The sequence below is a fragment of the Cupressus sempervirens genome, chromosome 4, assembly GCF_028749045.1.
Source record: "Cupressus sempervirens isolate cs-2001-9-10 chromosome 4, ASM2874904v1, whole genome shotgun sequence".
In the NCBI taxonomy this organism is placed as follows: Eukaryota; Viridiplantae; Streptophyta; class Pinopsida; order Cupressales; family Cupressaceae; genus Cupressus; species Cupressus sempervirens.
The window spans coordinates 146,358,295-146,430,383 of record NC_143121.1 but is presented as its reverse complement, the minus strand read 5'-3'; the positions used below and the strand labels follow the sequence as shown (position 1 = coordinate 146,430,383).

The following is a 72,089-nucleotide window of genomic DNA, read 5'->3' as shown; positions in this document are numbered from 1 at the left end:
TCACCAAATATTGTGTTCAAAGTATTTTGTGCTTTCAGTTTCTCATGCATGTAGTAGATTAGATCTATTGATGATATTTGGATTATGTTATTAAGTGCTAAATCTGTTCAAAAGTTTTGAGGTTACTAATTCACCCATCCCCTCTCAATAACCTAGCTAGTCTTGATTATTTTCAACAATTGGTATCAGAGCTTTGTGGTTCTCAGAATAAAGTTTGACAACTTGAGCAAAGATTAAGGATAATGGAGATATTCAAACTTGACAAAGCTATTGAAAATGAAAATTTAGATTTGGAGATGGCCATAGCTCAACTCAAGGAAGCAAAAGAGCATCTTTCCCAATCTCTAAAAAGAAGGGAGGAACTTGCAAAATAGATGAATGACTACCAGTATGTTGAAGAGAAGATTGAAGACTTTTTCCCTTCAAGTAGTTCAATGAAGCAAATGATGCAATCAAAGAACTTCTAGAAAAGAATGGTTTCCTTCAAGAAGAGGTAAGAAAATTGAAAAGAGAACAAGAAATACAGACAATAAGATTATGTGAAATTCTATAACAGAGAAATAAGGCAAAAGAAGAGTTGGACACAAGGAACAATGAAACTCAAAATCAATCCCTTCAACAAGAAAGTCTTATCAATCAGCTCTCCAATGCAAATGAAGAAATTATGAGTCTGAGATCTGAAAATGAAAGGTTAAATAATGATTTAAACACTGAAAGGAAAATCAAAAGGTTGAAAGTTGATCTAAATTCTAAGAAGCAACTCAATGAAAGAATAATGAAATCCCAAGCAGACATGGATCAATTGAATCAGCAAAATGAGTAGAATCTTTATAGGAAAAAGGGGAAAGAAGGACTTGGATACAAAGAAGAAGGTGAATCCTCCAAACAAGGTGCTCAAAGGAATCAAAGACATACTTGCAATTACTGTGGTAAGATAGGTCATACATCAAAAAAATTTTGGAGTAATGGAAAGGAAAAATTCAATGGAAAATGCTACAATTGCAGCCAGCATGGTCATAAAGCTAATGAATGCAAGGAGAAACCAAAGTTTGAAAGAAAATGTCACAAATGCAAGAAACAAGGTCACAAGGCATCTGAATGCAGATCTAAACCATTCAATCTAGCTGAATAATTTGTAAAGGCAATATTTGGTTGGGACTACAATACTTGATGTAGATGTCATTATTGTGGAGAATATGGACACATTGGCATAAACTGTGCAAGGCATCACTTGAGAAGAAAGGATACTACAATAAGATGTTACACATGTGCTGAACTTGGTCGTATAGCCAAGAATTGCATGAATATAAGTAGAGTTGAAGATGAAAAGAAAGAAAAAGAAGGAAGTAGATGAGACAGCAATGGATTCCCATATCTACCGAACAAGGCAATTCAAGTGATGATAATCATGCCATTCATGAAGTGGGTGACTCCACCATTTCCAATTAAGTTTTTAAGAAAGAACTAGAACTATATTCTCAAAGTCACATCTTAAACAATTCCAATTGAAAGGAAGAAAAAGATCCAAATTACTATTCCATATACAGAGGGATCACAAAAGTTTAGCATCAGTATTCACTGAGCAAGGTTGAGTCATACCGAGTGAGGTCGAGAGTAATAAAGTTTTGTTTGGTCGCTGAGTTACAAGCTTCTACTAAGAAATATATGCAGATAGTGGATGACAACTTGTCATGCACTATGCCATTATGGCTCTCATCGTACCAAGAATTAATGGGAAACTTTCATCAAAAAGGTAGGAATTTGAATTCATTTCCATCGTGATTTGAGCATATTCAAAGCAGAGTGATGCATAGAGCATTCTAGCAATCTTAAGCATAATTTGTTGTGAAGTTTTTTGAAGAATTCTTAGTTTATTGACTGATCATGGAATCCAGTGGTAGTAGTAGTAGCAAGGCAAAGAAAGGATCAGAGATGTTGGTGCAAGGTGTAGAGGGTAAGGCTTTGAATTTCAAATTGGTGCCAGCAATTGCAGAATCCCTCAACCCGAATGAAGCTTAGTTGCATATTCCACCAAAGGTACTCCTTATCAATGATGTTAGTCCTCATTTCAAATGTGTTGTACAAGAGATAGGAACCCTAGAAATGGATAGTGCCCTGGTGAACTTTGTGTGGATGGAACTCTTAAGCTCGAGCATAAACACCTAGAGGAGAAAGGCTTAACGCATATTCGGCACCTGCCACGAAACTTTCAAATTAAATGGATTAGGTATATCTTGAGCCAAGTCCATAATGGTCAATTGTGGTTAGAGCAGCTAGTTCTAATTATGAAGAAGATGATTCATCGTATTACTGAACTCCCCATGCTTAACAAGGTTAAAGTCATGAAAACCCTAGGTCAGGATGAGGTTCAAAAGAAAACCCTAGCTGAGTGGGATGGTAGAGGATTGAAAATTAACAATGTATCTGATTTGGAACTCAGATTTGGCATTCATATTATTGGTCATAAGATATATAGCTCTAGTCGACTGAATAGTGTGTTGTGCGAAGCTATTGACGTAGCATATAAGGTTGTTAAGAAGAATTTGGAATATGACTTAGCAGATTTAATGTTGAAACAGTTGAATAAGAACATGGAAAGCATTAGAACCTTGAAGAATAACCCATGTAAATTCAGTTCTCTATTGATATGTTTGTTCTTTTATGGTTCAAAAGTGTTTCCCTACAAAAGGCATAGTGGTATGGAAAAAGGACACATCAGTTTTGAGCTAGATTAATGAGTTTATTGCAGAAATGGGTAAGAATTTTGATAGTAGAATGGATAATTATTTGGAATCTTTTAAGGAAAAGGTGAATAACAGGTTCTGGATTCCACAAAAATTGAAGACTACAAGGATGATGTATGTTTTATGGTTGATTGTGACAGAGTATACATCCAGGCAGTAAGGCCTAGAATAGTATGGGTGAATCCTCTTCCTTATGAGGTTAATATTGATGAAACAAAGGAGATAATTGAAGCCCTAGTAAATGAGCCTATAGATCCAAAGACACCTATCTTTGGAACTTATGATAAAGAAAAAGCTAGAATAGAACTTGAAATTAAGCTTCCAGAGGTTGTGAATAAATGTAAGAGGAGGATATCCAAACTAAAAACAAAAAATGCCCCTCTTATGATTACCAAGGGCAAAGGTGAAGATGAAGAATCTGAGAATGAAGAAGAGGAATTAGAAAAAGAACAAGAGCCTACAAAGAAGAAAGGAAACATGATTATCACCAAGCCACCCAAGCCCTCTACAGCTATGTTCACAAGGAGATCCAAAAAGAAAGGTGGCAGTGAAGTTGTGTTTATTAAGCCTCCTCCCACATTCTAGGAAATATTGAAACAATTGAGAGAAGGTGATGGAATAAATAACTTCAAGGCACTCAAATATGAAACTGTGACTCTAGCTAACATAAAGAGGTTGAAGATCTGATCATGGATAAGTTAGGCAGATGGAAATTCTCTCCTAATCAGTTTGCTTCACAAGTCCCTATAGTTTTGTTAGATAAGGTCAATGTTAGATGGGATAACACCATTCAGACTGTCAAGGATATTTTTTCTCAAACTCTAAAGAAGTTGGTGCCCAACTTGATAGATGCACAGGAGAAGAAAGCATTAAAAGAAAATGAAAGCAAAATGACTCTAAAATTCAATACTTTTCTTGTTCTAATGAAAGATGTTGAGTATGTTGTGAAGAATGCAACAAACTTATGGAAGAATGTGTTCCATCTTCACAAGCCAATGAGGATCTAGTTGAGATCGATGATGATGATGATGATAGTGACAAGGATGAAGATAATGAAGAAGACAATACTCCTTGTGTCACCATTGATGCTGAAGAATATCAAGATTTGATGAAGGATGGTGAAGAAGAGAAAGAGGATGAAGCTGAGGAAGAAACTAGGCAAGAAGAAGAAGAAGAAGAAAGTGATCCAATTAGGATAGAAGTGGTTGTCATAGCCTCCTTCCTTACTCTCCAATAATAACAACAACATCATCAGGCATGGAGACAGTTTCAAGAAGTGTGATTGTGACCTCAACATATACATCATCTGCCCAATCACTCTTTGCTCCATCTCAGCTCTAGGTATCACTGATGGAAGTGTCTACCACTTCATCTTCTGAGCTATAGCCCTAGTCTTCTTCAGTGCTTGAGTTAGGACCATCGGCAGTAAGTGCAGCTTCTAGTTCTATAGTTTTGTCTACTTTAGTTTTTCTTTCTCCACTAAGTGCTCCTATTGTAAATACTTCTATCAGCATACCACCTATAAATACCTCAATTTTGGGTAGTACATCAGTTTTGGATTCTTTTAGTAATATAGTAAGAATTCCATTAGTAGGCACTATACAAGTTTTTATGCAAGCCCTAGTGTTTCTACAATTGTTTCTGTTCCAAAGCCCAAGGCATTAATGTTAAAAGTTGAACCAAAAACACAACTTAAACTTCTGATTAGTGGAAAAGAAATTGAGGAAGATATTGATTTGGACAAGGAGATTGAAATTCCCAAGTTAGATTTTGATAATGCTACTGTAGAGAAAATGAGATTAGTCAATCAACTTCTTGAGAACAAGGCTAAGTAGAAGCAGCTTAGAGAAGAAAGAGATATAGAATTCAAAATCATAGAGAGTGCCAAGAATATCTTGACAAAGGCTATAGGTGTGGATGTTGATTCTTCTCAACATATTTTGTTACAATTAGAAGAGGTAGTAAATAAATTCAACAAAGACTCCAGTGGCCAGGATAAGCTTATAGAAAAGCTAGAGAAGAAGTTTGACAATAAAGTACTTGAGTACATTGCTCAGCGAACTGCCATCCGTCAGGTAGAACTCTCCTCAATTTTGGCAAATCTTGAATATTCTTTCACAAATGTAACATCTCTTTTTGCTAAGCTATGTGATGTTACTGAATATACAAAAGAAATAAAGGGAAAATTGAGCAAGGTTGATGAGGATTTGAAGGCTAGTGCTCAAAAGTTGCAGCTTGACCCAGTTCAAGCTCTACACATCACATGAGTATCAAATTCCTATCAGATATGCAAACAGAGTTATTGAGAGAGGAAGCAAGGATCTAGTCTACACTTATAGGCATCCAGAACATGATCCTTCCTATCATAGATACAATGTAGAAGCATATTGCTTATTCAAAAACATTGATCCACGATAATAATTTTTCAATTGCAGATCATATCATTGAACTCTCAGTAGAAGTCCAAGTTGCACTTCAAACCTACAAAATTTTGCAAGAAAACTGGGACAAGACCTTAACTCTCATTCTTAAGGTACATTCTGAGTTTCTCATTTTGGTGTCTCTATATATGTAGTTTGTATAAATCGTTGGCATTATTGTCAAAAAGGGGGAGAAAGAGATATTTGTGGAGAGAGTCATGTTTATAAAGAGGAGAAACATTATTGATATTATGCCATGATATGTACATTTTATGGGGGAGATATGTACAAATGTATATACAATAGAATTACAAAGACAAATTTTGAAAAATCAAAAATTAAAATCAGCATGACATTGTACATAAGTTTTGGCTAATAAGTGTTTTTGTCACTAATGCCAAAGGGGGAGATTGTTGACATTACGTCATGTTTGTTATTAGTGGCAACACTTATTCAGATTTTGTATGGTTACCAAGCTCTTCATTTAGTCTCTAGTGTTTATTGAGCATCTCAGTGGTTACCAAGTTTCACAATTCACACTGTGCATTCCAGTGGTTACTAAGTGAATCCAGGCAGTGCAAGGTCTAGTAGTTCAAACCGAGCAATTCAATTCTTACCGAGTAGTTAGTGGTTACTGAGCTTCACAGTGTCTATCAAGTCATCGGTTCTTGTGATGTGAAGAAAGTGTTAATTGAGTGATGGGATGAGTAGTGTTTACCAAGTGCAAGCATGGTAAACATGGAATTTAGTTTCTACCAAGTGACACACTATCTACCGAGTCTCTAGTGTACACCGAGGTTGAAGCTACATTGAGTGATTAGTATGGATCGAGCCTCTACTTCTACTAAATGCATGATGATGCCAAGTAATGTAGTAGATGTCCAGTATCAGAAATTCACCAAGTCAACTTTCAAAACCTAAGTTTCTACATTTGGGCCCACTCAATAATATTGGTGTTATCTTGTGTTTTGGCTGATCTTGTAATTATGAGAATTGGATTGGTATATATGTAATGTATTGTATCATACCCAAGCAAGAAGAAGTTGTAATGTTTTTGATGCATGAGAATGTGAATGTGAATTAGTAGCAGAGAAAAGAGTACAACAAGGTCAAATCAAGAGCAATCAAGTTTTATCTATCACAAAGAGGTGATCAACATTTCAAAGATCTTAATCAGCAACTCAGTTGTAAGTCAAATCTGTTGTTTCATCCTAACAAGTGAATCAGCTTCAAATCCTTTAATAGGGTAGACTTAATAGTCTTTTCTTAAATCTCTTTACCAAGTGCATACTTCATTGTATGTTTGTAAAACCTCTAACAAGGTGGACCTAGCAGTCCTAATTGCTCTTAACAAGGCAGATCATCAGAAGTGGTCATTGTAAGCCTTAACGGGCCAACTTTATACTACAGTATTGAAGTTTTGTGGGTATCATCCCCACCCCACTTTTACTTTCTATTTGGAAGGTTTCCAGGTCACCAAATATTGTGTTCAAAGTGTTTTGTGCTTTTAGTTTCTCATGCATGCAATAGATTAGATCTATTGATGATATTTGGATTACATTATTAAATGCTAAATCTGTTCAAAAGTTTTGAGGTTACTGATTCACCCCTCCCCTATTAGTAACCTAGCTAGTCTTGATTATTGCCAACAAATGATCCTAAGTATTTGTCTATAATCTCATATGGTCATTTGTAGTTGACTTTATGCATCGCCTAAAATTGGTCTTTCTTACATTGAACTAATTGATATTTTGTATTTTGTAATATTTTACCATTACCAAATGAAGAGGGCATCTTGTGCATCCCTTCACTGTGTTCCATGTGAAAATCAAACTTTTGATCTTGAAGAGTTTTAGGACTATTTTGACACTTTTTTCTCTAGGAAAAGGGGAGAGAGAGAGTTGTATGTTCAGTGAGATAACAAAAGATTGATAAAAGGAATACTAGTGGATCTTCTTTCTATACAAATGTCATTATATATATATATATATATATATATATATATATATATATATATATATATATATATATATATATATTTGCTAGTTAATATATTTAGTGTTTGGGTAATAGTTTATCACTGATAAGTCTCAAGTATAGTATATGTATAGATAACTATTAAATAATAAAATAAAATAAACTTTATTTATATTTAGTTTCAATATATTATTAATATTCAAAATATATAATTATAATATTTTTAATTATACTTATTTGTTTTATTAAAAATATATAATATATAAATCTTAGTGTACAATATTATTATTTATGTATAAAACTAATTTTGTTAAGATATATTTTTTGTTAGCTTGTATTATCTATGATTATGTGGCTTGACATTTCAAATTATTCTTTATTGTCAATTATGAGAAAGAGAAAATTTGTACAAAAAAATTCTAATGATAATATAAAGTCAATAATTTTTTAAAAGATTAGAGAAAAAGTGTAGGAAAAATGACCGCCTAATTTATTAATGTTGGTAGCCATTGTAATTGTAAGTGTGTTAATGTCAACAATCACCTCTTTACCTTAAATTTGACAACCATCTGCATGTCAAGATATAAATGATCTTTTTTTTACAAATAACAATAAAAAAACTTTAAGACACTCTTAAAAGATACAAATATTTCTCGATGTAAAAATTAAATTTTCTTTACATAGATTTATTTAAGATATCTCTAGTACTTTTTTATAAACAATTCCAGTAGACATTAAATATAATTATTAATTTCTAAGATTATCATTTTTATTATTATTAATATATATTTTATCAAACTTAAAAGGAAAAAATATTTTCCATTAATGCCAAAATTAAAGTAGGTTTTAGATCCACCAAATTAATTTGTAATATATGTTTCACAATAAAATATAAAATAGTTGGTAGAAAACAATGCAAGAGGCAAGAATCACATATACTAAAAACAAGAAGCAATGAATGAGCAAAAGACGCTAAATGAGGGTTTCTTGCTTCATGCGATCTTTTAGTTTTTTGTGTACAACTTTTCGTCTGAAATTTCCCTCTGTTAGCTCCACTTGTCACACTGCATTTACTACGGGAGTTTTTTAGGCTAGGATATAATGGCTTTGGCTAGTGGTGAACTAATCGTTTCTAGTGTTCACATTGTTGCTTTAGTCTGCCATGACACCTCCACAGAACAAATGGCTGCGCAATTTTGTCCTGAAGGTTTTTCATGAGGTAATCCTGACATTATCCTTCCTTTGCGAGAATTTGATGCTACATGTGATTGGTTCGAAAAACACACCTTGAAAGGTTATTTTGTGGATAGGACTCCTCCTAAAGCTATGCTCCAAGAATGGGTTAACAAGAGCTAGACTCCTCATGGAGTCCCCCTTAATGCTGTGCAAAACCTTACCAAAGGTTTTTTTTTATTTCGCTTCGCTAACCCCTCACAGGAAGATGCAGTCTTTAACAACGGACCATGGTCTATGCATTCTTCTTTGCTTGTTTTTCAAAAATGGTCACGAGATTTCACAGTCTCGGATGATAAAAAGCTTAGGGTTCCTTTGTGGGTCAAGTTCCCAAGTTTACCCTTGCCTTGCTGGCCTTTCATTGAGTCAATTGCCAAAGCCCTTGGTAAAGTTGTCACCAAGGAGCCTGAGAAATTTTTCAATGCAAGCCCGCAATGACACATTTGCGTAGAGGTGGATCTTTCCAAGGATCTCAAGGATTCTATGGAAATTCAGATTGGGACTAAAACCTTCTCTCAGAAGGTGCTTTACTTGAACCTCCCCAACACCTATTATAGGTGCTAGTTTGTGGAACACAAGATCAAGGACTACCCTCTGGCTATGCCTAGGGTCAAGCCTGTGCCTAAAGAGGCGCCTGTCAAACAGGCCAAAGAAAAAAAAGAAGAATGGGTTTTTGTTGGGCGTAAGGGCAAGGCTCCCTCAAATCTCTTGCCCTCCAAGCAATCCTATGTTGCAATCATTGCAGTTCCTCCTATCCGTGCAGGAGCATCGATTCCGGCCAACATAGGGATGCAAGTGGTAGACAAAGGAACTGCTTCAGGAGTTTCATAGGTTTCAAACCTTGCTGGCTCGCATTAGATTAAGGTAGCCACTAGGGCATCTGCCATGGCTGGGGTGTGAAATCCTCTTGCTACTTCTTCCATAGCACCACCAGTGACGTGGCATTCTCCTAGTCCTCCTAGATGTGCAAAGATACTAGAGGTGAAATGTCAAGTTGTAAGTCCAAAGGGTTTTCTATCTAACTTCAACCATTTTTCTACCTTCTTGTAGAATAGCTACTCCTCTCTTGAGGACAAAGATGATATGGAAGAGTTCTTATGAACTTCCTATCATGGAATGTTCAAGGTCTCACAAACCTCCCCAGAAAGTACTATGTTCAGGATATCCGTCATAGACTTGGTAATTTAGATTTTCTCTGTCTGCAAGAAGCTAAAATTTTTAGTTTCATGCTTTCTTTAGCATGCCGCATAATTTGGCAGGATAGCGTGATGTTTTCTTCCTAGCACAAAGCTGGCTGAGGTGGTGTAGTTACTCTTCTATCACCTCGCCTTCATTCTGCTATTATTTTGCATAGTTCTGACCCCATGCATAGAATTATTTGGCTTTTTCTTTCCATTACCAATCATTCTTTTGGAGTCATTAATGTTTATGCTTCCAATGATGTTGTGGAAAGATCTCAGATGTGGGGCAGGCTAGCTAACAACTTGCCTCCAGCTACTTGGATTATGTGTGGGGACTTTAATGTAGTTGAAGTGGCCTCTGACAAAGATGACATTCTACCCTTTCGCTGGTCAATTGGGGAAAGACAAGCCTAGTATTACATGTGCAATAAATTGGGCCTTTTTGACCCTAATACCAGCTGCTGCCAGGATAGTGGGGTTTGGCGCACTTGGTCCAACTTTTGAGCCGGCTCTGATGGCATATTAAAATGTCTTGATCGTGCTATGATCACTGTGCAATCTTTTTTCTCTTTTTCTGAGGATCGAGAATTGTTTGTCATTCCGCTGCCAGATGTGACGTTATCTGACCAGTACCCCATTTATTTTGTCATTTCTTGGAAAATAGCTATCCCAAAGGTGGCCAAGTCTTAGTTCTTCCTCAACACGTCTATGTTGATGTATGCTTCCACCATTTCGCACATCCTACATTTTTGGAACTTGCAACCATGTCAGCATTCTCAAAGGGGATGGATTCAATGGTGGAATGATGCCACTACCAGAATTGTTCGATTTCTGCGCATTTATAGGCAAAAATTGGCTATGTTCCATAAATGGTCATATAAAGCCAGCACACTTGCCCTCAAAAAAGCCTCTGAGGCCGTCACCCTCAATCCCATTGATGTGGACTTACAAATTGAGCTTGCCAAGCTTCACCACGATAAACAAATTTCTAATAATTATGTTGCACAAGGATCCCAAATCAAAGTCCGTCTCCACTGGTTAGAGGTTGGCAACAAAGCCTTGAAGGAGTTTTTTCAGGCTCTTCATGCCCGTCATACCAATGTAAGGATTAAAAAAATCAAACAAGGAAATGCTATTCTATCTAGTCTCTCTGCCATCCTGCAAGCATTTGTTCATCACTATGAGAATGTGTTTGCTTCACACGAAAATTCAGTTGCTCAAGAGGAAGCTCTTAGAAAGTGTATTTCTATTACTCCAAACCATCTAGCTTCTGAGCAATGCACTTTCTGTGAGCAACTTCTTTCACTCTGAGACCTTAAAGAGGTGGTATGCTCCATGGCAGATGACAAGTCCCCTGGGTGTGATGGGTTTCCTTATGAATTCTACAAACACCTCTAGGAGCATATAGGTCTTGATCTGCACAAAGTTTATCTTGAAGCCTATCACTCTAAAAGCTTAGGAGCCATTATAAACAAAGGAAATATCAAATTCATACCTGAAGCTGGTGATCCAGAGGACATATGTAATTGGAGACCCATTTCCCTTTTGAATGTGTCATATAAGATCATTGCTAAGGCACTCTCTCTCAAAATCAGGCACATGTTGCCCTTAATTGTGTGACCAAAGCAAACTGGATTCATCAAGTCTAGATATATTTTTGACAACATCATTTTTTTCTGGGAGGGAATGGAATGGGCTTGCAAGTCCAATCAGAAGGCCATCTTTTTAAAGATAGATTTTGCTAAAGCCTATGAATGCATTGAATGGCCCTTCATCTTGGCTATGCTCTAGGCTCTGGGTTTTAGCCTCATCTTCCTCTAGTATGTGGAGATGCTCTTTGGGGATGCTAATGCTTGCATTACCATCAACAATTCACAATTTAAGGCTTCTGAAATTTGTTGTTCCATCAGACAAGGTTGTACGCTAGCTCTTGTGCTTTATGTCCTTGCTATGGAAGGTTTTGGATATTTACTTGTGCATTCTATATCCTCAGGATTGGTTTGTGGCATTTCCTTGCCTGAATCATCCTCCCAATTAGTCAATGGACACTTTATTGATGATTCTTTTCTCACTCTTTTAGAGGATGAAGAAAACATCAATAATGCTTTAAGTTGCCTGGACACCTTTTGTCAAGCATTTGGTTCTGCCATTCAATGGAATAAAATTTTCTGCTTTCGCTAGTCATTTTTGTTAGCTCCACCTTGGCTCAGCCAGTTTGAGTGGAAATGGGTTGCTCACAGAGAAATCTTTATCTTTCTTGGCATACCTTTTGTGTTCGAGGCGTCGCTTATGGAACTTTGGAATGTTGTGCTAGCTAAGATTAGCAAAAAGCTCGACTACTGGATCATAAAGCCGCTCTCCCTCACAGGAAAATTCTCGATTTGCTCTAAGATTCTTGCGGCCACTCGTGTATTACTCCTCCTACTGGGCTCCATCCAAAGCTTCTTATATGAAGCTAGAAAGATTGCTCAGGGATTTTCTTTAGGCCTCTGGTTCTAATCACCATGGCTTTCATAGAGTGGCCTGGGATTTCTATTGTCTCCCAAAAGAGTCTAGTGGTCTTGGCTTGCTTTCCACTCAAAGACAAGACCTTTCTCTATGTGCAAAATGGATTATTAGGGCTATCTTAGGAGATGAACCTTGGAAGATTTTGGTTCGACACTGCATTTCTTCTGGCTTCCCTATCAACATGCTTGCTTGGAAGGGGATTGGTTTCCAAGCCCTTCTCATTATGCGTGACCATGTGGTCATTCAGGGCTTCTTCATCATCAAGAGCATCTGGAAAGCCTAGGAGGCTGTTAAGCCCTGGCTTTGATGGGTTGGAGATGAATTCCGCAATGGCCTCTCCTTGAATCAGCATAACATTTGGTGGTCTCCCCTATTTTCCATTCAGGGTACTCCCCTCACCAAGACTCAAGGGGCCAATGCTCATTTTTTCAAACATGGCATCAAAACTCCTAAGGACCTCTTTTTACGGGTCACCATGAGTTTCAAGACCTGGAAAGATATGCAAGTATAGTATCGCCTTGTCCATTCAGACAAGTAGACTTTTGACCTTCTACTTTCTTCCATCCTTGTTCACTTAGTTCATAAAGTGGGGATTTAGTCTGTTCACCCTTGGTGGCTTGATTGGAGGTGGTATTCTGCCACTCCTTTTTCTAATTACAAGCCAAGTTTGGGTTACATATGGCTTTTGCTTCATCTTTCCATGTTGGATATGCTAAACCACAGATGGCATTTGCAATCTTCTCTTTCTTAATGGAGAAAATGCTTTGACACCATATGGAATGCTATAATTGAACCCAAGATTGCACATTTTGCTTGGTGTCTAGCCTTCCAAGGTCTTCCCCTGGGGCCTCGGCTCAAACACATTGGGGTTCCTAATCCTAGATGCCCCTTTTGTGGACAACCAGAGTCTTTCTTGCATTTTTTTTTGTTTTGCAAGTGTGCTCAGAATTATTGGCACTGGATTCATGATTTTTTCAAGCCATTCAGACCTGAGTCTTTCTCTTGGCATATGATTTTACTGGGTGACTCTCCTAGATTTCCTCGAAAGTTCACCCAGATTTGGCATATCTTCAGGCTGGAGATCCTATTTTCTCTATGGAAAGATAGGAATGTTGTTCTTTTCACACACAGTTTTTTGGGTTTGAACATTGCTATGTATACTAAGGCATACATTTGTAATAATGTAATTATGCAGATTCATGAGCAAACTAATAAAGTTGCACTCGAAGTTGCTCACCTATAGGAGCTGCTCAATCACTAGGGCAATGCTCCTTGTACTGTCGCCAAAGTTCGTCCTAATGCCTCAGCGGAGACCTTGACGCCTTGCGGCCACCATCCTCGGCACTACTCCTCTGGCTGCCACTCGCACACCCCATGCTCCTAGGTTTCCTATCGCCGCTCTCCCAGCGGTGGTGATGGCAGATGGAGGCACCGCTCAGCTTCCCCACCCCGTGGTGGTATTGGTTGGTCTCCGGCTCCTCCCCCTGGTTCTCATTGTGCACACTCTAGGAAGTGGCCTTGCCTGGACCTGGCGATTTCTCCTCTACAGCCAGAGGTTAAAAATGTGGAGGCTGCCACTATTGCTATTGCTGTTGATGATGACTGGACTATTCCCAACTTGCCCCTCCATCCTAAAGATGATTGGGGTTTTCAAGACAAAGATGATCCACCACCCTCGGTCGGCACTGCTTTGGCAACCTGAGGTTGCCTTATATGTTTTTTTTATAAATAGTTTCTGCTTCTGACTACAACCATGTTTTTAGTCTGGCTTCAACCGTGTAAACTCTTTTACAGGGTTATCTTGTATCCCCTGACCTTTTTTTTGTGAATTGTAAACTGAGTATATTTTATTAATAGAAAAGGTCACTATTCATCAAAAGACACTTCTCCATCAATACTCACCACTCATTTCACAAGGCCGGTTGTACATTTTATATAAGTAACGCTTGACATAATTAAAACCACACCTTATCCTTGACTTTCTCTCTACGAAATGAGAAACAGTGCATTTAGTTAACATGCATCTTAGACAATGACCGGAGCAGAGATTATAGAAGGAAAGAAAAACAACAATATATTGAACATATGATATTCATATCTATAAATTGCGAAAATTCAAAAAAGTAATTAGCTAGAAAATATCAACCATGCAAAACACAGTAGTGATTTGAAAGAAGCCGGTACATGTTTTTTTCGTTGAAAGCCTTAGAAGGAAATCAAAAGCTGGTTGGCTTGGTGCAAATTACTGTTTGTCTATTTAAGGTTGAAATTTTTTCGATAATGGACACTTTTTAGTAAATTTGTTTTCTTCCTACAATTAGTTGATTTTAGTATCACTTGTTGGAGATACGTTTTATTTTCTTTCCATATGAAGTATGCTCAAGTATCTGTTTATCTCATACGTTCATTTGTAATTGATTAAGAAAGAGGCACCACGTGGAATTGGTCTTTTTTACATAGAATGCGGAAAAGTATTCAACAAGTGAGAAAGCGAATCAAATCAATAATGAAAGATGGAGAGCAGCTGAAGCTTTTCCGTGACTTAGTGCGGCCTAACTCTGAACAGCCATTAAGCAGTGCAGCGTGCAAGAGAAATAAACATTGAGCCCAAGCTTCAACACCTCATCTCTTTATTCGATAAAATCCACTGTTCCAGTCATTGTCGTGGCATGGGTGGTGCAGGGAAGACATTTCTCCTCCAAAACGTTTTTGAGAGGATCAAAGAAAGGTATGGACTTTCAATCTGGTTCCCCATTTCACAGTGGTATTCTCTTCGTAAATCACAGTGTGATTTAGCCTCACATATGGAAGATTTAGAGGGTAGAGTGAAGGATGTAAGTGAGGAGCGAGTGGGAGAGCTAATTCATGTCGTTCTACAAGGAAAAGAATATCTCATCATTCTTGACGATTTGTGGAGAGCAACCAGAGAAGAAACCATCATTACGAACCTTGGTCTACCGATTGCCAGTAATACCCAATGTAAAATCTTGGTTACAACAAGAAGCATGGAAGTTTGTAAGAAGCTCGGTGCTTTACCTAACCACATAGAGCTTTTATCAGAGCAAGAGTGTTGGCAATTGTTCTGTGTTTATGCCTTTTTACGCTGTGTCCAAAATCTCCCACCAGATTATCTTCCACAATGTTCATTATGTTCTCCTCCTCCCATGGCTTCCGCTCCTGCATTTCACTTTAAAAGTTAGTTTAAAAAATTCAGCATCAAGAAACAAATTAAACTTAGAAAATGTACTTCTGCTCTATGAATCAAGCCTAAAATTTCCGATCAAGGAATCGCATTAGAGCAACAAACAATGTTCACAAGCTACATAAATTCCTTTCCAGAACTCACCCGCAAATATTTGCTTATACTTTTGAGCTTTAAATCTATTTCATTTGCCTCTGGGCGATTTTTTTCATATGAATCTGCAAAGTATACTCTATCTACATGCTGAAATTTAGTGTCCCATGTTTCCCCAACAAGAAGTAGCTCAGCAAGTTGAAAAAGAATACGGAAGATTACCACTTTGCTCTGAAGACATTGGAATCTTCTCTCGGACTGCACCGATATAAAAAAGTGGAGGACTAAATTGCACGAACTCGGAGAGTCTGAATCATAGTAATGTGAATCGGAATCGTATCGGAATTGGCACGGCTGAATCGAATCGTGAATCGGGGGTGAATCGCCGGTGAATCAGCGATGAATCGGCGAATTTGAAAAAACCCTTTAAATGTAAAGATTTTAACAATTTAAGACTTATTTCATGCACTCTTTATTGAATATAACTTAAAAACACTATAACATCATCAAATAGAATCTAACATACATAAACATGAAACATAAAATCCATCACATACATAACTATGTTATCATTATGTACTAAAATGTAAATTGTATGCTAGCTGAAGTAAATAAAAATCAAATGATCATAATGATTCAAATCATAGAATCAGTAAGATGAAATCATGAAGATCTATAAGACATCAAATCATAAATGTATGTATAAATCTAAGATGAAGATCCATGAAAGTTTGAAACATATGTCTATCAGTGATTCAGTATCACTATCAATATCTGTACAATGTAAACAAAATATAAAAACAAAGCTCCAGCTCAAGCCTCATCATCCTCATCATCATCCTCTAGCTCTGCTGCAGCCTCAACCTCAGCCTCTGAGTATCCAGTTTGCCTATGAGAAAGGCGTGTAAGGTAGGTCCTAGAGGACCGTCGAGCCATGTCCTTTGCATGGGCAATGGGCTCACGAATAATGTCGCTAGGGCCTACGTCTGTGTGTGTGCGTGTGCGTCTACCAATGCTTGAACGTGCTCTAGCTGCCTCCTCTGCCCTGGCCATAGCCTTAGCCTCTACATCCACCTGGTCAACTCACGTGCGGTCTTCCTCAGTGAAGACTGGGTCCACGGTCTCTGTGATCCACTCTGATTCTGGATCAATCTCCTCCAGAATGATCAGAGAGGAGTCAGCGCCCAAAATCTATGTGATCCTAAGACGAAGGTTGTAATGAACAAAGACAAGATCATTCAACCTCTACACTGTCAACCTGTTTCTCCTCTTCGAGTGGATGTGCTCGAATATGGACCAACTGCGCTCACATCCAGAAGCGCTGCTCAACTGACTTAGAATGCGGATGGCAATTTTTTGAAGGTTTGGGGTTGTGGCCCAAAACATTTGCCACCATCTATCTGAAATAAGGAAAAAACAAAAACAATTAGTCTCATTTACAAATTACAACTCTAAAATTAATGCATTATATAATCAACTTTAAGTTTAGAATCTAAATTCATGAACATTGAATATATTATTTAATTTTTACCTGGCTGTAGTGTTGTCTGAGCATTTATGGCCATCCTACCAGAGAAAAGTGGCCCCTCCTTATTGTTGAACTGGTCTAGCTCAACAATTGCAGCAGCGCTATTTTCATCGCTACTCAATCTCTGAATCACTGTGTATAAGCCAGTGAGAGCCTTCGCATCTGCCTTCAACTCAGGATGGAAATGAAATGCCGGATTCAGATAGTAAGCTGCTGTGTGCATGGGTCGATGGAGCTGATTCTGCCATCCCCTATCGATGATGTCCCAAATAGGGCCATACCTCTCCTACACTCCTGCATATTAGGCTCTGATGGCCTCCTTGGCCCTATCCATGCCCTCCTTGGCCTACTAGTGCTAGTGCTAGTGCTAGTGCTAGTCGGTCACATACTGAGACAGAGTCCCACACCAACCTATTGCAGCCTAGAGTGCAGAAAAATAGAATGGATAGTTACTTTGTGCCCCGCACTACTCTTGGTTCCCAACCCACACTTGAGGGCATGGGTTTGAACAAGGAGATTCACGATGCTGCCAGAAAGGAGATATGCAAATTTTGGTACTTTTGCAACATTCCATTTATTACAGCCAGGTAATTGATTCTTTTTTCTTTGTTTTCTTTAAGGTTAAAATTAAAAGTAAAAGTAAAACTTTAATTATATCTTACTTGTTTTATAATTTGAGTCTTTGACATTTAAACTTTTATTTGTGACAGGGCTCCTTATTCGCAGAATATGATAGATGCGGTTGCTATTTGTGGTCCGGGGTTTAAAGCCCCAACTGAGGCTGAGTTGAGCAGATACCTCCTGGATGAGATGGTAGAGGACATGAGGGTTGACCTCAAGGAGAACTAAAAGGAATGGATTGCAAAGGGTTGCACCATCATGACTGATGGTTCGACCGATAGGAGGAATAGAACACTCCTCAATTTTCTTGTATCCTGTGGAGGTGATTGATCATTCTTCTTTCCTACATACATAATTGTAAATTTTGATTTGTTGAATGCTAATTCGTTAATGATCCATTTAATATTATAATTCATTGCTTTGTTACTTGTAGGATATACCATGTTCATAAAATCCATTGATGCTTCTGCACATGTGAAAAATGCCACATATTTATGTGAGGCTATTGAGGAAGTTATAGCAGAGGTGGGGGAACAAAATGTGATCCAAATGGTGACGGATAATGTAGCAAATTATGTTGCAGCAGGAAAACTTTCAACTTTTCAAGTTTTGAAAATAAATTTATTTGAATTTTGAAATTTGAGTTTCTAGTTGACTTAAAATTGTTGTAGGTAAACTTTTGATGGAGAGGCACCCCACCATATTTTGGTCCCCTTGTGTGGCACATTGCATTGACCTCATATTGAAGGAAATTGACAAACTTGAGTTTTTCAAGTCGTGTGGAAAAGGCAAAAAACATATGCAAATTCATTTATAATCATGCATTTGTCCTTAGCACAATGAGGAAGTACATAGAAGGCAAGGAGTTAGCTTGCCCAGGTATCACGAGGTTTGCCTCGAATTTCATCACCTTGCAGTCCTTGTTGACATCAAGGGATGGATTGAGGAGCATGTTTGTTGGGCAGGAGTGAATTTGCTCTTCCTATGCTACAACCACTGTAGGGTTAGATGTGGCGTATTGCATATTTGATGAGGATGGTTTTTGGAAACCTGCTAGAGAAATCCTTAAAGTAAATTTATTGCAATTTAACATTTAGTATTTTTCTTTTACTTAAAGTAATATTATTTTATATTTAAGTTTTGACTCAAATTTTTCGTTTTACTTTATATGTAGGTCACTGAGCCCCTTGTAGCTTTGCTACGAACTGCTGATGGGGAGAAACCCTCTATGGGCTACATTTATGAGGGCATGGATAGGGCCAAGGAGGCCATTAGAGCCCAATATGCAAGAGTGCAGGAGAGGTATGGCCCTATTTGGGACATCATCAATAGGAGATGGCAGAATCAGCTCCATCGACCCATCCACGCAGCAGCTTACTATCTAAATCCGGCATTTAGTTTCCGTCCTGAGTTCAAGGCAGATGCGGAGGTTCTCACTGGCTTATACACAGTGATTCAGAGATTGAGTAGCGATGAGAATAGTGTTGCTGCGATTGTTGAGCTAGACCAGTTCAACAATAAGGAGGGGCCACTTTTCTCTAGAAGGATGGTCATAAATGCTCAGACAACACTACAACCAGGTAAAAATTAAATAATATATTCAATGTTCATGAATCTAGATTCTAAACTTAAAGTTGATTATATAATGCATTAATTTTAGAGTTGTAATTTGTAAATGAGACTAATTGTTTTTTTTTTTTCCTTATTTCAGATAGATGGTGGAAAATGTTTGGGGCCACAACCCTAAACCTTCAAAAAATTGTCATCCGCATTCTGAGTCAATCGAGCAGTGCTTCTAAATGTGAGCGCAGTTGGTCCATGTTCGAGTACATCCACTCGAAGAAGAGAAACAGGTTGACAGTGTAGAGGTTGAATGATCTTGTCTTTGTTCATTACAACCTTCATCTTAGGATCAGACAAATTTTGGGCACTGACTCCTCTCCGATCATTTTGGAGGAGATTGATCCAGAATCAAAGTGGATCATAGAGATCATGGACCCAGTCTTCACTGAGGAAGACCACGCATGGGTTGACTAAGTGGATGTAGAGGCTGAGGCTGTGGCCAGGGCAGAGGAGGCAACTAGAGCACGTTCAAGCATTGGTAGACGCACATGCACAGATGCAGGCCCTAGCGACATTATTCGTGAGCCCATTGCCCATGCAGGGGACATGGCTCGGCGGTCCTCTAGGACCTACCTTACACGGCTTTCTCATAGGCAAACTGGATACTCAGAGGCTGAAGTTGAGGCTGCAGCAGAGCTAGAGGATGATGATGAAGATGATGAGGCTTGAGCTGGAGCCTTGTTTTTATATTTTGTTTACACTGTATAGATATTGATAGTGATACTGAATCACTGATAGACATATGTTTCAAACTTTCATGGATCTTCATCTTAGATTTATACATACATTTATGGTTTGATGTCTTATAGATCTTCATGATTTCATCTTACTGATTCTATGATTTGAATCATCATGATCATTTGATTTTTATTTACTTCAGCTAGCATACAATTTGCATTTTAGTACATAATGATAACATAGTTACGTATGTGATGGATTTTATGTTTCATGTTTATGTATGTTAGATTCTATTTGATGATGTTATAGTGTTTTTAAGTTATATTCAATAAAGGGTGCATGAAATAAGTCTTAAATTGTTAAAATCTTTACATTTAAAGGGTTTTTTCAAATTTGTTGATTCGTCGCCGATTCACCGATGATTCACCCCTGATTCACGATTCGATTCGGCTGTGCCGATTCCGATTCACGTTACTATGATATAAACAATAGGTTCAAATTATTTTGTAAGAATCATGGGATCAAAAGAGAGATGACTATTAGATATACTCCTCAAAAAAATGGCATCTCTGAAATAAAGAATAGGACTTTAGTGGAAACATTGTATGCTACAATCTAGGAATCTTCCTTTGTTTCTATGGGCTAAAGCTATTAATACCACACCTCATATTTTGAATATGGCTTATAGGCAAGAAGACTAATGCAGTAACCAACATAGATACACAAAGCCCATCACCAATCTTAAAATATAATGCATGATCCTTGATTTCAGTCGGGAGTCTTTTGACTTTTTTAATGAATCCATATATTTGATTGCATACTGACACCATGATTCAGTTTTTGAAGTATTTGAAACCCATGGGTTTCAAAGGCTTTGTAATTCCACATGCACTATTCCATCATTGACACTCGTCGCCATATGTCTTCATCATCATGTTGTCTTTAGTCTTGAAATTTGTTGATGCACTAGAATCAACATCATCAATGCTTTCCTCTGCCATATGAAGTCATCCTCGGCCCTAATGGCACTTCAATCTAGTTCTACATCTTAACTCGGGCCTCTATACTACATTGACCACTAATCAAAAAATTTGTTGAACCTACCAAATTTGTATCGCTTCTCCAACTTTTATGTCCTCAAGTATAATGTGGACTTTACAAGATATCCAACTACCTCTCAATCGAAAGAATAAAGCATACAACCCAATCCCTCCTGGCGATGGGAAATTTTTATCCCCATCAGTATTCATATGTGAGCACCCAATTCACAACTTGTGTGAATTTACAGGCAAGAAGACTAATGCAGTAACCAACGTAGATATGCAAAGCCCATCGCCAATCTTGACATATAATGCACGATCCTATATGTCTATAGTATGAATATGGCTTACAAGCAAGAAGACTAATGCAGTAACCAACACAGATACGAAAAGCCCGTCGCCAATCTTGACATATAATTCACGATCCTATATCTGTCTATAGTATGAATATGGCTTATAGGCAAGAAGACTAATGCAGTAACCAACATAGATATGCATATTTTTATCCCCATTAGTATTCAAATGTGAGCACCCATTTCACAACTTGTGTGAATTTACAGGCAAGAAGACTAATGCAGTAACCAATGTAGATATGCAAAGCCCATTGCCAATCTTGACATATAATGCACGGTCCTATATCTGTTTATAGTATGAATATGGCTTATAGGCAAGAAGACTAATGCAGTAACCAATGTAGATACACAAAGCCCATCGCCAATCTTGACATAAAATGCACAATCCTATATCTATCTATAGTATGAATATGGCTTACAGGCAAGAAGACTAATGTAGTAACCAACGTAGATACGCAAAGCCCATCACCAATCTTGAAATATAATGCACGATCCTATATCTATCTATAGTATGAATATGGATTACAGGCAAGAAGACTAATGCAGTAACCAATGTAGATACACAGAGCCCATCGCCAATCCTGACATATAATGCACGATCCTATATCTGTCTATAGTATGGATATGGCTTACAAGCAAGAAGATTAATGTAGTAACCAATGTAGATACGCAAAGCCCATTGCCAATCTTGACATATAATGCAGAATCCTTGATTTTAGTCGGGAGTCTTTTGACTTTTTTTATGAATCCATATATTCGATTGCATGCCAACACCATGATTCAGTTTTTGAAGTATTTGAAACCCATTGGCTTCAAAGGCTTTGTAATTCCTCTTGCACTATTCCATCATTGACACTCGTTAATAGATTCTATCAGATTCTTCAAGCATCACTTCTGTATTGCACTACAGCAGAAGCCTGGGGCACCCCACACCCCCAATTCAATTCATAAACAATTATAGTTTCATTTTGTGTGTTTTTAGGCTTTTTCCTGATTGTCAATGTATTTTCTGCCTGATGGTTGCTTATTATTGCTTAAATTTGCAGGATATGACTAAGGCCTTGGAGTTTCCTCTCATCATCTTCATAACTATGCTAGGATTGACAAGCATAGTCTAAAGAAGCATTTTACTTCAATGGGTGGGTATCTTGAGCTAAATATCTCCCCTATTTCTTCCTCTACCTCTAGTAGAAATCATGTTCTCATCACTACACAATCCAATACATGCAAAATGTGTTGTTCTCAGTAATTTATTGCATTTATTTCTATTGTATGTGCAGAGATCACATAGAGGCTGATATTATAGGAGGTTTCATGCATTCATTTAGTCCAAGGTTGAAGCTTTCCATTAATCTTCTTGACACTACTACATGGAGAGGGGTTTAAAGACATTTTTTGAGACAAATCCTTAATCAATTGTCTTAATATGAGACAGTAAAAAAGTTGTTTATCATCTCAAATATTGTCTTTAACCAAGTGTCTTTAAAAATGTCTTAAAATATTGTCTCTATAAGACAATATGAAACAAAAGTCATTTTGTCTCTTTAGAGACAATTTCACATTTGTCTCTTTGGAGACAATACTCTTTAATCCCAATCGTTGAGACAATACATGTTTAAATTCAACTATTGTTCAACTGTTGTCTATCTATTTCAATGTTATTAAAAAAATAATAATAATAATTTAAATTAATATTATTATATTCCTATGATTTTTAACATCTAATGTGTGAACACAATAATACAATATATTCACTATAATTATTTGCAATATTTTGTTTCTTACAAAACATTCAATAATGTAGCATAAACAACAAACTTGGCCAGAAAAAATATATTTAATTATTTTATTTCCAATACTTCGTTTGTTACAAATGATGTGGGAGTTTGTCCACTACAACCAATAAAGTATATCGTGGAAATGCCATAGCCATCACTGAATAATAACATTGATTTTCTTATATTCTATAACCTCATAATGAAGTACTTAAACTGACCCTAACAGCTTAATACTACACTTGTCCACATGTCCACCAAGTCTAATGGTGTAGTACAAAAGATGTTTGATTTAAATATATATTCTTACGAAGACTTGTAATGCTCTCAACATGCCACGTCTAGAATGCCCACATCTGGGTGCAATTGCCCAACAATGGTTATGAAAAAACAAGAAGCATCTCAATTTTCTTGGTGTCTTTTGTAGCTGAAGGATAGAAACATTTAGCCAAACAAGAAGCATCTCATATTCTTCAAGGTTTTCCAGTAGCCTGAAAGAGAAAAGAAATGTAAGGATATAAGAGAACTAATCAAATGATGATGCTCATATATACAAAATTCATCAACAAAGAAAATATGTATAGAAGAGTGGGAGCCTGTGTTGTTACCTTAACCGGTGTGGGCCTCTCTGTGATAAATGCCATTGCAGGGGCTTACAGAGAGAAAAATGGACAAGTCGCTGGACAAATCTCTCCTTCGTTGTCGTCAATACCCATAATGGCTGAATCATATATTCAATACAAAATGACATCAACATCCTACATAGGATCGCAGGAAAACAGCTTCAAATTCCAATAGCACAATCTTGCAATAAATTTAGTTTCAAATGTTAAAAGACACAAGAATTGAAATATCAATTACCGTTACTAGGTTTGAAGTTTAGCCTACATATCTTTGAAATGATGGACCCTCACATACTACATGTGTTGCATTGCATCCAATAAACCAACGATCTACACATGTTGCACCTTCTCTTTGTGCTGCCTCGGCTACCTAAACATGCATGTTTCACAAGACATTGACAAATAAGCCTATACAGAAATACCAATATGAAGCATTCAAAATAGATGACGCATTTAAGAGAACAGAAAAAATATCATATAATCTAGCGAAATTTATACAAAATAATGTTTAGGATGAAATAGTGGGCAAACTATATCTCCTTTATAGTCTACAAGGAACCTACAACTATGAATAATAATTTTAGTAGTCACAAGATTCAATGAGGAGCTCCAAGAAATAACAATGTGTTTGTCTTTTGCATCAAAATTTCAATCATGCTCTATACAAGAGACCATCAAGCTTCAATATAGATCCCCACGAGGGGTCTCTGAGGAACCTAGGGCCATCAGGCTGATGGCTTCCTTCTAGCCCATTTAGGAAACTAGGAGCTCTAAGTGGCTTTTGCATACTTCTGATTCACATATATGCAAATAAAACTACAAGACAACATTTCTTGGAACTTATAGCCCAACATATTCCATCTTGACAATGCGGTTTTTATTTATCCCAACATTGCAGTTAGGATTCTTCTCACCAACATATATCTAATTCTCTCCAAGCTTCTTTACTACTACAAGAGTTCTGTCAGCTTTGGATGCGAGTTGTGATTTTGAATGAAGTTTCTTCCTTCCACTTAGAAACCCCCAACTCAACCGTCTTGCCTTAAGCACTGCCCATGAGAGCTATCAGATTTGTATTAGTCTATTCACAGTGATATAATGGCTCCCCTTTTAAGGCATGAATAGAGATACTCAGTGAATATTGAACCCTATCTCTCCAATACTCTTCAGCTTATGATCTTTGAGGCTCTCATATCCCACTACTTGGCTATTAGTATTGGTTTCTTGTCCACATATTTGTGATCACAATTGTAAATTTTTTGTGTTGATCTCTTTTGTAGGACACTCTAGGATTTTCTCTTTGTAGAATTTGTTTTTTCTAAACAGATGTATTCTCCCATTGACTTATTTTAAATCATCAACAGCATAAAAATTATTTCCTTTTCTTTAAATTTTCTATGATACATCATTAAGATGAGAAAAAAATTACTTATTGAACCAATCCAGTATTCCTGTTCTTTTTGTATTCTGTTAGTTATCTTGACAAAACATTGTGCTTATCCAAAACAATGATGCAAAAAGAAAGCACACTCCTTAATGAACCTGCAATAGGCTTAGAAAGCAATAAAGCATTTTATGATTTACCTTTTTATGCAGTTCACATGGCACGTCCATGTCAATATACAAACAGTATCCAGAGAGTACAGATCCTGCATTTTTAGAGATATTTTTGCTGGAAGATTGAGAAAATGGTTGCACAGCCTTTCTTAGTGACTTACTATCCGCATGGCTAATGAGAGGCAAACAAGAGTGCTCTGCATTGGTGATTGCGACAAGTCGGGAAAATTCCTCTAGAGGCAATCCAGGATGTACAATGCTATTCACACTGTAAGCTGATTCGTCCAGCCTAGCTGCAAGAAGATTGAAAGACAAGTCAAACCATTAATGAATGAACATATCGTTGCAGTGCATTATTTGTATCAGTCAAAATGTTTGCCACCAATAATGTAAAAGCAGTTAAATGCAAACAATAACTGAGTAATTTTGCTATGAGAAATCTTGTACGTTATTGACCATGTACCATTTGATAACACAGCGAATGTCATTTAAACCCAAGTCTAAAAAATAATTGATAAAAGGCTGCTATGAGAAATCTTGTAAGGTATTACCATGTACCAAGTTTAATAGCACAACAAAACGTTCATTTAAAACTGAAGTCTGATCTGTCAATTATTCATTTTGAAAGCAAGTCAAGTGTGTCATATAACCAATATTAACAAAATAAGAAGAGTCCATCTTTATCCATGGTTTTTGGTTCAAGGAATCAGTGCTTTGATGTAGGAAAATATGGGAGCACATTTACAGGCCAAAATGGTACGCCAGTTATAATGCTACCAAAGAAAGCTTGAAGAAGTTGGGAAAATATGTATGTGTACCATTGGTTTTGACACAATTAACAGACCAAGCCAATGTAACAATAAAAAGGCCTCATTTCAATCCATGCTTCAATGCATGCTCAAATTTACGTCCGCTGAAGCTGTTAAATATGTTAAAGAGCTACAATAAAGGACTTAATGAAAAAAATTAGGACTTTATGAAAGAAAATGGAAAAGGTATGCAATAGAATTGATTCGACTCATATTATTTGTAAGGAAACATGCAAGCAGAAAGATGATATCTGAACAACAAGATGAGTGCATCGAGGATGCAGATCAGGACTGTATTGGCCTCCCATTCTCCCTATGGCAGCCTGAACCTGTTTCCTTGCCTCTGCATCACACTAATCACATTATATTTCAATAAATGGGAATATAAGATCAAGTTGCCCAGGTGAGAGAGAAGTACGCATCATAACCCAGGGATTTATCAACAAAGACATGGTGAGCTCTGTTCCATGGAATCCAAAATCATCCCAAAAGGCAACCGAGGTTTTCAAGATTTCCTGCAAGCTCCTGTTGTAAACATGGTGGCTATTACTAATTAATCTGATCAGCAAATCCTGTGTGGGGAAAATAGTCTTGAGAAGCTCAAGGTTGGAGCAAAGGATCTCTAGCTCAGCTGTCAAGATTCACAGCAACCAGGTTGCAAATTTGTTTAGTTTTTTGCCCCTGGAGTTAATAAAAAACCAAACTACCCTCTACGTGGATGGATGCAGGGTGTAAAGGAAGTAGTCAGACTAAATGTCTGTGACAGCACTGATAGTTCTCTTACGTCGAAGGTGGGAGATTCGACAAACTGGCAGTTCTGTTATAACTAACCAGCAACCTGGAAGTAGTAATACTGAATTCTAATTATTGTGTGAGACAACTGACCTTTAAAATGTGAGCTGATATATTAATTGTATATTTAGAAATATTTAATTTTTCCTTCTCCATTTTTTTGTGTGAAAGGACCTGATAGAGAATCTGAGCCATTAAGTAAGGGTTTCAATAGAATAAATGAAAACTTGAAAAAATAGTTTTGCATTTTGTATGTGTACAATATTGAGAAGAGTAGTTTATAGTCGTTTGCAAAGATGCTGAAAAATAACCTGTCCAATATGAAGGAAGAAAAAACTCTTGTAGAAAATAATGTCATGGAGGTCAATAGAAGGCAATACAATTTTTTAGATAGGATATTCATTTTATGACATCATAAAGTTTTAAGTTCAGAAAATGGGCATGCTCATTCATAAGGGAATGCATTTAACCCTTCTATGCCACAACTTTTTGTGTTAAAGCATTTTGTAAGGCACCTCGGATGGTAATGAATTGTTATAATTTCTTAACCAAATCTTAAATGATTTATGATAATGGTTAATGGATCATTCAAACCCATGTAAGCGTATGTGTAATACATTACTTTGGAAAAAATTGAAATATACGTTATTAACATATGCAGAGACAGGAGATAATGTGATCACAGTTGGGAAAGTGGGAAGAACCATTGGAAGTCAGGTGCCAGGAAGTAACAGAGGATGATCTGCCGAATGTGAAGTGGAGTCTATGTTTGAAACGCATTTACATATTGAATGCAGGATTGGATTGTGTGAAGATCGGGCATTGAGGAAGTCCTAAGTCAAATCGGGTTCGGAGTCCAGAATTGGAGTCAATAGGATATCATTGGTTTATACTTCCTTGTTAACTTAATCATTTTTATACAGCCAAAACAGAGCATTGGTCTTAGATAGAAACATTGGTTCAAAACAGTCATAAGAAGGTTTTTGTTATGTTATCATACTTTGGGAAAGGGTGTTCATGGATGACCTTAGGTTGCCAAGTACATTGAGAGGAGACTAAATCATTGACATTCTAAGTATGCAGCACACAGAATATTGGGTTTTTCTGAGTTTAATCTGAGAAAGCTTTGTGAAATAGGATTATGGCATCGTGATAGAGTCTTAAAGGCCCCTGTATCCAAGTTACTTGGGTGTCTATGAAACCAAATCAACATCTAGGTATATTGTGACAGGCCTAAACAAACCAGATCCTTGAAGTATTGGCATGGTCGATAGGCTAGAGTGCCTAAACCTCTTAAATTGCTAGAGTGCCTAAACCTCTTAAATTTATAACTCTTATTGTGTTTTGAATAGCTTTTACCCTACCTACTGCATCACAAGCAGCCAGTTTTTGTGCTGATATTCAAAGACCAATGCAGTCATCCATCAGCATCTGATATTGCTTCTCCCTATAAGCCAAACATACATATGGATATTCTGACTAAGACATCATACAAATTTTAAAACACCCTTGGAAGTAATGCACGAATTATACTCAACTAGTATTTGATGATAGAAAATAAAGTACAGTCATAAATACTGAACATTGGCAACTAAGATTATCAGTATTGGAACCAAGAAGAATAACAAAACTCGAATTAAGAAATAAAGTCAACAAATATAGATCTGTTGTGAAAATATATAATCAGCAACTGCAATACAACATGAAATCCAATTTAGATAGCTACGTATTGTAAGAAACGAATACAATACGAGCAAACCTTATAAAGTTCTTTCAAAATTTGTAATTGGAAAGTGCAGATTTCATGTCCTTAAAAATCAGCTTTCAGAATCATTCCCAATACCAATGTACTTAACTATGACTTCCAAAAACTTCATAAATAACTCATATAGATCACAGTTAACAAATCTATAATAACATATAACTGCCTAAAATGGTTTGTTGGGGTCTGTATCAATCTGAATATGCTGCCTAATTCACGTAACCCATTTGCATTTTACCCATCATCTCACAGGAAGACCTGCAGTAAATACAAGTCAGAGTTCATCCATTTGAGATCAAACAATGAATGAGAGGATGGAAGAGAAGAAGAAACCATATCTACTTGGAAGAGGATGATGGCAGAGATAATGTCAACTTACCTCCTATACTGAAAACTGCAAGTGGTACCCAACACTACATAATAACCCAAAAGAATAATAGAAAAGAATAACAATATTACCTTGATCTCTTGATCTTATGCGTTAACCTCAACAATTTAATGAAAAAATGTGTATAAAATAACCGAATTGGATATGTTATATGAAAATAGTGCAAAGACACTATTAACTACTGGATGATATTTATTAAAGTTTTTGGCAACTCCAAGATCACAATGTAGCACAATGTGCACAAATAACACTAGTAGAAACAAAGCCTAGAAATAATGCACACATTATTTTTATAAGTAAAAGTCATATAAAATTTAATCTATTTTTATGTTATCTTCTATGAAATATGTGTATCCATCGGTTTCCTTTTTGTTCTCTTTCTACGAGGCACTAGACGAATTGTCATTTCAGATTGCTCATTGCATTGAACATCTTCGTCATTATTCTTCTCTCCCATATGTTGAGATGCAATGATGGTTGACTTCTGAGTTTCAGGAACATTTATTGCATCGTGTGAATGCATCTCATCTTCATGCTCACTACCAGATGCTTGAGTTGACGAGTTTGACTTTTGGGCTTCCTATACACAACACATTTTTACTATTAAAACATAATTTATCCAATTAAATCAATCCATGTCATAAAATATATTAATTACATACATCAAATTGATCACTATTGATTAATTTGTCACCTTGATCAATCATATATTGTCGAAGGCCTTGTGAACCATGTAGGAGAGCATACTTCAAGTCATCCTCTATTGCTTCCTTTTCAAAATGGTGAACCTATATTAACAAAGACAAACAAACTTATAAGGTTCAATGACTACCACAATAGAAATGACTTTAAAACTTATTACTGAGATAGTGAATATAATAGATTAATTATTCACTTACCATGCTAGCATTGGCTCCTGCACTGATGCCCTATTGCCACCCCACTGCCATCCTCTCATCATCCCCAAATTGTGGCCCTTGGTTCCCCATCCTTGAAACCCATCCCTATGTCCCCTGTCAAGAAACTCTGTGGAACTGTTGATTAAAGTTTATATCACCTTATTGTTGATCAGAAAAGAACAACTCACCAAATATTAGAATAGCTTTAAAGAGAGGACCTCCCTACCCTCTTGGAGTGACATTAGCTTGTATTTATACAAGTATTTCACAACTACCATGTCCCTTTCTTGTGCCTACCTTCAACATAGTTTGCAGTCAAAGTTTTCATTATTATGTTTTCTCTTTGGTTGAAAGTTCTGTTGAAACGTGAGGTGTAACTAAGGAAGCCTGTTACTATACTAGGGGTTGATATTTTGCCATTAGTATTATTGCCTCAACAATTCTCCAACTACTACTGCTGGTCTTCATGCTTATGAGAAAAGCCATAACCCTATTGGAAAGGAGTAAAGAGGATCGTTTGAAGTCTATTCTGGGGTCTGCCACTGAAAAACCCTCTTCTTTAAAAGGTCTGGATATGAACCCTAGTCTTGTCTTGTCCTCTAACCTGGGCTTGGTCTTGGTGGTAAAGCATAAAGAAGAGTAATGTGGTTGTTCATAAGCCTAAAACCTAGGAACTTATGAAGAAAGTTAGCAAGAGCTCTATTGCTGCTAGAAAGTCCTCCTGCATTGCTGCCCACTAGTTGCTTACTACACCCACGTTGAAGAAGTCCTCGTTGACTCAAGTGAAAACGAAGATGAGTCATGTCTTTTGAAATTGTGAAGATCATGTTAGATGATGTTGACATTCCCTGGATCATAATGGCAAGGAGAAGAAAAACATGGTCACTACCGTTATAGTGAAAACTGAAAAGAATAGAAGAGGCCCATCCTAGAAAAGATAAAAATAAGATTGAGAGCCCCCTTTATAAGCACAAGCTTGAGTAGAGAAAGGAACAAGAGTTGAGGAAGGATGATCAATTGGTGTTGGTGAAGAAAAGGTTAGTAATGTTCACATAACAATTATGCTTGTAATAACTACTACAAACATAGAATGAGCATTATGCAAAACAAGGTGGCCTCGCTCAAACAGAAGATTCGGGATCTAGAGGGATTAGTGGCCAATAACCTTGATCAAAATGAACAACATTTGGAGAACATTGCTTCCAGCATGAAAATTCTTGAGGGGAGCTCACCAGAATCAAAAGGAACATGGGAAAGAAACTGACTTCTCATGATTCTAACAGATACATGGATTCTCCCATGTATGCTTTGTGCTAGCTCTTTGAGGGAAAGGGAGGTAGCCTTCAATTTTAAGATGTTGGACTGTTTCTCCTCTGTAGAATTTTGCAGCTGTTCTGGGTTTTGGTTTTGGTGTTGCATTCTTTGTTGTGCTGCATGCTATTAATGTTTCATCTCTCAAATAGTTCCCGAGTCTCAAGACTCCTTCCTTGTTTGGCTCTATCCCTCCATCTTTGTAGTACTTTCCTTCAGATTCTAAGTCAGATGCGAGTTCTTGGCTCACTACTTGAATCCATAGATCAATGATATATTTTTTTCCCTTCATTCTCGATTGGTAGGATGTTCCTTTTCCATTTATGGTTGGCCTTTGTTGTTATCAACCATTCTCTACCTAGTAAAGCATCTTATCCTCTCTTTTCCATGGAAATTACCACAAAATCCAAGAAAAAGTGTTGCATTCCCATGGTTACCTTTCGAGCCTTGAGCATTTTGAGTAGCTTTATACCATTTTGGTCTACTCCTACTAGATGAAGGTAGGTGGCTATAAGCTTGACGGCCCCTCGTACTTGTTCATTAAGTATGGGTATCGGTGGAGGATGCAGATTAGTTGAGGATGCTAGCCCCATGGAGGGTGAGCCAGACAAGGAAGGATTCTTGAGACTCGGGAACTATTTGGGATATGAGCTCCTTTTAGTTTGTTGAAGTAATTTAAATAGCCATCCAGATGTGTCTCTAATGTTAAGAAAATTGTTTGCTGTCCCTGCATCCCACTGTCCCAAAAACATGGAGAAACACTAGCTAAAATATGATCCTATCAATGGAACTTGTATCATAGAAGCTAATAGCTTGTCATTGAAAATGAATGGCATACTAAAGAGTGTTCACAACCTAAACTATTTATATCACTATCATGAAAAAATAATATTTTTCACTTACTTCCTAAGTTGCCAGTCCCTGTTCGGATTTGAATTCAGGTTTGAGGGTTTGACCAGATTTTTTTAGGGGAAGTTTGGTTTCGTCCATTCGAAAACTTAAATATAAATACAGACATATATGGAGTAGCAAATAAGTTCTTAATACATTGCTATGCTAATAATAAAGTAATATGGCAAGATATACTATAATATCGCCCCATATATTAATGTTTTAGTCCAAATAAGAGAGCAAAATGCCAAAATACATCACCATATCAATGTTTCGGCTGAAAAGTATCAATGTCAACTTTAACAGTCAGCCATCACTAATGAACTTCTTCACAAATTTTCTAAGTTTGGCAGTACAAAACCCACAAGGTACTTCAGATTCTGGACAAACCAGATCAAGGCCTGAGCTTCACTATGAAGAACCCAGTAACCTAGCTAACGTCTAAGAAAATTCTTGGGTGGACCAGCCACCTCTCTTCTATTTCTTGTAAGGATAGCCCTATGGTGATTATAGCTAGCTAATGCCTAATCTTCAGTTTGGGTTCCTAGTAGTATTCAGCATGATGTAACCATGCATTATCTTTTCTTGTCATTCACTATCTTGAGAATTGGCAATTTCGTTGTACAACCTATGTAGTATGTATGTGAGCATTCCATGTACAAACAGATGACAGTCTATGTAGACAAGCTCACCCCATTTTGTATCCCTCCACTCATATATTGATGGCTTGATTGTGCACTTGTACACATTGTGTAATTTAAAATGCTCTATGTATATGATCTGTGTTTGGTTTTCATAGGGTTACACTAGTTTATAGCATTGAAACAAAATATTTAGTGCAGGTTTTGTGCAAGAAAACAGTGTGATGTTTTGAAAATTTGAAGTTTGGTCCTTATCTCCTATAATCTGAAATGGTGTTGGTGACGTGGACATTACCAACATGAATTAGCCACATGGTCAAGAGAAATGTGAGTCTTCCATATACACCGGCATAGTATTAATAACAAAATCAAATTCACTAAAGATCTTGGATGTCATCCTCAAAAGAAATGAAGTTTCCCTACTTGACAGTTTCATAAGAAAGAACACGAACAGATTCATACTTGCAACCTTGTTCTGATCACTACCCGAGACACAAAAGAATCATTCTAAGATCTTGAGTGCCCAGGCTTTCAAAATTACAATGAATTCTTAGAGCTATAAGAATGCATTTGACTATCATCTTTAACATGATTGGTAAAAAGAGTGGGAATATGGCAAGGACTATTTTGCTGGGCTAGCAGTGGATAGCTACACCATGCACAATGAATATTCATGTATTTTAGAGCCTTAGTTTTCCTTTCCATACATAATAGAATAGGATAAGAGTTAAAAATTCTTATTGTATTAAATCTTACATTTTCTCCTTGGTCAATTGTTCGATTATTCCAGGCGAACCGCAGCCCATATAATAAGCAGTGATAGTCCATATAGAGAGCAGTCACAACACTTTGAACACAAAATGAAATCCATTGCCTTCATCAGAGGATTTGATAATTAAACAAGTCCTTTGTACATGGCAGACGAGGCAAAAATAGGTGACAGAACTTACAGGCAGTGGAATACTTGACAGTGAAAGAGGAAGACATTCTAATCCAAACAACTACTTCCAAAGGCGGACACAATCTCCATTATTTATATTGATTAAGAACAGAGATTTGAATCAAATGCACATAGTGAGGTTCCATGCATGACATCCATCCTCTATGCAAGTACAATGTTTTAAAAGGGTTACATCTCTGAACTGATTCTCCAAGAGAGAAATTTATAAATGCCCAAGTTAGTAGTGACAAAGTCTAAAGGAGGGAACAATAAGAATAGAGGAAAAAAGAGCAGAAATATATCACACATATCAAAACTGGCATATCATATAGCTCACTAGTAGCAGAAATATATCACACATATCAAAACAGGCATATCATATAGCTCACTAGTGTAACATTGTTAAATGCCTTGAGTCACAATTTCAAGGAATTGAAGGACAGGATAGAAGACAGGCACTGTGAACAACACAATAACGAATAACAGCTATTACAAGGGACAGGACACGGAAACAAGAAGACCTAGGCCAACAGATAGTGTCAGCAGAACATGTAAAGGCACATATTGCAAGCCGTGCAGGGGACAGGTAAACTGCGGGCTTATTTTTTTATTGAATTTTATTCGAACTAAAACAAAAAGACAATGAGGAAACACAACCCAGCCAATAGAAATCCCAAAAAATTCATAGAACAATATAGGAAAATAAAAAAGAGCAAGAAAGATGGAATTTGGTGGGATTGTTGCAACGTTTACCCAATTTCCAATGCACATTTTAATGTCAAAGTCATGTGAAAACATTAGTCCCCACCTATAGCTGTAGGGACTAATAGTTCAGTTACCCATCAATATGTTACCATCTTAAATATATATCATCAAACTATCATAAGGAAGCTCCATATGCTTATTAGTTCTACCAAGACTTATACAACTAAGGGAGTAGAAGAAGTTATCAAATAATACATATTGGGTCAATAATTTGATTCTTGCATACTATTAAGGGAATTTATGCTGTGTTCTAAAGAATTTAGCAAAAAATAGCATATTCCACTATTGAAGTTACGAGTATATATTTATGAGATAATACTAGTGCAGGGCACCTTGGTAAAAGCATGCAAGGAGAGTCACGTAGACTCATGAAGGTCAAATGGTCTTGATATATCTAGAGTTGAATGTAATTGAATCTATGATCCATTTTGTAGTTGACATTTTTGGATGTAATAAGCCTAAGTTATAAAGGCAATATAATAGAGGTTAGGGCACTATAAGGTCAAAATGTATCTAGGAGGCTCATGAGGGGTCAATTTGTTAGTTTAGTTTGGGATCTAAAGGCCTATAAGGTCTAAAAAAAAATGTAATATGGTCTCTAAGACCAATTAAAAGTTGTAAAAGCAGCAAGAGTGCTCAAAAGTTGTAGTTTGCCCATATTGGCAATTTAGACCTAGTAAGGCTTGTAAGGGTTTTAGGTGTCTTTGGAAGGGTTAGTGAAGTTATAAAACCTTTGAAAAGGTTAGTGAAATGTATTAAAGACATATATGATTGTAAGATGTCGAAGTTGACAACAAATTTCAGATAACAAATTTCAATTTATAACTAGCTGGTAACAGTCAGATAACTGACTGTTACAGTTAGACAGTGGTTGTTTACTGTTATTTGGGTTATTTAATAAGGAGTGTGTCGAGTTTTGAGAGGGGTAGAGTTGGTGTGGGGTCAAGAAGCCCATGTAAAAGTCTGAATCAATAAAACTACAAAGTTCTCTTCAACATTTATTTCCCTGTTTTCTCAGTACAGTCTGGAACAGTGAGTTCATGTGATTAATTAAAATGCATTTTTTGATTGGTTCTTAATGTGAGGATGTTGTATTAGTCGTTTCTTACTTTTCCCACACATTCCTGTTACTTTCATTGCATTTTGAATCGAGAATAATAGGCTGGTAACTTCAAGACAGTGACTGGTTAAGAACAGTCAAGAACTTTTCTTTTGAAACCTTAATGATGACAGACCTCTCCCACCCTCTGTAATCAATGTGGTTGGTGGGAGAGGATACAAATGAATGATGTACTTGTATCATAACCATTTTATGCAGATAAATGCAGGTTGGATGGAAGAACCACAACAGTTGATGGTTCGCTGCTGGGATTAAGCCTGGTTTGGGACACCAGTCTTTATGAAACTGATCTAATCCATGGAAGAGGTGATTTGGCGATGCAATGTGAAGGGGGAGACCATTTATGAAGTGTTTGTACTATTGGTTTCAGTTGGGAATGAGATTAGAGATCCTATTGAACAGGCCCTAGTTTAGTGACCCTAGAATCAAGGGTTTGGTGGCAAATGAGTTGGGTAAAGGGTAGAACCCCATGAGCTTGGAATCTAGTGTTTCTCATTCTCTAGAAAGACTGTTTCAATGTTTGGAGACAAGAGGATAAGTAGAATCATGAGTTACTTTGTAAATGGGAAAGAATTAGGCCTTGTTTAGTGTCACAAGGGGTAATGGATCTTGGATGTGGTCCAAAAGAGTCAGTGCTAAATCTTGGGAAGGATTTAAAGATCCCAAAAGGGTATCTAAATAATATTTGAGTTTGCTTAGTTGTTTGGGAAAAGCTGGAGGAAAAGTCAAATTAATGACTGGTGAAGGCTACTAGAGCCAAGGGCTAAAGGTGTGAGTTGAGTAAGGAATGAGTGACCCAGACTTAATGGGTGATTGGAACATGGTAGAAAGATTGTAAGGAGATGTTTCATGAAGTTAGAATAAAGGTTGGAACCTTGGAAGAGTATATGGTGCTTGGAAGGCATTAGTTATACTTGAGGGTTGCCTTGAAGACAAGTTCGAGGAGATTTGGAAGAAAGAAGTTGTCACAAGTTGTGATAAATTGTTGTCTAACATGACTACTGATGTTACCTGCCACCAGCTCTGCATCAACTGGTATCAGAGTGCAGAATATTCTTTGGGAGAAGGGAAGGAGGCAAACTAAGGTTTTGAAAGACTTAGAAACCCTTGTTGAACCTTGAAGTTGAATTATCCTTTAAGAGTATTCCAAGGTGGTGATTCGAAGTTGGATGGATCTTAGTTTGTAGAGGAAGTCAGATTGAAGGGTAAAATAAGTCGAAGCCATCATGAATACAAATTTTGAGACTCATGGATACTCATAATTCAGAACACAATGCAGATGTATGGATAAGGTTTGCAATATGGTCATTTCCAGCAGTTCATTTTTCAATTTTGTTTCAGTTGAGATGGTTGACAAGTTGAATCTACAACAACTAGTGCATAGAAGACCTTACATGGTACAAGGATTGCATGATAGACACCAAGTTGAGGTTAGAAGGCAAGTATATGTTCCTTTCAGCATTGGAACCTATGAGGATTCTGTTTTATGTGATGTTATTCCATTGGTAGGATGCCATTTGATCCTTGCGAGGGCATGGCAAGCAGAGAAGCATAAATTATATGATGGGGCATTGAATAGTTACACCTTCAAGCATGGTGGAAGTCAAGTTATACTGAGACCTTTGAAAGAAGAGGCAGCATCATGGATGATGCCAACAAATTTTTTGTTTGAAAGAATGGGGTTCCTAGGAAAAAGGGAACAAGAAGACAAGGTGGACAGCAAGATAGCGATTGATTTGGTACATCAGGCCTATGATAAGGCACAAGGAGCTGTGGGTCTGATAAAGATCCTGGAGGAGAGAGTAGTGGATGAGCAAGTTTCACGTGAAGAGCCAAGAAAGCAAGTAGAGAAGCCTATGAAGGTGAACCAAGAGCAATCAGGGTATGAAGATGATAGGACAGTGAAGATGGTGATAGGTGAGCCACAAACGGAAGAGGCTCAAAAAGATGAAAAGACAAATAGAGGTGAAGATTTCAGAAGATGCTGAGGTAATGAGTGAATGTATGGGTGGAGATATCCAAGTTGGGATAGTCATGTGTCCCTTATATGCTGCTGTGAAAAACAGAGAAGACAGGGCTATTAAACAAGCCATAGATGGCATGTTTGAGTGCCAAGAAGGATGGCATAGGGAAGATGAATTAAGGAGGTCTCAAGGATGATAGGGACCTTGGAGGTTGAAGAGTTCAAACTCTTGAAGACTGATTTGGAGAAGTAGCCCCAAGTTGGCATAAGAAGATGAAGAAGAGATTGGTAAAACTTTGCATAGTTGTTTGGGAAAAGTTGGAGGAAAAGTCAAATTAATGACTGGTGAAGGCTACTAGAGCCAAGGGCTAAAGGTGTGAGTTGAGTAAGGAATGAGTGACCCAGACTTAATGGGTGATTGGAACATGGTAGAAAGATTGTAAGGAGATGTTTCATGAAGTTAGAATAAAGGTTGGAACCTTGGAAGAGTAAATGGTGCTTGGGAGGCATTAGTTACACTTGAGGTTTGCCTTGAAGACAAGTTCTTGAGGAGATTTGGAAGAAAGAAGTTGTCACAACTTGTGATAAATTGTTGTCTAACATGACTACTGATGTTACCTGCCACCAGCTCTGCATCAAATACTAAGGGACACTATAGACTGGTGCCTTCAACCTTTCTTGATAGTCTAGGCAACCAAAATATTCAAAGATAGGCGTATATCCTTAATCTAATCATCAAATGTAAACATATTTATATCTAGTGAGCTACAATTTTTTTTAAGATCACCTAATCATCATATGTAAGCATATGTATATCAGTTTATCTATAACTTTCTTTACAATAATCAATCTGTAATGTCCCCTTTTTAGCATTCATAGCATGATGTTGTCGTTAGCCTATTTCCCCATGGTCCCGTAGACTAACCAAGACATTAATGGGACTTAGAGGCCATTTGGCCTAGATATTTTCAGTTGCAGATTTTTTTGAGGGGTTTTGAGGCAACTTTGGGCATACTTACTATTTATAGTAAGTCATCTTGGGCATGGGCGAACATCCAATGGAAACGATATGTCGATGGTAATTGTTTAAAATCGACAAGAAGACTTGTTTATCACTGATAAGATTTGTTATGCATTGATAAAGCTATTTTATAAAGTTAAATTTAAATATTTAACTTTATTAATGCATAGACTATAGTTTGTGGAAAATATTTAAATTAAAAGAGTCCCCTTTATTTTATAACACATTGGAGACATAAGTTACATAAAGGGAGTTGTGTTTTATCCCACATTGAGAAAACGAAGGATGGAGCTCTTGTGAGAACACTATAAAAGAAATGGAAGAGTTTCTTTTAAGATATGCTTGGAAATATCAAAGAAATTGGAAAATTTTCTGGAGATTATGTCTCAATAGTTTGGAGGACGAAATCCCTTCAAGCTGGAAATCTTAACGCCATTGAAAGATATGGTCTTGAGATTCAACATAGTAGCAGTCCGAAAAAGCAGAACTGAAAAAGTAGGCTGAAAAAGCGGGTACGAAAAAGCAGTCCGAAAAAGCAGAACCGAAAAAGCAGTTCGAAAAAAGCAAAGCAGAAGGGGCACCATAGAAGGAAATTATTACAGCCATCTACAACCAGGTTCTTTTGTTAGTATTGTCTTTTAGGGTGTTATAAGCTTTCAGCTGTAAGTGTGCATTATACCAGCATTATCATTTTGTAATCCATGTAAATGCCAAAGTCTTAGCCATATTTCATGAGCATTGTAATTTTCATTGCAATTAAGAAGATAATAGTTGCTGGTGTCATTTAAGCAATTTAATATCATTATTTATCAGCTAGTTAGTTTGCATACCAACTATTTGTAAAAATGCTAGTTGGCTGTAGGTGTTCATTTCTCATGCTTAGATCATATATATACACTGAATATTGTCAAAATTAGTAGCACACTCATGTTAGGTCATAGTCCATTGTAGTCTTCTAGCACAAGATTCTCATTGATGCAAATTGAAGAAAAGTCATTTGAAGCTAGCTGAAATACTATATCAGTCATACGTCATTTGCATGTGAATTGTTTGATGAAATTCCTTGAGCTTTCATCAGCATTTTTTAGGGCAGATTTGAGGAGGGTTATTACAGTGGTATCAGAGCGAGCTTGCAAAGTGTTTAATGAAATGTCAAACAACTGAAGTATAAAGATTTTTGGTGTTTGAAGAAGTTATAACCTATTGGGGTTATTACAGTGGTATCAGAGCTATAAGTCCTGCTATCCTGTGGAGGTCTTATTTGGAATAGCCAGATAGAGAGAAAAAAATGTTTGACAACATGTATATCAGTCCGGATCAGGGAAAGGAAAGATACTTACAGTTATTAGACACCTTGGCACAGGGACAGCGATTAGCAGAGCAGAAAGCACAGGAACAGAGTCAGAGATTGGAGCTTATGATGCAGATGATGGCTCGTCAAATGGGGTTGAATGCTAATGTGGGTGGAGGAAATAATCAGAATGGTAATAATCAGGATGGGACACATAATGGAGGCAAACAAGTTGGGAACAATTTCAGTCATGCACTCCAGCAAACTAGGACAGTGAGTTCGAGGCCCATGGTTCCCACATTTCCTCCTAGAACTCTAGAGCAGCCCGTACCAGAGCCCCAGTTCACTAATATACAGGACCAGTTGAGGAGAGATTGGGAAGCCGGAGGTCCAGATTTTATTTCTGCAATTACCTTTAGGGAGTATATAGATGTGTGGATGAAGCATATGCCATGTGGACATGACAGGAACCAGAGCTATGAGCTACAAAAGAAAGTAGGGAAACTTCAGTTACCATATTATGATGGCTCGGGGAAGTCTACAGCAAGAGCTTGGGTTCAAAATCTTGACACATACTTTCAAATGAACCCTATGCCTAAGGAAGAAACTATTAAGTATGCAGCAATTCACCTGGATGGGTTAGCACACAAGTGGTGGCATCATGGTATGGTCACTATGGGTCATGCACACATTACCTCATATGTGGAGTTTACGGAGAGACTGATTGAACGCTTTGATAAGCCTAAGGATCATACCTTCCCTATGACAAGCAGAAACTTGTATGAGGAGTTTAACAGACATGCAAATTCGATACAGGGAGACTTTAGCACATCTTCAGGTAATGATTTATCTGCATCATCTTCACAGGCAGAAGGGGTTACAGATGTGCAGTTTGAGCCAGTAGCATCAGAAGGTGATATCACAGGCACACCGGATTGTGTGATTGACATAGATAGTGATTCCAGTATAGTTGGGCTAGATGAAGTTACAACAGTTGAGGATACTGTCATGTTTGAGGATAGTACATTTGATCAGCAAGTGAGCATTCAGGACTTTGCAGAAAATGAGTATCAAGCACAATTGGATGCTTCTTCTTATGAGATAGAGGCTAGTAGCTCTTTACTTGGTTTGGCAAGCCAGCTGAAGACAAGGGACAAAAATATTGTCACGGCTTTATCTCATCATGACAGGATACATGGATTGATTGAGAATCACATTTGGATGATTCAACTGCAAGAGAGACAGAAAGGAGTCACAACAGGTTCTTCTTGTGACAACTTACAGCAGATCAAAGAGGGCATGGAGGCAATGAAGTTGGCTCTCCAGGATTCTGAGAGACATGTGGATGAGCGTTGTCTTGAGGAGAGTTCAGTTTGGGAGTTAGCGCATATAGCAAGGACTCAGTTTCCTTTTACAGTCAGGTCACATGTTGATGATGATATGAGTACGTCTAGCATTCACGCTCCAAATTCAAAGACTGTAGACAGGTTCATGAAGTCAGCTGGTATTGTTCACATTACTCAGGTGAGAAGTTTACTTGAATTGCCAGTTGGTTTCCATTCATGGATTAGATGTTGGGATCCTTATCTTAGTACTTGGGATCGTTTTGACCAGAGATATTTATCATTCTTTGGTAGTAGTATCTGTTGCACCATCATGGACTTAATTAGTAGTTTGCCAGGTGTAGTTCTCATCCATGCTAGTAGCTTCTTTGATGCTGGAATTAGTTTTTACACACCTTTGTTGGGCATTGTTCATGTATCTAGTCCACCATTCTTGTTGGAATGGGTTGATGATCTCTCAGATATGACAAAGTTTACAGAAGAGTCCCAGGATCTGATTATTACAGATGACACCCAGGGGGGTGTTGTGGATAGTTTTGAGGACTTAGTCTCCTCAACAGTTTCCTTTGATACGGAGGTTTATGTTGACACCTCAGTCACTCCGTTTGATGATACAAGTTCAGCAGTTGGATTGCAAAATTTGGATGGCAGTATTACAGATGATAGCCATTCTGAGCTTACTCCTTTGGACAGTGTACCAGGGGTAGAGTATAGGAGTTTGACCAGTCAGCACAATCATGTGTCTAGTCAGCTGAGAGTTTGCGAGCGAGACATTTCTATCGCTTGCGAGCATTTTGATGTTGCTCGTCAGTTGTTAGCAGTTTATGGATGGGGTTCTCCTGCTAGTGATGAGCAGGGAGGTAGTTATCTTTCCTTGATAGAGATCCACTCTTTATGGGAGGCTATTCGGATTCTGAGATAGAATTTTATGCAGTTGGTAGCCGATAGAGATTATCTTATGGACTGGGGCAGTACAGCATATGACGCATTATTGGTCAAGGAAGATGAGGTGAGTAAGCTTACTCAGCAACTTGAGGTGACTTCTGAGTTTCTTGAGAGTACACAGTTGGCTTTCGAGGAGTCACAGTTTCATTTAGCTGAGGTGACTGTGGAGTTGGAATGACTTCAGTCTTTACCAAATTCTGTACAGTCACTGACCGTGGTGTCTGGTGATCCGAGGATGTCCATGGTCGAGGTTGATAGAGGCAGTGGAGATGAGGATATATCTATCCATGACACTAGTATTGGCATATTTGGTCCGTTTCCACTAGAGGCAGGTTCAGCTAAGTTGGGTGCTGCAGTTGAGCATTGTGGTATGCTTGACTTGGAGGGCACAGAGACTAGTGATGTTGTTGTTGATTCTGCACTCTTGGCTATATCATCCTCTGACTTAGCTGATGATCAGTCATAGTTGGTTGTATCACGTCTGTAGGATGAGTCTTTGACTGGGATTGGTTCTTTTTACCTGCATTATACTGTAGGATATGTTCATCGGTTTGCTTTTGATCCATGTGTTGAGGAGTTGATGGAGACAAGTTTGGTCTGGGCTCTTGTTTTTGCTATCTACCATGTAATGAGTATTCACCATCAGCAGTGCATGGATGTTATGGTTATGAGACAGTGACAGGTGATCTGCAAAGTTGTGTTAATTACAGTAGGTGTGCAGTGCGTGGATTCTCTGTATTTGGTGCAGTTTCATGTGGGAGTATTCATCATTGTTGCAGAATTGTATTGTACATTCCACATAGGCTAGTGGGATGTGTTGATGGTATTTACTATGTTGGCAGTTTGGGTTATCTACTCTACTTGGGTTATGATATTTCGAGAGCTTGTTTCTCATGGGTTCTTGACTTTGGAGTTTGGGTGAGTTGTATTCGCCAATTTGATTATGGATTCCTCTTGGTTAATTTTCAGAGGTTGTTGCAGGAGCCTATGTTGACTGACAGCAGTATAGTTCATGACTACATTTGGGATCCAGGTGGATTGATTGGGTTGTTGTTCGACCATTGCTTGGGGACAAGCAATTTTGGGAAGGGCGGACTGTAATGTCCCCTTTTTAGCATTCATAGGATGATGTTGTCGTTAGCCTATTTCCCCACGGTCCCGTAGACTAACCAAGACATTAATGGGACTTAGAGGCCATTTGGCCTAGATATTTTCAGTTGCAGACTTTTCTGAGGGGTTTTGAGGCAACTTTGGGCATACTTACTATTTATAGTAAGTCATCTTTGGCATGGGCAAACATCCAGTGGCAATGATATGTCGATGGTAATTGTTTAAAATTGACAAGAAGACTTGTTTATCACTGATAAGATTTGTTATGCATTGATAAAGCTATTTTATAAAGTTAAATTTAAATATTTAACTTTATTAATGCATAGACTATAGTTTGTTAAAAATATTTAAATTAAAAGAGTCCCCTTTATTTTATAACACATTGGAGACATAAGTTACATAAAAGGAGTTATGTTTTATCCCACATTAAGAAAACGAAGGATGGAGCCCTTGTGAGAACACTATAAAAGAAATGGAAGAGCTTCTTTTAAGATATGCTTGGAAATATCAAAGAAATTGGAAAAATTTTTGGAGATTATGTCTCAATAGTTTGGAGGACGAAATCCCTTCAAGCTGGAAAGCTTGACGCCATTGAAAGATATGGTCTTGAGATTCAACATAGCAGCAGTCCAAAAAAGTGGAACCGAAAAAGCAAGCTGGAAAAGCGGGTACGAAAAAGCAATCCGAAAAAAGCGGAACCGAAAAAGCAAGCTGAAAAAGCGGGTACGAAAAAGCAGTCCAAATAAGTAGAACCGAAAAAAGCAGGCCGAAAAAGCAGTTCGAAAAAAGCAAAGCAGAATGGGCAGCATAGAAGGAAATTATTACAGCCATCTACAACCAGGGTCTTTTGTTAGTATTGTCTTTTAGGGTGTTATAAGCTTTCAGCTGTAAGTGTGCATTATACCAGCATTATCATTTTGTAATCCATGTAAATGCCAAAGTCTTGGCCATATTTCATGAGCATTGTAATTTTCATTGCAATTAAGAAGATAATAGTTGCTGGTGTCATTTAAGCAATTTAATATCATTATTTATCAGCTAGTTAGTTTGCATACCAATTGTTTGTAAAAATGCCAGTTGGCTGTAGGTGTTCATTTCTCATGCTTAGATCATATATATGCACTGAATATTGTCAAAATTAGTAGCACACTCATGTTAGGTCATTGTGTAGTCCATTGTAGTCTTCTAGCACAAGATTCTCATTGATGCAAATTGAAGAAAAAGTCATTTGAAGCTAGCTGAAATACTATATCAGTCATACGTCCCTTGCATGTGAATTGTTTGATGAAATTCCTTGAGCTTTCATCAGCATTTTTGAGGGCAGATTTGAGGAGGGTTATTACAGTGGTATCAGAGCTTGCTTGCAAAGTGTTTGACAAAATGTCAAACAACTGAAGTATAAAGATTTTTGGTGTTTGAAGAAGTTATAACCTATTGGGGTTATTACACAATCACCATCAACCTAGCTACAATTTTCACTAAGAATAATATTCAAAAATAAAGAACCATCAAACAGATATGAAATACTAAAAAATCCATGAAGACGTATAAGACATTCAAACTGCTAATTTGGAAATGTTTATACTTTCAATGCTCATGCATATCATATAGAAAGATCATCTCTCCACAAAAAAACTAATCAAAAATTATTAATTGGCCAACAAATTTGATCCAAAAAATGATGATTGTTATTTCTTGAAAAGATCTGTTAACCATGGATAAAGTAAGGATAGTCCTAAAAGATATAAATGATGGACTCCAAGACCAAATATGCAATAGTTGACACCATCAACTATAGGATAAAATGGGGGAACGTGGATTGTTAACAGTAGTGTTTACCGCATAGGTTAATTAAGAAATGCACACAGATAATGAACACGAACAGCAGAACTCCTTAGATTATTCGCATATGCCAGAACATTACATTATGCTTCATAAGATGATTACAATGATCCCAGATGGGGTATAAATACTTTCCACCAAACCTTCCCAAAGGAGTCCGTTGGCCACATACAATATGTCCGCTACAAACTATTTACTGACAATGTCAACTACAAAGTACAAAATCACCGACGACAATCAAGTCGGCTGACATCATCCCCCCAAAAAGAAAAGTCGTCTCCTAATGACTAACAAAATAGGATACAACCCATATACAACAAAAAATACTAGAGAGAAGGTGGTGCCCCTAAAGAATGCTGCTAACGATGCAACTCATAGACCTGCTCTGTCCAGATGCTCAAATCCTTTTGAATCCGTGTGTTAACCTCTATGGCTTCCTTCAAAAGAAGCGCTACATCCAGAGCCTGTGTCTTTGCCAACTGTAATTCTTGTTCAGCTGCTTCCTTATCCTGCACGGCCGCCTCCCTATCCCTTAACAGTGCTACCCACTCAGCCGCCCAAGCTGTTTGTTGGCTAGCCAAGTCTGCTGCTAACTTCTCCCTAGCCTCCCTCTCAACTACCATAGATTTACCGACGACGTCGGCTACAAAGTACAAAATCACCAATGACAATCAAGTTGGTTGACAAGTAGTGAAGTCAAATTTCCTACTATTCTACTTTGGAGTATAATACAAACTTCAGAACAACACTATGCCACTAAGGAGATGGTGAGAGCATGTTAAAATGGCAGGAATATAAGTATCTGCCCATTTGCAATGCGGAATGGGGGAGGAGTTAGCATTGCATTGAGAATATTGGAGGTGGCATCCATTTGTCAGGTGCTTGGAAAAGGAGGCACAGACATCAATAAGGCCCTCTCTGCCCTTTCCATCATACAACTTGACCATCACATAGTTTTAGGTGTCATAAAAGCCAGGCATTTAGAGATTGAAAAACTTTACATTTCTTTTAGTGGGCAGGCCTACAGAAGGGCTTCAAACACCACTCCAAAACATACATCTCCATGATTTGGAGACTGTGCAGGGAAGACAAGCTAGAAATGGTGTCGTCTCTCCTGATTGACCTCAAGAAGGATGGATGCTTATTTTAAAGGTTGGTGACTATAAATCTTTTGTTAAAAAAAAAGATATTCTAAATCAAATCTTTATTTGTGTGAATATCCGTACAGATAAACTAGAACAAAATCTTTTGAAATCATTCATGTCATTATTATGAACCGAATTTCAATGAAGGCATTGCTTGTGTAATTATATCTAGAATACAATCTTTTTAAAAGGTACCCATATCTCTCTGTAATTATTATGAAGATATTAGCAATGAAGGCTTTGTTTGTGTGAAAACCCACATATATAAACTAGATTATAGTCATTTTTAAAGCTGATTTTCAAGTACCAATTGTGAAATATTCTCTTTGGATAGCAATTATCATGTGTGGAAACTCGTTCACTCAACTACGTGTGAGAGAGTTTAATGAAAAAATAGAACACATTTAAAGAACTATGTGCAAACCTTAACAAATCATAGTTTTTGAAATACAAAAGGAAGAAAACACTTCGACATCCAATACTTCATTCAATCAAAGCAAAGACTCCGTCTAATAGCTACCAAATATCTTCAAAGGAAAAAAAAGCTATCAATTCTTAGAGAAAGTTTAATGACTATGATTCTGACCTATGCTCGATATGGATATTTATTCGCCCTTTGCCAATACCCATCTTCTAGTGAATGCAGTGATCTCGTCGATTTCCAAATGTCAGTATCAAGGGAAAACTACAAATTCCCAAATTGGTAATCAATAGTGTGTGACTTGTAAACAGATGGTAGTTGGTTCCCACAGAGTAGATTGCTTGACAATCTGAACTATTTTTTTCCACGATATCATGTGTATTCGGCGGTGAACAATATCATGTGTATCCGGCAGTGAATAGGTCTGCTATTGTGGGTAACCTACCATAAAATGAATATAAAGGGTTTCACTCAAATATTGCATTTAATATCTGCACAATACCAACATTGCAAATAGAAAAACACATGAGATCTAGTATAGGTCCGTAAGCAAATTTATTACCTGGGTGAAGGACAGATCTAGATATCAGAACAATAGGAAAACCCAGCTTCTTACAGAGAAACTAAACCCTAACATTTCTTTTTCTTTCCTAGCATCAAACCAAGTGCAAAGACATCGATTGGTGCAACCTTCTGGTTGTGATGGGTGGGCGGACAAAGGCATTCAATTTGCCTGATTTATATCATTCACAATCCGTAGACTGAATAGGGGTCAGCGTTCTTGTGCTACACAAAGGAAAGCTCTTATTACCCCTATGCTCCTCACTCAGCCTCATCTGACTACCCCATGAATCCTTCACTCCGCCTCGTCTGATTACCATTGAATCCCTCACTCTGCCTCTTCATGAATCAGGCACAGAACCATGGAAGCAAAGTATTAGGGCATATAAAATAAAAATTGGGAGTCTCACACAAATAGCTAGAACAAGGCCTTGCATGATGATCATTCCTGCCGCTTTGATAATTTCAGCAAATCAAGCCTTGGTCCTTGCCTTTGGAGAAGTAGCAGATGTTGAGTTCCTATGGCAGAACCACGAGTTTAGAGCGGTCATGAACTAAAGATTATAATAATGAAAGCTTCGTTGAACTCAAAAAGTGCTTTTGTCTTTACTTGAGAACAATTATAAATTAAAATATATAATTTAATTAATTAAAATGTGTTTAAGACGAAAATAAGATTTTGTCTTTATTTATTGTCGTAAATAGCTATGTTGCGTAGTAGTGTGAATTCTTAAAAAAATCAAAATTTCTACAATCCGTACACATTTCCCTTCACACATGTCAGGTTTCTGTAGATGTGAAATGCAATTGTTGTATATTAAGCCTTACCTAAGACTCCTATGTAGAAATATCTTTAGAAGACTTTTCACAATTTGATGTCATTGGATATTCTTTACAAGAACATATGAAATGAAATACATCAATGTTTACAGGGAAGGGAGCGTCCCATTTTGGATTCCACGCTAGGCCCATCTTTTGGCAAGGAGCATGTAGTTCTACTACAAAAGTTGGAAACCTCATTCATATCAAGCCAAAGGCCATCAAATTGAATTGTCCTATTAAACTCTCTAATTTCATTGTTCTAGAAAGATTAGTCTTGTGACTTAAAAAATTTGGAAAATATAATGGGCTTCGTCAAGCCCATACTTGTCAAGGTAAGGGACACCTGATTGTTTCACAAAAATGTCCTCTTCCATTTCTCTTTGAAAAGTGGTGTATATTTCATCTACAACTATTCCTACACATGTTAAAACAAAGTGCACTAATTGAGCAACAATCAATAATTGAGCAGTATTTAGATCATCAATAAGAGCATATTTCTGTCTATAATATGAATATGATCAATAAAATTTCTATTAAAAATATGAATATGGCTTACAGGCAAGAAGATTAATGTAGTAACCAACGTAGATACACAAAGCCCATCGCCAATCTTGACATATAATGCATGATCCTTGATTTCAGTCTGGAGTCTTTTGACTTTTCTTTTGAATCCATATATTCGATTGCATGCCGACACCATGATTCAGTTTTTGAAGTATTTGAAACCCATGGGTTTCAAAGGCTTTGTAATTCCTCATACACTGTTCCATCATTGACACTCGTCGCCATATGTCTTCCTTCATCATCAGGTTGTCTTTAGTCTCGAAATTTGTTGATGCACTGGAGTCAACATCATCAATGCTTTCCTCTACCATATGAAGCCATCTTCCGCCCTAATTTCACCTCAATCTAGTTCTACATCTTAACTCGAGCCTCTATATTGCATTGACCACTCATCAAACAATTCGTTGAACCTATCATATTTGTGTCGCTTCTCCAACTTTTATGTCCTCAAGTATAATGTAGACTTTACAAGATTTCTAACTACCTCTCAAATAACCATCGCCCAGGATCATCATGTTTGCTTAGTATTTTGACTTCATTGTTCTAGGGTCAGCTGCAGGCATACTGCCAAACAGAAAACATTCGTAATATATGTTCTAATTTTCTTCAACCATCACCTAGTTAATGAAACTCCACAATAACCATTAATGGTAATGAGATAATACGTTAGAAAAGTCTTCATTCTGAAATAATGACTTAGAATTGAATGGTCTCTTCTCTTTTGCAGGCTCGCGATACGACTTGATGCTATCATCTTACCTAATACTTTGTCGATACCCATGGAGGAACTTTATATTTTGATGAAGATACAAGGTGTTATGTTTAAGTTGATACATCAAAGTCTATGCCCCTGTTATTTGCTCAATCAAAAGAATAAAGCATGCAACCCGATCCCTCCTGGTGATGGGAAATTTTTATCCCCATTAGTATTCATATGTGAGCACCCAATTCACAACTTGTGTGAATATACCAAAGCTTAAACTCATCTGCATCTACAACAGGGATTCATTGACCAAAATCGATCACATTTAATAAATTAGGAACATAGAAGCTTGGTGGGCGGCTATCAAGCACACATAGAGGTTCTCGATAGGGATCTTTGGTTTCATAAAATTGGCTAGATGTATATCATTTACCATGCTCTATTATGAGTCTGAGTTTGATTAGTGCCATCCATCAATAGACATGTTTCTAGCATTTATGACCTTACAAGATGGATATAACTCATAGGTTAGTTATAATATTGCATATCAAGATCACAACCCCAATTCACCAGCAATGATCATTTGCACCTCTTATATAAGCCTCATTTATATTGTTTGATAAAATTTTGGATTTGGGTCCTTTCTATTACAATATGAGATTTGCAATGTAAGATCTTGGTGAGATTGGAAACTTGGATCTAAATTGTGAATCTATACTTTGAACTCTGAACCTAAACTCGAACTTCAACTTTATAAAGAGTTGTTCTTTTGAATCATGCATCTAAACCTCCAAACTGGAGAATCTTGAACTTTGAACCTTGAAAGTGAATCTGAACTTAGTTTTGAACTTTGAAGTTACCGATCCACTGAATGTGCATTTCAAAACTTGATAAGGTAGACCTCGAACTTGAAGCTTCAATTTTGATTCTACAAACTCAAACTAAACTCCAAATTAATGAATTCAATTTTGAACTTTGAACTGGAACCTCTGAACTTTGAGGTTCAAAGTTTAGGTTCAACATATCCCTAAAACATTGTCTTCTTCACAAGTCGTAGTCTACAAACTAGTATTAGTGAGAAAAATCAACTAAAACATCAAGATGATTTAGAGATTCTTCCCATGGGACCAATTTTTGAAGTTTAAAAGGTGTACTAAAAGCATGCTTACAACTAGCTCTGACTAGAGATGTGGGCCGTGAGTGACATAAATAATTGAGCAATATTTGGTAAAAGAGCAATGTCTTGCCATTGGGAAATAGAGTCATAGAGAAGGGAACAATAAGGAGCTTCTTCCAAAAAGGGAAGGAGCAGGGGAAACACTAAAACACCTAAACTACCAGCAAGCAAAGCAACCAACCAGCTACATGAGACACCAGCAAAGGTTCAGAGAGCAACAAGACTTACAGATATATGCAAGTGAGAAGAACACACGAAAAGATCAGATCAGCTGAAGAAAACTTACACGAAGCCATTCACTAGCTATGAGACGAAAGATCATTTCTGGAATAATGAAATGCACTGGCATGGAGCAACCCAACACCACCTCTATTTGGAAAATTTCCCATCTTCATAACTCAGATTGATCATGCACAGGAACCTTATCAACCAATCACCATGCTGAAAGAGCCACCTCTTATCATGAAATTCTGAACCTACCCGGGCCATCTGCAAAGAACTTGGAGTTTTCATAATTCCTTCTTCATTGGCTAAGAAAAAGTGAGGCAGAACTTCTTCATCACGAGGATATATATTTGCTGATCTATCAATTGGTTTCAGAATGTCTCCTTCACCTGGGCATGTTAAAGGTTCACCCTTTTGGCAATCATTGTTATCATGAATGAGTGTGCTTGCCTCTAATTTATGAAGATTGTCGAGGTGGAATCAGATTTTAGGCTGCAAATCAGCATTTGAGCCTTTCAAGCACCTCATAGCAGTGTATAAGTCTTCTTATTCCTCTTGTATTCCAAGTTGTGACCTTTTATCTTGAGATGATGGGTAATGAAATAGAAAGGTTTCATATCATATCTCTATATCAACTTGAAGGATGCCTTTTGCTTCTTCCCCATGAATCTTTCCTTTGTCATGCTTGTCTCTCAAACTTTTCTAATCAATAGGAGCTTCAAAAGAAAAAGTTTCAAATACTGGAAAAGAGCTGGTCAACTTATTTTCATTGAGCTCTTCCTCTACAGGGGGCATATTTAGACAATTCACCAGATCATCTGATTGCCAACTATGTTCCTTATTATTCTCATCATGTGAACAACATCACCCTGTCATATCAAAAGAATTATTTTCTTTGGGTGTGTCTTCTTGAGAACCCTCATCATCATACTCTACATGTAGGTGATATGCTCCCATTGCATCGCAAAGACTGCTTTCAATCACAGGAGGCATCAACAAATCCTCTGCACCAAAGACTGGCGTAATTTAACAAGCAGGTATAGGGGATGTTGATTTCATTGTTTTGAGAATAAACTTTTTTAGTTTGGGTTTACCTCTGGATGATACTATTGTTCATAGAGACAAACTCCCTTCTACAAAGGTTTATCACATTCCAACCAGTGATGAATCCATCTTTTGAATGTTGAAACTAAACAACAGTATCACCAACAAGGGATCTAACAAATAGGTGAACATACACATCTTCCTCTGAAACACCAACAATCCCATAGGTTATGTTGAATGCTCTAATATGGCTGTTAGGATCTTGATCACCACCTCCAACATACTCAGGAAAGTATCTTTTTGATCCGGAAGGCATGGCTATGAAATGAGGCAAACCAAAAGGACTCAAATGCAGCTGCCATGATTGTGTCATAGTCAAGGCCATGTTAATACTAGGCTCATTTATCTTAATTGATCAGTCACCAACCTCTGTACTCAGGGAGGTACCTTTAGATATCAAAGAAAAGAAAACATTGGAACTTTGCTTTCTTTCCCCAGTAGAGTCACCAAAAAATTGTTAGTGAACAGATTTGTCCTTCAGAAAGAAACATAAACAATGACTCAATATGCCTGGACAGAAGAACAGAACGTACTAATAGTTGGATAGATTATCATTGCATTGATAATCTTCCTCTGAATTGGGAGGTACAACTCCCTCATAAAAGATATTCGATGAATTAAATACAAAGTGTATCTTTAACCTGAAGATATGAAGGATGTTCTGACATTCATGTTAATAAACATTAAATGAATGTGGTTATAAGATTTGATAACTTAAGAAAGAGCGAAAGTAGGTAGGAAGCAACAAGGCTTTGCCAATTTAACCTTTCAATATCATAGAGGAGAAAGAGAGCAAATAATATTCTATTCTGTAAACAATAAATGACAAAGCAAGACTGCATCTAAAACATGAAAGGAATTACCAAATGATTTATTCCAATCCAAGAATTAAATCTTCAGATCACAAGTTCTGATAAACCTAATCTATCTTTATTATAAATGCATAACAGAAAACCATAAGATTGACCTATCCCTGCAATTACAAATAGATTATTGAAATTAAAACAAGACTCTTCCATCCCCTGTTACATTCAATACACAGAAAAATGTATTCCCCTTTCCTTCTTCTGCAGCCTCAGGACTGTCAGGTCAGAAAAAGAACCTTTTACTCTTATTTCTTTCAAATATTTATCTCCTCCTGTTGTCGGTTTCTATTCAGTTTGGAAAACTGATTCTTGTATGTCATGGCACTTTAGTGTCTTAGGAAAAACTCTAATGAATAGTTTCTTTATCTTTTGGTTATGAGAGTTAGTTCCCCTTTCGTATCGTATCTTGAAAATTATTAAATAATATTTCCTCAAACCCCTTATCTGGTATGCCCACATAGTTGAGACATGGTTACATTATATTTAACAATCATCACAATCTAGGTCATTAACTTTATATGGAAGTGACTTGTCGTACATTCCTTTGTACACTTGAGTTCCAAACTTGTCATGAAGATCTATTAATCTGCACCAAGGTGACTTCCCATATAAACACCAACGATCATTCAATTTCCTCATGAAAAGAGAATTTGGAGAAAGACAGAGCCAAATTCTTCTATTCTCTACATGCGGCTGTTAGTTTTGATCCATCCTAGTATCAAGTTTAATACCAATTTATAGAAGATGATGATTTGATGATGCCTGAGCAGTGCCTTGAATTGCTTCCCTGGGTAGCTCAACCTAAACCTTCACTCACGCCTTTATCATAACATATCTGATCCCTTTTTATATTCTCTGCATTATTAGAGGGAATGCCTCATCCTGTCGGACAGTGCATTTGAGTCAATAAAAACGTTGCTCTTTGGTTTTATGGGGAGAATCATCAGATTGACACCAATTAGCATTTGGCGCTTTTAGAATGCATTCAAAATGGCTTCTTTGTGCAAATATATATTGCCATATCTTTGACACGTCCCGACCGCCATCCTGAACAGCACGTTGAGCCTTGCCGCTCACTTCCATTGTATACCTGAGACATAATGTCAAACAGTTCGGGAGCATCCCTAGGTATCGGGTTCTCCGTTTGGGACTTCAATTTCCTTTACTTCCTTATATACAAACAATGTCTAACAATGGCATCTCCCATTTTTTGTAGACTGTTCTATTCCCATGGCTTACAGGCAAGAAGACTAATTCCGTAACCAACGTAGACACGCAAAGCCCATCGCCAATCTTGACATATAACGCACGATCCTTGATTTCAATCGGGAGTCTTTTGATTTTTTTTATGAATCCATATATTCGATTGCGTGCCGACACCATGATTCAGTTTTTGAAGTATTTGAAACCCGTCGGTTTCGAAGGCTCTGGAATTCCTCGTGCATTATTCCATCATTGTCACTCGTCGCCATATGCCTTCCTTCAACATCAGGTTGCCTTTAGTCTCGAAATTTGCCGATACAGTGGAGTCGACATCATCAATGCTTTCCTCTGCTATATGAATTCGTCTTCGGCCCTGATGGCACTTCAATCCAGTTCTGCATCTTAACTCGGGCCTCTATACTGCATTGACCAGTCATCAAACAATTCGCAGAACCTACCAGATTTGTGTGGCTTCTCCAACTTTTATGTCCTCAAGTATAATGTGGACTTTACAAGATTTCCAACTACCTCTCAAATGACCATCTGCCAAGATCGTCGTGTGTGCTCAGTATTTCAGCTTCATTGCTCTGGGGTTGGCTGCAGGCATACTGCCAAACAGTTCACATTCATAATATATGTTCTCATGCTCTTTAATCGTCACCTGGTTACTGAAACTCCACAATAACCGGTAATGGCAATGAGACAATACGTTAGAAAAGTCTTCATCCTGGAATAATGACTTAAAATTGAATGGTCTTTTCTCTTCTGCGGGTTTGGGGTATAACTTGATGCTGCCATCTTACCAAATACTTTGTCTATACCGGTAGAAAAACTTTATACTTCGATGAAGATACAAGGCGTCATGTTTAACTTGATACACTAAAGCCCTTACCTCTGTAATTTTCTCAATCCAAAGAATAAAGCATGCAACCCAATCCCGCTTGGTGACTGGAAATTTTGATCCCCATTGGTATTCATATGCGAGCACGCAATTCACGGCTTGTGTGAATTGCCCAAAGCTTAAACTCATCTGCATCTGCAACTGGGATTCATTGATCAAAATCCATCACATTTAACAAATTTGGAACATAGAAGCTTGGTGGGCAGGTACGGAGCACACAGAGTTTCTCTCTGTGATTATTATAATGCCGTAACCCATACCTTTCTTGACATCATAACATATGCATCGCCATTCTGTCAAACAGATTGCATGATCTCGATATGGCTGTTGGGTTTCATAAAATTGGCTAGATGTATATATCATTTACCATGCTCTACCATGAGTTTGATCGGTGCCTTGCATCAATGGAAATGTCTCTGGCATTTATGACTTATTAGACTGATAGAACTCATAGGTTAGTTACAATCTGGCATATCAACATCAGAACCCCAATTCATGGCAATGATTATTTGTACATATTTTATAAGCCTCATTTATAGTCTGACAAAATTTTGGATTTGGGCCTTTTTTTATTATAATATAAGATTTGCAATGTAAGATCTCAGTGAGATTGGCAACTTGGATCTAAATTTTGAATCTGTACTTTGAACTCTAAACCTAAACTCGAACTTGAACTTCAAATAGATTTACAATTCTGAATCATGCATTTGAACCTCCAAACTAGAGAATCTTAAACTTTGAACCATGACACTGAATCTGAACTCAGTTTTGAACTTTGAAGTTACCGATCCTCTAAATCTGCATTTCAAAACCTGACAAGGTAGACCTCAAACTTGAAGCTTCAATTTTGATTCTACAAACTCAAATTGAACTCTAAATTAATGAATTCAATTTTTGACTTTGAATTGGAACCTTTCAAATTTGAGGTTCAAATTTCCGGTTCAACATATCTCGAAACACTATCTTTTGCAGAACTCACAATCTACAAACTAGCATTAGAGACAAAAATCAATTAAAACATCAAGATGATTTAGAGATTCTTCCCATGGGGTCAATTTTCAAATTTTAAAAAGTGTGTGCTAAAAGCACGCTTACACTGGTATTGCTAGTGGCAGTGATGAGGCCTATGTTGCTCATGGTGGTGGTGGTGGTGACGAGGCCTATGTCTCTCAAGGTGGTAATGATGATGAGGTGTATGCCACTCATACTAGTGGTGGTGGTGGTGATGATTCTGACGCATCATCATATGTTACATCAACTTTCTTTGTGCGGAGGAAGACAATAAGGAGTAGTAGTGAAAATTTAATTATAGTTTCTAAAGTATGTAATTATTTACATTCTACATATGCATAATTTTATGAACCATAATGTCAGTTTATTTTGAATGAATAGAGGATGGATGATATTGTTCCTCCTCAGAGATAGTAGAGCCTTTTTTTGAGACACTTAAAATAATGTACATTGGAACTGAAGTTTAATAACATGTGGTAATGCATTTTTTTGTCTGATTTTGTAGAGATTGCCATATGTTACATAGTTCAGTGCTTCTATAGGTATCTATCCATCCACTAATGAGGTACAACCTCAAATACCTATGACATGAACTTTTAAAGAAAAATACATTTTACTATTTTCATGTCAACATTCTTACTAACTAATCTTCAACTATAATTCATGGATAATAGTGCATGTTGGTTTAACGAATAGGGGATAGATGGTACTATTCCATCTAGGTCTCTATATAGTTTGTTTTTGAGACCTTTACCTTTTCATAGTTTTGGACATGCCAGTGTTTCCAGTAGTAAGGCTTAGCCTCAAATACCAATTTTATGTATTTTTCAAGATTGTTTTGTTACATACATACTTATTAACTTATATTTACAACCCTGATACATCTTCGTGTATTTTATTGTAGGCCATTGGAGTACATGATCATCATGATACAAGAATATCTCATGACTCATCTATGACACTGAAAAGTACTCAAGTATGATATATATTCTTTTATATCATAAATTTGTAGTGTGAATTATATACTTTTTTATTTATGTACTTTATAATTCATGTATATATAATTTTATCTTAAGGTTTATGTATTTATGATTTTAGGAGGATGTTGCCATGAGTGTTGTTGGGAGTATAGAACTGAGCCATATGGACAAACAAACATCATCCTTTGAAGTCAATATTGTTATTTATGTAGTTCAATATGATGTTTATCAATTTTTTAAAATTTATGTATTCTCTTGCAGGACTTGATCACTACCACATTTGGTGGTTGTGAGAGTGCACATCCTTTTCTCATAGAGGGACGAAAATCTCACATGGTAAAAATTTAAATAAGTTCATTATTTTATTTTATTTGTGAACTAGATTATGAAAACCATTTCAACTATGCATGTATATATTGTCTACTCAGGATGTTGCTCAGGATGTCCCATATGATGAAACACATGATGGTATATAAGATGATCCCTCTGAGTCCTCTTCACATAGAGTAAAGAAGATTGTAGATGAGATAGATTAGGTCTTTTGACACCTTTATAATGTGTTGTTATGACACATTTTATTTATCATAATTCTCTCTATATTAGGACACTTATCTATATTATATTTTTTTTTTACTTGATATCACGTTATCACATATTAGACCATGTTATATTTTTATGACTTGTTATCACGCTAGTATATGGTCTCTTCTTATGTTATCGTGTTCTACGTATGATATTTTGTTTATTATGACACATTTGTTAGTGTATGATATGAATAATAATTTAATTAAATGTAAGAACATTAATTTAAACATGTTTGAATTGAAAATAATGGAAACATATAGGAGATAAATGAAAATTGACAAATAAATTAATATTAAGTGGACACCAATAACTTTCAAATACAAGTGAACTCATATATTTTATACAATTGAACTCATACATTTAAAAAACTAGGGAAGACATATTTAAAACAAGTGAACCCATATATGAAATAATATGAAGGACAAAATACGAGAGAACTCATGTTTTTAAATGTTTTTGATTAAGAAAAGAAAGAAAATAATGAGTGTTACTCTAGACAATAATAATAGAACAATACCAGTGCCAAAATTAGATCCCCCTCTATCAAATATAAAGGTCCATGAGTGACTAAACTGCCAACCATGGTCAAAACTTTAAATGAATGACTTGGGATAAGCCCCTACAATAGCTACAAACTTAAACCAAAAATAACAACAAAGGACCAGAGTGTGTCCTTTAAAACTACCAACAATCACTCGATCATGAAAAAAAGAAAAATTAAAATAGGAAATCACCGTAACAACAAGGGAGAAAATTCAAGCCATCCAGACTTATCAAAACTCTAAGGAAAAATATAGGACCGAACAAGAATATACCCCTAGCCTTGGCAAACATTGTACATATCTTCCCACCATGGATCTAGGAGAGGCTCAACCTCTAGCCTTGGAAAATGTAGTCAAAAGTCTTCCAACCCCCCATAATCTCCCATAGCACAATAATACCTATGAGAGAAACGGAGGGGAAGAAGACCAAACCCCAATGATAATAATGCTTTCCCCTTCTTTTGCTACCAAGACTACTAAAAGTAGCACAAGTAAACAAAATCTTGATAGGAATATCCTTTGCTTCCCATTGCCCAAACATGATCTCTGCCTGAATAGGAGATTTCTCCACCTCCATAGGAGTTGTGAATGTAGATGCAAATAGGAAGACCCGATCCATCCTTGAGGGAAATAACACACCTCTCTGAATCAAAGCATTTAGCTATGGAGTCATCCTTTCACCACGTGAAGTACACTATCCAAACATGTTCTTTTCAGCCATATATCTAACATAAGAAAGAGATACAAACAATAGAAGGAGAGTATCTATTGAACCCATTCACCACCAATTTTCCCTAGAAACTAGCTACCTCCATAAGCTTTTCCCCCACCTCAATAGGGTCCTCCACCTCAATAGAATGTAGGAAAGTGAAAGAATAGAACAAAGCATACCTCCAACACATAGACATCATAATCCCTAAAATGATAGCCTCAACTAGATTCCACCACCAAATATAGGAATCCATCACCTCAGAGCATAAGGAAATAAGGGAAACCCCAAAGAAGCAAGCATCAAGAGGCAAGAAAATCCCCAAATGATGAAAAAATGTGCACTCCACAAAAGTGCCTAGCCAAGGGGGTCCACTAATAGGAAAACATATGAAAGTGAAGACTCGTCTAGTGAGAACAAACCCACCAATAGAAGTAGTAGCAGGGGTAGGGACAATATTTCCCCTCTAGACCAAACCATTGATATCCAAGATCCTATAGACCCTAGGAATCATAGAAGCCCCATGAGCCATAACATGATGCCCCAAAGAGAAGCACTACCATTAGAGCCACAACACATATCCATTCAAACAAAAGCCATTTGCCTCTTCATCTCCAACAAACTCCAAATACAAGAGAGCCCACTTGAGACAAAACATATTTTTATTAAAACAAAAAATTGGATGAACACATTTATTCAAATGGGGTCCTACAAAAAAAAAATTAAAAATTAATTTCTTGAAATGTTAGTACAAGCATACTGTTATAAGTCTTATGTTTATAATGTAAATATGTTTAATGTACTCTCACCATGTCAAACTGCAAAATATGTTGATGTTGGATCCATGACATCATCTAAATTTTCATTAGTTGTACTTGAGACCTAAATAAGAGATATATAAACTTTAATTTACTATTGACAATGTGTACATATATTTATTATTTAAGTACATATAAAAAAAGCACAATAAAGAAAAAACTTACATGTGTGTATTTTCTAGTCAACCTATGGTTTCATCTACATCCTCTCTCTTTTTTAATGCATCTATGATTTTCTCATGCTCTTCCATTAAAATTATCTATAATACCTTATTGGTGGGCTCCCTTTGTATCTTTCTAATTTGATATTAGTTGCCACAACCAAATGAGAATAGTCTAAATTCTTATTTTCTAACTGGTAGCTTTTAAATGATGGTAAACCATTTCTTCTTGTTAGGTATCTACATAGCTAGGTCCTAGCTACAATGATAGACCCAATTGGATACTAAGAACCATCATCATCTACTTGATGATATATGAATTGTTTCCTAGGTCTACACAGCTAGCTAGCTAGTACTCAATATTTTCATCATTATCATCGGGTGCAATAAGAACATAAACATATACTACAAGATAAGATAAAGTACACATGCATTTACTTGAATTTTATTAATGACATACATAAATATGTAATATAAATTGAAGCACAATCATAGTTCAAATTTAATTAAATTGGACATACCATGTTGTATGAGGTCTAAAACACAACCATAGTCTTTTGATGAAAATATAACATTTGGGCCTTCATTTACTGTATCATCTTCTATGTGTGTGTTAGTAGGTGCTACTATTTTTTTTCTATTCTTCAACCCATTCCATATTCTTGCATTTTTCTCATTCACAGGTACAATATAGAACTAACAAAAACATGCAATCTCCCTATTCCATAGAGTCCAAGTGTTAGAATATGAACTCCTAAATAAATTCCATTTAGCTAACTTTCTAATTGTATCACATTCATATCTTGATAGAATATTCTTCTCTTCAACTACCTATAAGAAACATATGATTAAGTATTTGTTACACCATTCCACAATGTCATATGCATTTTTTAATTTGGCTTTTTCCTCAAATTTAAATTGCTCTCTACAAAGGGCTCTCTTCACACATGCACTAGCACCATCGTGTTCTCTTTTACCATGTCTACTCAACCAATAGAATATTCTAGCATTCTTGAATTGTCCTATACAATAATTTGATCATATTATATGTTGTGTCATTTGAATTTGTCTCTTTCTTACATTATCATAAAAGACGTTGAAGCATTATTAGAAAAATTCAAATGAATGAAATTTACTATCACTCATATAGAAAAGGTACTCTCTTAATAGTTTTTAATCCTTTTCTGTACTATTAGGTACATTTCGATAAATAATATGAATGGAAATTGCTACTTACACTGAATCATAATTTTGTGAATATCCCTCATCTTGGGGTGCAAGTTTGTAATTCTCTCCAAAGTCAATGACTTAAAGTATTCTACCAATTGGAAACTTATTCTTTCATATGCAAATTTTTCCATCAAGCCATCTAGCATATTGAAAGTATTTTTCATATTTTGGTATGATCACACTCTTAAACTCATCCATAAATGCATGATAGATAACATTTTTTGTAACTAGATCACACCTTCTTCCAACCTTCCTATCCATTAATAGATATTGCATAGTTTTAAATCATTTGACATCAACTAATTGTTGTCCAAAAGTAGTCTAAGAACTTCCATACAAATATTCATCGAAGAAAGTAGGATTGACACACATATCACATGTGCCAAAAAGGCATGCATTGAGAAGAAAATATTTATCATTACTTGGCTTACAAAACAAGCTTGATATGAAATCTTGTATAATTTGAGGTGGTCTTTTTATACCACATTCCTGCAACATTTATTTATTATGCATGGTACTACATATAGATCAAAATATATCATAATGGTAACAAAATTGAACTTGAGTTTTACAAAAAATGTTACTATTTCCTTGTTAATCCTTATATACCATGGTTTACAGTCTTGAAAATTGAAATGTCCCTTTTCTAATTTTATATGATATTTCCAAGCTCTAATCAAATATTTAAGATCAAACAACTAATATCACAAAGATCCACCAAATTCACTAAGAAACCCCAAATCGGGTATGCTGAAAATAGTGCCAAAAGCTTCACAACTTCACAAATTATTAATAAATTTGAAAATGGACATTTTTACAAAAATTTCAGCAGCATAACAGCCTACAAAATGACATTTCCAGATCCGTATAGCCTTTACACAACAGTTCACAAATGTAGGACAAAAACTATGCTCATCGGGCTCCCGAAATTAACACAAAAATGCTCGGAAACACCACAAAAACACTAATAATCTATCTCAGAAGTTTAATCACATCCCAATACATATATTCAGCTCTATTTTAACACCTTAAAGTCTGAAATACAACAGCAACCCAAACTGATATGAAATACTCAACTGTAAATATCAAACTCATACAAAAAAACACACCCGAAAACCCACAAATCTGCACTGTACAGCACAAAGGAAAACTCTGTATGAGCATGCACATGGAATGGCTTCAAACTCCCATCCTTAGCCTTCTTGGAAACTTGCAAACTACCGTTCTTGGGTCTCCCTGGAAACCTACAAACTCTCGTTCTTGGGTCTCCTTCTCCACAGGTTTGGTAGCCTCTGAAGAATAACAAAGAATGAGCAAAAATCAAGTTCTCGAATCTACCCAGAATGCCTCCAAACCCCTTAAAAGAGGGCATAACCATAACTCACGTCCAAGAGAGGTTAATGAAACATATTTTAATAATAATTTTCATTTATTAGTCCAACGGTTTCCAAAGATTAACCCCCTTTTTTCGAAACTTCACTTTCTTGGGCCTGCCTGCCTTAGCAAAGATTATTATTTTTTAATTATTTGAAAAGGGGACATGACAAGTCCTCCCCTCCCAAACATTTCTTTTCCTCAAGAAATGGATGAACAATAAACCAATCAATCCACCTGGATCCCAAATGTAGTCATGAACTATACTACTACCAATTAACACAGGCTCCTGCAATATCCTTTGCAATATGACCAAGAGGAATCCATAATCAAACTGACAATTATAGCTCAACCAAACTCCAAAATCACCACTACCACAGTCAAAAACCCATGAGACACAAACTCTTAGAACATCAGAACCCAAGTAAAGTGGACAAATCAAACTACCAACACAGTAAATACCATCAACGCATCCCACTGGCCTATACGGAATGCACAATCCAACTCTGCAACAATGGTGAACACTCTCGAATGAAACTGTACCAAGTATGGAGAATCCACACATTGTACAACTCCTGTAGTCAACACAACTCTGCAAATCACCGGCCACTATCTCATAACCATAACTCCCATGCACTGCTGATGGTGAAAAGACATTACAAGATAAAGAGTAAGAAATGGAATCCAAACCAAATTTGCCTGCCATCAACTCCTCAAAACAAGGATCAAATGCTAACTGATGTACATACCCTACAATATAATGTTGATTAAAAAAACCAACCTCAGTCAACAGCTCACCATGAACAAGTGATAGAACCCACTGTGACTGATCACTAGCTAAGTCAGGAGATGTCATAGCCAAAGGAGTAGAATCAATAACAACACCCACTGAAGCATCACTCCCAAACTCCTTCTCTAAGTCACATATTATCAAGTTGTCAACTGCAAAACCTATCACCATGTCATGCCCATCACAACTCTCATCTTGAGGCATCAAACTGTCCCATAACTGATGATAAGCACTAGGAACCAAAGTACATCTCTGTATCATCATCTCATTAACATGGTCATCAAAGGTAAATTGATGAGTGTACCTCACAGTGTAATGCCGATAGAATGTGCCAATCTCAGTCAGTGGCTCAGATTGTAATCCAGATGAAACTAACTGCAATTGATCATTAACCATGTTGGAACTGACTACTACCTCCAAAGATATCACCAAGGGAGTAGTATTACTAGCAAGAACCATGCCAACTGTCGACTCACCAACATCACACATGATCTTTGATACATCTCTAATCTCTGTGCCATTAGTACTAGAGGCCACCACCATGTCAGGCATACAACAATCTGCTACAACACCCAACTCAACTGAACTTGACTCTAGTGGGAATGAACCTGATATGCCAATGTTAGTATCAAGGATGGATGCATCTCCATCTCCATTGTCTCTGACAATCTCGGCCATGGACATCCTCGGATCACCAAACACCATAGCTTGTGACTGTATAGAATCAGGTAAAGACTGTAGCCATTCTAACTCCATGGTCACCTTAGCCAAAGGAAATTGTGACTCCTTGAAAGCCAACTGTGTACTCTCAAGAATCTCAGAAGTCACCTCAAGCTGCTCAGTAAGCTCACTCACCTCATCTTCCTTGGCCAACAATGCATCATATGCTGTACTGCCCCACTCCATAAGATAATCTCTGTCAGCTACCAACTGCATATAATTCTATCTCAAAATCCGAATAGCCTCCCATAAAGAGTGGATCTCTGTCAAGGAAAGTTAACTGCCTTCCTGCTCATCACTAGTAGGAGAACCCCATCCATAAACTGCTAACAACTGACGAGCAGCATCGAAATGCTGGCAAGTGATAGCAATGTCTCGGTCACTAACTCTCAACTGATTAGACACATGATGGCACTGGCTTGACTATCTCCTACAGACCTCCTCTGATGCACTGTCTAAAGGAGTATCCTCAAAGTCACTAGTCTCTAGAGTATTACAATCCATACCCTGTGAATCAAATCTAAAGCTCATATCAACATATGGAGTATCAAAAACATTAGCACTACTGTCCAACTCCTCTATACCCAAGGAAACTAAGTCTTCAAAACTGCCCACTACATCCTCCTGGATGTCATCAATGCCAATATGATCCTGGGACTCATCTATACACACTGCCAAATATGAAATATCATCAACACATTCTAGCAAGTATGGTCGACTGGATATATGAACAAAGCCCAACACCGGTGTATAAAAACTAATACCAACATTGGATAAGCTCCTGGCACAAGAAAAGACAACACCGCGCAATCTGCTAATCAAATCCATGATAGCACCCAAACAATCACTGCTACCAAAAAGTGTTAAAGATTTACAGTCAACTGAACCCCAAATGCCAATATAACAATCTCGAGTCCATATCTGTAAACTAGAATTAGCTGGTAACTCAAGCAAAATCCTCACTTGAGTAATATGACCGATACCAACTAACTCCACATACCTGTCATGATGAGATAATGTAGTGACAATACTGTCTTCACTCACCTTCAGCTGGCAGGATAAATCATGTGAAGTACTACTAGCCTCAACCTCATGTGACGAAGCATCTAACTGTGCCTGGTACTCTCTCTCAGAAAAGTCATGAATGCTCAATGTCTGCTCATCTCCACCAGGTATCTCACCATCATGCACAACAAAATCCTCATAATCATCATCCTTGAGGTCAAATCTATCTATCCCTCTTTGACTAAAATCATCAAATGTAGTTACCTGATCATGACCTTGAGTAGTCATTCCATGATACCACCAATCATAGGCTGCATCTTCCAAGTGTAGACTTGCAATTTGAACAACATCGCTCTCCTTCATGGGGTTAAGTGTGAAGAAGGTCTGTAATTTTTGTAGCCATGCTCTAGCTGAAATTTTATTTGTTCCATCAAAAGTAGGTGCTATAAACTTGCTTATTTTATTTTTGAGCTCTCTTCCACTTATGTCATGCTCCCTTCTGTACTCTTTCTTGGGCATCAAAGTGTTCATCATATCCACATATTCTCTAAAAGGAACCGAACTACGAAAGTCATCATCTAAGCCATTATAAGTAGCTCTTAATGTAATCAAGTTACCTGTAACCTCTTCCACAGGATTAATGGCTGGATTTGGTACTGGTGGCTCATTTGTAGGCAAGAAAATAGTTTTGGTTGATTTAGATGGTGTGGATTTCAGATTTCTTGGCTCCTCTGAAGTGCTCCCTTTCTCATTAATAGATGCAACTCCTTGTAGTTTTTCTGTCAATATTCGCAAAGCCTCTCTAGTTTCTGCCAAACTATCCACTGTTTGCTTCTGAGTATTTTGGATGTCTTGGAAGAATTTCTTTGCCATCCCATCTGGATCAGCCATACTTTTCCCTTCCTTGGATTTTTTACTTTTACTTTCAACTGGAGGTTTGATCAAATTTTTTTTATTCTTTTCTCGCTGCAAATATCTTTTTTCTCTTTCACTTAGTTGCATGCAACCATAAATTTTGACATGCAGCTGATTAGAAGCAACATGCAACCACCAAATTCACCAAGAACTAACATGAAAATGATTAGAAGTAGAATGCAACCATAAATTTTGACATGCAAGATTTGGGTAGTTATCAAAACTGACATGCAAGATCTGGGTAGTTGTCAAAACTAACATGCAAGATTTGGATAGTTGTCAAAACTGACATGCAAACTTCTACAACCACCAAATTCACCAAGAACTAACATGCAAATGATTAGAAGTAGAATGCAACCATAAATTTTGACATGCAGCTGATTAGAAGCAACATGCAACCATAAATTATGACATGCAAGATTTGGGTAGTTCTCAAAACTGAAATGCAAGATCTAGGTAGTTGTCAAAACTGACATGCAAACTTCTACAAACCCTCAGGCTGGCAAGATCATGGCTCTGATACCACTGAAATGTCCCTTTTATGATTTTATATGATATTTCCAACCTCTAATCAGATCTTTAAGATCAAACAACTAATATCACAAAGATCCACCAAATTCACTAAGAAACCCCAAATCGGGTATGTTGAAAATAGTGCCAAAAGCTTCACAACTTCATAAATTATTAATAAATCTGAAAATGGACATTTTTACAGAAATTTCAGCAGCATAACAACCTACAAAATGACATTTCCAGATCCGTATAGCCTTTACACAACATTTCACAAATGTAGGACAAAAACTATGCTCATTGGGCTCTCAAAATTAACACAAAAATGCTCGGAAACACCACAAAAACACTAATAATCTATCTCAGAAGTTTAATCACATCCCAATACATATATTCAGCTCTATTTTAACACCTTAAAGTCTGAAATTCAGCAGCAACCCAAACTGATATGAAATACTCAACTGTAAACACCAAACTCATACAAAAAAACACACCCGAAAACCCACAAATCTGCACTGTTCAGCACAAAGGCAAACTCTGTATGAGCATGCACATGGAATGGCTTCAAACTCCCATCCTTAGCCTTCTTGGAAACCTACAAACTCCCGTTCTTGGGTCTCCCTGGAAACCTGCAAACTCCCGTTCTTGGGTCTCCTTCTCCACAGGTTTGGCAGCCTCTAAAGAATAACAAAGAATGAGCAAAAATCAAGTTCTCGAATCTGCCCAGAATGCCTCCAAACCCCTTAAAAGAGGGCATAACCGTAACTCATGTCCAAGAGAGGTTAATGAAACATATTTTAATAATAATTTTTATTTATTAGTCCAACGGTTTCCAAAGATTAACCCCCTTTTTCCGAAACTTCACTTTCTTGGGCCTGCCTGCCTTAGTAGAGATTATTATTTTTTAATTATTTGAAAAGGGAACATGACAAAAATATCTTTGAGTAATGCTAATACTTAATATCTTATTATCTATTTTTTTTTTTTTTGAATAATTCAATTTGAGTCATGTTTGAAAAGTGTTTAGGATGTGGATCACATATTTTTAAGCCAACTCTCATTTGAAGAACATTTCTTGAATTAGGTGATACTCTTGTATTATCATGCTAAAACTTTTCAACCAAACTTTTGAATTCACTTGTGAGTTTTGTATTAGATCTCGAGAGTCTACAACTAGAAGTCAACAAACTATTGTTGGATCGCATTCAAAGTTAACCCTTCTCTTTATTTCTCTTTATAAAGTTTTATTACTCAAATTAAGATATCCTCTTATGTTACTGATCAATATTTTGTTAGAAGTTGATTTTTTAACTAAAGTTGTTGTTAGTGCTTGGTGTGTTGTATTATCTTCTTTAGAGAGACTTTTCTTTTAGATAACACTAAACGAACTAGAAATAGTGGATACAACTTATTTTAAAGACTGATTTTATTCTTGAGTTTTTCATAAATTCCTAACATTTTCATCACATTTTACATTTTAGACATTTTAATTAGTTGCAACATTATTGACAATGAAACCCACATTTCTTATTATAAAAGATTGTCTATATAATCTATTAGCATGTGTCCTAATTTGTCTCCACAAAACCAATCCACAATGATTATCTAGCACATCATTCAAAAAATTTAAATGTTCATACACTTGAATATTGTTCAAACATGTTTCTTTAGTACTAGGCATTTCCATATTTACATTGATATAATTATCTTTTCCAATTGGTGTTTAATTTTCAATTAAATTAATTGGAATTTGAATCTCATTTTCATTTTTCCTTTGTATTTGTTTGTAGCTTGAATTTCCACTAGAATTTTTTGTGCATGATCATTTATCAATCTATTCTCATGAAGAGAATCTAAATCATTTAAATCATAACATACTTCTACAAAATTGCCAATTTCTTTTTGAGAATAAAGTCAAGGGTTTGGAGAAACACCTATATTAAATATTTGATTGGAATGTACACCAAAATCTCCTTTATTGGGTTCTCTTCTTCTTCATCTGCATCCATCACGGTATCCTTAGTGTCCTCTTTTAAAATAATATTTAAAAATGAAGACCCAACATTGCTCAACTCTCAAGTTCTTTATCTTCTCTCTCGTTGATGTTGTGCTTCTTTCTCTTTGTTTCTTACAATCTCCTCATTTGTTAGAACTTTCATTTTATTCTTTCTTCATTGTTTTGATCCCATGTTTTCACCAATTTTGAATTCAAATCAACTAGAACTTGTAAAATGTAAAAGATGACAAGAAAGAAAAATAATATGACAGAATTTAGTTGTTGCACCTTGAGGCTATTGAAGAATGATTGCACTAATTATTTTGTGCTTTGTGGGCCATCTTTTTGGGGCCAATGGGCAAGTATAAATTGGGTGCATGATTTATAAATCAAATGCCCAAATTTTTTAATAATCAGGCACTCGATTATGAATTAGAATAAAATGCCTAGTTTATGAATTTAAAAATTGGGTGCCTGATTCTATAGACATGGGCTATAATTTCCCATTAGCATCAAGGTTTTCCTTGGGCAAAGGCATGGTATAGACTTGGTGGAACCAAGCTAGTGCCTTTAGCTATCAAAATTTGACAAAGGCAATTCTTTGATGATTTAAGGCATTTCCATAATTTTTAGAGGGTCTTCATCATTGAATTTTTTGATGAAACAAAAGTTCATTATAATTCTTACTGTCATGATTCAAGAATTGCAAATTTTATAGTGTTATGAATTTATTTTCTATTTTTAGATTAATTATTAGTCAAAAGTGGCACCTAAAAATAAAATAGCGATTCACTAAAACTTTAATGACTTTTTCAATTTTGATATCTCTTGAATTAATTTACATGTCACTAATCTGCACACAATTTTTTTAAGTTAAGAAAACAAAAACATGGACATTTTTTTAATTTTGATATGGTATCCATGCATGAGAGGTTTTTAAAAATTATCTTAATCATCAATTTAAAATTAAGGAAAAATATTCTCAACAATCTTTGGTCTCTCAGGGAATTTCTTTAAAAGGTTTCACAAAAATTTATTTATTTGTATCTATGGTGTCCATACACAAGCATGATATGGTCTTGAAATAGGCATGTTGAAAAAGTGATTTCTAACGATCTATACAAAACAAAACAAAAATGTTGTACAATTATTCAAATAAACAACATATTCAAAAGTAGACTCTAAGAAATACAATTTTTATTACTAAATTTTTCTGATATTCAAACTATAAGTGCCTCAAAATCTAACATTATTTGACAATAAATTCTAAAAATAGGAAAATAATATCCACTTTTTGGCTAAAAGTAAGACCCAACTTCTGTCACTGACCCACATAGTGGCCTTTTCTTGTGCCCATCAGTGAAAGAATTTGTTTATTCTTCACTATTCTTTTCGTCATTACCATTTTCACTATTTTCACTTACAAGTTTGAAGAACTCATGTGAGACACTTAGCTTAATAAATCTTCTACTGCACTCTACCAATGGAATCTCTTAAAACATATGACATGTTTCCTAGGTGCTAATGAATCCTTCTATAATTATCTCAGTTAGAAATTTCCTAAATGATCATGCAGCTAAATCATCTTGGTTTTCCATGTTGGAGAGGCCCATCATGTTGGAAATATTTAGGATATGACAGGTTATTGAGAGGGGAGGGGTGAATCAATAACCTTATAAAACCTTTTATTAATTTACCATACATCCATCTATACTACTACATATATAAATTTTGAAACGTAAAACAATCATTACACAAGTGAACACAATATTTGGCGACCCAAAAACCTTCCAAATAGAAAGTAAAACTAGGGTGGGGATGATGTCCACAAAACTTCAATATTGCAGTACAAAGTTGGTTGGTTAAGGCTTACATTGACCACTTCTGGTGATCTACCCTGTTAGGAGCACAAAGGACTGCTAGGTCCACCTTGTTAGAGGATTTGCAAACATATAATGAAGTATGCACTCTGTTAAGAGATTTGTACAAAGACTATTAAGTCTACCTTGTTAGAGGATTTGAAAAATCTAATTCACCTATTAGGATGAAACAGTGGATCTGCTTGCAACTGATTGCTGATAAGATCCATTATGCACTGATCACCTTATGTGATGGATATAACTTTTTAGTCTCTAACTTGACCTTGTTGTGTACCTTGAACTGCTATTGATGATCTTTCGCATATACTTCACATTACTTCACAATTCCTTCTCATTCCATGCATCATACATACTTGTTTGATATTATACAATACATCTTACATATATACCTTTCAAACTTACAAAATTACAAGGTTGGCCAAAATTCAAGTAAACAAATACATTATAGAGTTGGCCCAATAGTAAATAACTCGACTTCACTAAACTGACTCGATGACCTTCTGATACTTAGTGCCCATTGCATTACTTAGAATCGTCATGCACTCAATAGAAGTGAAGACTCAGTCCATACTAATCACTCAATGTAGTTCTGAACTTGGTAACCACTGGTGACTCGGTAGATGTAGTGTCACTCAGTAGATACTATACACTGAGTTTACCTTGCTTCACTCAGTAAACATTGAATCTTTCATCGCTCGATTTGCACTGAATCTTCATGACACAAATTATCTACTTAGTAGACACTATGAAGCATGGTAGATACTGAGAAGCTCAGTAGACATTGTCAAACTTCACATTGTCTAAATTTGCTTGGTAGCCATTGTCTGCTCAGTGTAAACTATTGAATTGCTAAGTTTACAAGGTAACCACTTGATGCTCGGTAAGCATTGAAAATTGAGTAAGTGTTGTCACTAATGACAAAAATAATCATAATGCCAATAATCTCCCCCTTTGGCATTAGTGACAAAAAAAACTAACATCCAAATTTACTCTGCTATTTACATATCTTACATATATCTCACATATCCCATACATATGACCTATGCATAGCTTTTATCTATATAATGTCTTTCTTATTCATTATTCATCTCATATTCAACAATCTTATCTCCCCTTGCCAACAATCTCATCTCCCCCTTTTTGACAATAATGACAAAGAATGTATATACAATAAATTTAAATTGAGACACCAAAATGTGAGAGAAAATCTAAGTGTACCTTGAGAATAAGAGACAATGTCTTATCCCAATTGTCTTGCAAAATTTTGCAGGTGGAGAGAGCCACTTGAACTTCTGTCAAAAGTTTAATCATATGATCTACTATTGAAAAATTGCTATCACGAATCAATGTTTTTGTGTAGGCAATGTGTTTTTGCATTTGACCCATGACTGGAAGAATCATATTTTGAATGTCAATCAGTGTAGACTAGATTCTGGCTTTTTCTCTGAGTAACTCTGCCTACATTTGGACAAAAATTTCACCTTTGTGTGATGGGATGAGCTTGAACTATGGTCAAGTTGCAACTTTTGAGTGATGTCCTTCATTTCCACATCTAATTTATTCAATTTTTCTTTGACTTCCTTAGTGAACTCGGTAACATCGCAAAGCTTGCCAAAAAGTGATGTTACATTTGTGAACGCTTGCTCAAGATTGCTCAAAATTGAGATTAATTCAACTTGTTTTATTGCAATGTGCTGAGCAATGTGCTCAAGCACTTTATTATCAAATTTCTTCTCTTCCTTTTCAATGAGTTTCTCTTGCCCAGAGGTGTCCTCATTGAACTTATTTAGAGTCTCTTCTAATTGCAACAAAATGTGTTGAGATGAATCAACATCAATACCAATGGCTTCAATGATTATGTTTTTAGCATTTTCTATTACAGTATATTCTCTATCTCTCTCATCTATGAGTTGCTTCTGCCTTTCCTTTTGCTCTAGAAGCTGACTGACCATTCTCATCTCACTGGTTGAGGCATTGTCCAAGTCTATCTTTGGAATAAAATTTTTTGTATCCAAATATTTATCTTCATCAATTTTTTTTCTAGTAAGCATAAGTTTTAAAGGAGTTTTGGGATTCACTTCTGTGCTTACTTCCTTGGATTTGGAATTACAGACAATAGTTAACATAGATGGACTGGCAAAAAATACTTGAATTGGTGTAACTAGAGGAAAGCTGAGAGAAG

The 72,089-nt window shown here is 36.6% G+C and overlaps 2 long non-coding RNA genes and 1 pseudogene across 3 annotated transcripts; 2 read left to right on the top strand and 1 right to left on the bottom strand.

Annotated features, from left to right (window-relative positions):
* Nucleotides 1-14,446: 14,446 nt before the first annotated feature.
* Nucleotides 14,447-57,325, top strand: LOC149560381 (uncharacterized). The gene is made up of 3 exons (XR_016363348.1): nt 14,447-14,791; nt 56,597-56,668; nt 56,934-57,325. It is a non-coding gene; the product is annotated as an uncharacterized LOC149560381 (long non-coding RNA).
* LOC149560383 (uncharacterized) lies at nt 17,173-18,283 on the top strand. Its single transcript, XR_016363347.1, has 3 exons — nt 17,173-17,473; nt 17,597-17,829; nt 17,941-18,283. It is a non-coding gene; the product is annotated as an uncharacterized LOC149560383 (long non-coding RNA).
* On the bottom strand, nt 23,020-31,548 carry LOC149560382 (uncharacterized; annotated as a pseudogene). Its single transcript, XR_016363606.1, has 9 exons — nt 31,516-31,548; nt 29,570-29,695; nt 29,292-29,487; nt 26,217-26,308; nt 25,975-26,077; nt 25,184-25,449; nt 23,838-23,969; nt 23,585-23,697; nt 23,020-23,467 (listed from the first exon to the last, which is right to left on the bottom strand). The product of XR_016363606.1 is annotated as an uncharacterized LOC149560382 (transcript).
* Nucleotides 57,326-72,089: the final 14,764 nt, after the last annotated feature.